Here is a 72,089-nt window from a genome sequence, read left to right as displayed (position 1 = left end):
TGCAATGTGTCAGCTAAGGGAAGAGCAGTAGCTCATATTAGTTAAGTTTTACACTAACTTTAAAATATACTTTATTACTTCCTATTTCTTTTCTTTTTCAAACTCTCGTATTCTTCAAGCCGAATTGAAGTGTTACTATCATTGTGATGATTTCTGAAGGTGATATTATTGATTGTCTTTCCCAAGGGCACGCACAATAAGCGAAATTGCCTACTTTTCTCCACACTACATTAGAGTTGTGAAAGTCAAATAGAGAAGCTGTGAATAACGATTTTTAAGTCTTTGGTATAAAACGGTTAAGGTTTATTTCAACAACCTGCTGCATTCGAGGTGAAAGATCGTTGGTCTGCAACGGGGTGCCACAAAATATTTTTCCTTCTGAGGCGTGCAGTAAGCCTGAAAGGTCGAGAACTCAAGATCATGCTGCGTTGATTTGGTTCTCTTGTGTGGGTTTGAACAAAGCATGTCAGGACTGCTTTCCATTCAGCGGCACCTACAGTGGTGGGTGGAATAATTTCCTGGCAATAACGCGGAAACTTCACTCTGTCAATCTCGATGACCGGGCTTGTGTCAGTGGTTCGAAGCCTGTACAAGTATAGGAAACTGCCAGGGTTAAGTTCTCAAAGAAGCTATACAATCTCACTTGCACTGTAACTTTCAAGCTTTTTATTTTTAATCGTCTTAACTAGCTAACGTAAAATTAAGAATGGAGAAAAAACGTAATGAGATGAAATATCACGTAATGATTGAACTTCTTTTTCTGTTGGCTTTATTCCCACTTCATGCGTGGCGTCGAAGCAGATTGCAGTCCTCCACATCACTGTCAGCAGCATCTTTCTCATTCTCTTCCACTATTTCCATATCTTTTTGTCACACAATCTCTCTATCTTTTTTTCGGTCTTTCTCGCTTTCTTTTACCAACATCCAATTGTCTTATTCTTTATCATTATCTTCGTCTTTCCTTAAGATGTGACCCAACCATTTAAGGCGTGTCTCTCTCAGATTGTCTTCCAACTTTCCGACTTGCGTTCGTTTTCTGGTGATTTCATTTCTTACTCTGTCCTGCTTTGTCAACCCTGGAGACCATCGCAACATTTTCATTTCTGCCATTTGCATATTTCTTTCGTGTGCCTTCGTCAGGGCTACCGCCTGCATCCCATGCAACATTGCTGGTCATACCAACGCTTTATAGAGTTTCCCCTTCATCTTTTCTTTCACCTTTCTGTCATACATGACTCTCCTGTTGTTTTTTTCCACGCTCCCCAATCGCCATCCTGCCTGGCATCTCTTTGTCACCTCTCTGTCGCTCGTTCCGTTCTCATGAACTGTCGCACCAAAATATTTGAATTCTGATCCTTGTTTCACCGTTTTCCCTTGCAGTTGCATATGACTGAAATAAAGCCGCATAAAGCTGCTTGCAAAAGTATTGGCAACATTACTGAGACCAAGGAAGAACAAGAAACCAACTATGAGAGAGGGTTCATGTCGCACAATCCTGGACAATACGTTAGACAGCAGAAACAAATCTAGTTATCTGTATAAACTTTTTTAGCTTGATACTATTTATATTTTTTCAGGCAGTGGAGTAGCCAAGGGGGGGGGGGGGGGCGTCACATGCGTAGCCACCCCTTTGGCACGCGTGTGACGTCACAATATTGAGAATGATGCTTTCAGTCTCTTTATGCTTGAGAATGATGCTTTCAGTCTAAAAAAAATTGCCTAATTTTAAACAAAACTGCATTAAAAGACCGAGCTTTGTCAATACCAAACATTCAAACATCTCAGCCAGGAATTAGCAACAAGAAAACATAGAGACTTAGCTTTATTTCCGAAAAATGCCGAAGAAAACATGATCTTATCCTTTTGCTATGCCACCAGACAGCACCATTTTGCAGGAATATTCATACCCACATTTTTGTTGAAAATGCTCTCAGAATGCAGCAAATTGAAGTAATTTTTCAAAATTTTCTGGGGGAGGCACCCCAGACCCCCCGCCGTTGGGTCGTCAAAACCCCCCCTTTCAAAATTCCTGGCTACACTACTGTTTTCAGGTATACCTGCATATGACTGAAACAAAGTTGCATATAGCTGCTTTAAAAAGTATTAGTCATGTATCACTGAAACAACCCGAGGAATAGGCCTAAGTATTTGTAATTCGGCTCCGTTTTGATTTGTAGTTAACCGTGGTCGCAGCGGTAAACCATAATCTCTTCGTGGGAAAATTGTAACATAAGATTCCCGGATCCGTTCGTCTGTATGTAATGACCGAAAGAAACACTCCTTTGAAACGTCTATTCAAATTTGTATTTCTGTAAAATTAGCCACCTGGCTGTCGAAAATGGAGTGCAACGCGATACACCACTAAAAACTTGTCACTACAATACAGATTACTTGGATAAAAGACGGAAATTTTATCCAGCTGGCAAGCACTAAGCAAACAGTTAAATATGCCTCCAACTTTCAAGCAACCATTTTACGAATGACTAGAATAATTTGCGATATCTCAAACTCACGTAAACAGTAACTGTGACGCAATAATGAAAGACATTGTCACGCAATTCAAACCGGTGTTCAAAGGTGGTGATGCAATGTTTCATCAGGTCTTACGAACGATGGTGCAATATTTGGACATTTTCTAGCAATTTCCATGACGTAAGATGCCAGCTAGGTTAAGTAGACCATAACGGTTTTTATATGACGTTTGATTTGGTGAAAATTGTCCGTAACAAACCGATCTTTGCAAGAAACTTGTTTGTGCTTATACTGTATTATAATATTCTTGACTCTTGTACATGGAGGGTATTAAGCGCTTGAATGAACGATGTGATGACGGTTGCTACCTACCATTGTGCCAACATTTTTGTGATTAGGTGCATATGTGACAACGTAAGTAAGTAAAAGATGCACTGGTGTATGCACTGAAAAGATGCACCGCGTGTGGAATCATCATGCAAGAGAAACCGGTAATATTGTGTAAACGTAGACAGGAATTAACGTGACTCTGTCCTCAAAAAAAAACACTGAACACACTAAAGATTTGTCACAATCGCACTCCACACAGCTCTATGTCGCCTTACTGAACCCCGACTGACTGAAGCATGGCTGTTGTGAATGCCGCAGTGCGGCGTCGATGGCGATTACGTCATGAATGAGCTTGTGCAGAACGGTCTTCGGCTAGATCAAATGTAAAGACGGGGCCGAGTCTGCACTATGTGACGTATTTGATCTCATATTTATTGCGTGGCGGCACTTACTCACCAGTTCGCAGGTGGTCGCGGTCAACCTGCAGTATTACTCGCTTTTCAGAGAGGTAAAGATGGCAGATACTTCTGCTACCACCAGGGTTGGAAGTAACGACTAGTTGTCACTATTCGATAGCGTTATTCGTTGCTTTCTGAATATCGAATGCTTATACCCATTCCTTTTAAAAATAAATATCGAATGCGCGTTATTCACTGCTTTTTTATGCAAGCAACGAAATCATTATTCGTTTTTTATTAATCGATATTTAGGAAAAGTGCTGAATCATTTTTTGTGGTTCACTTACTTTGTCGTCAAACGAATTTACGAGATTTGTTTTTCGGATTACTATCCGACCTAGTCCCCTTCCGGTTTTCGAACTTTAAAGGATTAAGGAAAATTTGTCGGCAACACAGTTCAGAAAAACCATGCTAGTGAGAGCCGTTAACAGTGTTGCAAACCTTGCGGTTTTCCCGCAAGTTTGGGATTGTTTTTTTTTTCGGGTTTTAGTACTATTTTTTGCGTTTGCGGGTTGCTTGTTTTTGGGTTTTTTTTGGCCAGTCAATTTTTAGTAATTTCTATTTGTTGCTTTTTTTAAGTATCGATAGCGGAAAGTCATTGCTTTTTTGGGCACTATCGAATAGTGAAATAGTCATTGCTTTTTGACTAACGACTTCCAACCCTGGCTACCACTATAAGGTCGAACATGGGCCACGATATGTTGAGGTCAATACCTCTGTCTTTAAGAAACTTTGCTAATAACAAAGCTTAATCCTATTTCCTGTGAGAATGCACTGAAAAGATGCACTGATGTATGCACCTAAAAGATGCACCGCAATTTGTATCTTCAGACTGGGAAAGCTTTAATGAGAGTTTAATCCTGGCAGTTTCGCATACTTGTAGAGGCTTTGGATCACTGACGCAGGCCCGGTCACCGAGATTGACAGAGTGAAGTTTCCGATTGTTGAAGTCTTGTTGTCTGTGAGTTATTCCATCCACCAGGTGCCGCATGGAGAGCTGTCCTTGAAATGCGTTGCTCGCTCCGAGAGTCGAACCAGCTGCTCCGCTTGATATGAAGTATCTTCATTCGTAGTCAGACGATTAACCACTAACCAGCTGAGGTATCGGGAGGTCAATTATTAGATAAAAGAGTTCATTTCACATCAGCAGTTTGGGATCATTTGCCAACAAAGTAGTTAGGAAGACTTGAAGACCAAGGAAACAAACATGACCGAAGTCGCATGTCGAGAAATCCTGGGCAATTTGCTATGCAGTAGAAACAAATCTAGCTATCAGTAAGCTATAAACTTTTTTTAACTTGATAAGATTTATTTTTTTCAAGGGATTGCCTACCTGCTTGGGTTGGCCCAAAATTTGATTTTTTAGAAAAATTTACGACCACCTTACTTTTTTTCCATTGTCTAAAATATATTACTGCGTAAAATTTTGCAAAGACTGAATAGTGTTTAGAGGTGCCACATAAACATTTAAGTTTTTACTTAACACTAGAACGACGGAGGTGTCGAAATAGACAAGTTATAGGCCTAACTATATTAAGCCTACTACAATTTTCGGCATCTAAATTTTGCGTTTGTTTGTTATCCTATCGTCATGAGAGTTTCAACAGCTTCTTGTATTTGCATAAGCTTAACTTTTAATATGTATTTGTTGTAAACATCGTGATAATAATAAATTATTTATCACAGGATATACCTCAAACATCGGAGCTGTCGAAGTAGACACCATCTGACTGTTGGTAACAATACTGATATTCAGATTGTGTTTTCGATGACATCACAAAAGAAAAACAACAGACGAATTGTAAATAGAACGATTTGGAGCAATTTCTTGCTGCAAGGCGTTTTACAAGCAGAAAAATTTAGAAAGACACTTTATAAAATATGTGAATTGCGAACGTTCTATTTCTTGACAAATAAGTGAACTCTTGTCAAAATAACTTGGAGATAGTTTACATCACGAAGGGGTAAACTGAAAGTGTTCCACTGTCGATGAAAGTTTTATACAAATCTCATGCTCTCGATATATTCTCATGGAAAAGCAATGTCGCAATGTCTGTGCTGCTGGACGACTCTGACAATGATTGCAGCGGGGACTTAGAGAGCGTTACGTTCTCTAGGTCCCCGGGTTGCATGAACAAAGTGATGAAGAAGAGTTATGACATCCTAATGATTCAAATAGTTCATGTGATGAAGATGTGGAAACGATTGAAGATGCAGTGAAATTTTCAATAAACGAGGAATGTTGAATCTTCTCTGTTGTCTGCCAGAACATTGTGCTCGTGCCTCGTAACACCTTAGGCCAATCTACTCTGCTCTTCAACCTAGGACTGCTAAAAGTCCTTACAAATGTCGGGAATGGTTCAATGACAATGCAATGCTAAAAAATATACAAGCAGACACTACTAGAGAAGTCAAAATAGTACGCTAGACTTTTATTATCTTTGGAAAAACTAGAAGCATTCATATCTTTGCAATGTGTTTTTGTGAAGAAGGAAATGTCAAGAGATAGTTTTGTGAAAATAAAATAAATCTCTGAAGTTTGACCACAGAGTGATGGATTGGCAACAGGGAAGTTTGTGCATATTCGCGAGACTTAACAAGTCTTTACTTCCAACATCCTCCACAACTACACACAAGGATGAAGCCTAACTATTGATGAACAGTTAGTTGTTCCCGACGAAAAACAAATGCCCATGTAATCGTTTTATGCCCAATGAGAAAGACAAAGTCAGCATGCAATTTTAGAGTTTAGCAAAAGTCAGATTCAAGCAGGCTACGTTTGCAATTGCTTGCCTTAGGCAGCAAAATTAGCCTTCTTGAGTTTATCTTGCAACTGGTTAATGAACAGAGTAGTGCCTTTGCAGACAGAATTGCATAAACTAAACATAATAAAGCAGCGGTGGAACTCCCCAGATCTTCCAGAAAGCGACGAAAATGTGCTGGGTAGCTGGAAAACAAGTTTTATTTGTTGTTTATTTTTTTGTTAATGAAGATTGAATATTGCCGTTGGTGTGGTTGGTGTATCGAGTTCGACTTTTCGAGCATTTTTGTTTTTTGTGTTTTTATTCTGCTAGTATTTTGTTTGTGTGACCAGTTGCCTGCTTTTTTATGCCACTCTAAGCTTTGAAGTTGGCTACAACGATCATGGAATGTTACGTAGTGAAAACGATTTTATACGCAAAAAATAAAAAAATCATCGCTCAAAACCAGAGCTGTGGAGTCAAAAAATATACGACTCCACAGTTTACAACTTCCCGACTCCGATTCTGGACACGCCAAAATCCCTCCGACTCCAGAGCCCTGCTTAAAACAGCTCTTTTCGCCTCCTGAGCAGTGAGCACTGAATAGGCTACTATTTTCCAAAAAGTAGTTACTTTGTCTCGTGAGCTTTTCATATTGCCAAGCACATAAAGTTTAGAGTCGACAATAAATCATTAAATTTAAAAATGCGGTTTGCATCACGGCCAATAAACGACTTGGACATATTTACTTCAAAAATGCTACAAAATATTCACTAAGATATTCGCTTCTATAGGAAATATTCACTTTAAAGGTAGAACGCGAAACTGTTCAAGCTATTTATCAAGAATGTGTGAAACAAAAATCGTCAACAATATTCAGACAAGTAACAAAACTTGTTGTTTATTTTTCTTTATTTATCTGCTTAGTGATGATATTGTTGCTTTATTCACCGACAAATTTAATCCTGAAGAAATCTATTAAATTATTGATATGTGCAACTTATTACACTCTAAAGAAAGCGTCGTGACAGCAGTTTCGCAACACATTGGTAACAGGCCCACGAATAATAAGCCGCTATACTTTGTTATCACGGTTGGTTTAGGTAAGCCCGCAAAACCTTCTAAGTATAATCAAGTTGCCCTGCAACTTCCATCACTGCAAAGCCAGCATACAATCCGTATATGGAAATCCAGCATGCTTGTAAGTCCTGCTATTCTTTTAGCTCGAGGTTATAAAAATTCATCATTCCTCACTAAACTTCTGTCACGATTTCTGTCGCGTCACAAACAAGGTTGCCAGACGCTAAAAAATTCCAGTCAAAACTGGTTTTAAACCAACCCAAAAAACAAGCTAAATTAGTTATTTGCAAGTAGCCCAATAAGCGCCAAAGCATATAGGATTTTTACACACACTTAATATGACCAAAAAAAAGGTTTCGTTCATAAATCATCACAAATTTCCAAACACCTATGTAAACTTTTCATTGAAAATTATGGTATGTGGCGAAAGTTACTTTTTATTTGATGTTTGCAGCTCGGCTTTAGAGAATCAGTGATCTAAGAGATACTGATACCTGACAGTCTAATTATCGTATACTTTATTAGTATTAACCTTCAGCACTCAACAGAAGTGTAGACTACCGATTCAGGTTTTCCGAACTCCCGCCCCATTTTGAAGTCTGTGACTCCACACTCCATTCTTATTCCAAATATGTTTGGGATATTGACTCCAAACTTCACTCCGAGCGCAAACCATCAACCACAACCCAGGTTCATGTATACTATAACTTATGCCTTCCATATCTCCGTCATGGAAAGAAAACCTAGAGAATTTTTAAATGAAAGAATTACTACTTGAAAAAAAGGATAGAAGTACACAAAAAAAACACCTCCGCCGAACCTACAGCCTTCACCGCAAAAGCATTGTTTTAAACTCAATTGAATTACCCATGGCCAACAAAGCAGAGATTTTGATAGCTTTTTCCTCTTGAAAATATCTTACAACATGAACAATAAAAACTGACACATTCAAAAGCAATCCAAAAAACGCCACCAGTCAAACCAAACATAAAACGCCAGTCAATGTCAACTGCCATTTGGCAACTCTGGTAACAAACAAGCCCACTTTTATAATTGCACGTAATCCAGATATGCCCTCTGGGTATGAACAGACTGTGGCTTATCTGTAAACACACAAACTTGACTGTGCGTTCAATACGCTCACCGTCTGCACGCAAGATTGAACAAGTTTGAGATGAGATTTAGATGCAGTCACAAAATGGACACGCCCTAAGCTAACTTTACTTTTCAAAATATGTAACGATTTGGCACCAAATAAAGCAAATTTTAATATATCTTGCTTTACCGGACGAGATGTTTAGTACATTGCGCATTTGCGCCAAAAGCGAGGTTAATTGCAAATAAAAAGTAGCCCAAATCAGTAGTGGTTTTCTAGCACTTTTTCAAGGGGGCTCTATCAACACCTAACTGTGTTGGGATAGCAAAAATACGTAAAAGTAGTCGGTGTAGGCTAGCGGATAATAATCTTACCTTTTTCAAAGCGAAACAGTGTTCATTTTAGTTTGTTTGTATTCTGTTTATTATACAGTAGAATTCGCCTATAGTGACTTCGGCTATTGTGATATTTCGTCTATACCAGGGGTTCTTAACCGGGGGTAAATTTACCCCCTGGGGGTAAATTTCACCTACCGAGGGGGTAAATTTACTGACTCATAAATTAAAGCAAACTTCATTTTTTCAGTTATTAAAATACTGGTAGTGTTGCATTCGATTTTGATTCAAATTTATGCTAAATGTAAGTTTTCGTCTTTTTCTTTTATCTCCACGCAAGTAGACTGCCAGTTTCATTTCAGCAGCGTATGTGTGTTACATTTTTGGAAAAAATGGATACTGGAAAAAATGGACAATTTCTTTCAACAAAATAATATATCCTGGAATCATGTGGATTTACTTTGCACAGAAGGTGCCCCTTCTATGCTCGGTACTAAGTCTGGCTTTACAACTCTGGTGGAAAAAACGCGCACTGAACATCATTTCTACTCACTGTGCCCTTTTTCATTGACATGCACTGACAAGTAAAACCCTTCCAGAATATTTGAAAGCAGTATTGAAGCACGTGGTTGAATGTGTGAATTTTATCAGGGCACGTGCTCTAAATCATCGTCTTTCAAAGTGGTTTGTGATCAGATGGGATCAGAACACTCTGTTCTCCTTTATCACACCGAAGTTTGGTGGCTCTCTATAGGGGTCTTGTTTTGTCTCGAGTTTTGGAATTAAATGGTGAAATCGAGATTTTTCTTCGAGAACGCAAATCCGCGTTGAGTAAGCACTTTGGCGACAACAAATTTATTGATGCATTGGCTTACTTAACGGACATTTTTTCAAGTTTGAACCAGCTCAATATGCAAATGCAAGGAAAAGTGTTACCATTAATTATAGATGTACATGATAAAATTCAGGGCTTTCAGACAAAATTAGATCTGTAGAGTAGAAGAGTTCAAAAAGGAAATTTTTAGTACTCATATTTACGCAAATTTTTCAACATTTGATGATTGGAAAGTCAGTAGAAGTCGCAACAAGATTTCTGACTTCGAAGTCGACATGCGCCAGCACCTTGCCGCCCTAAAAAAGAACTTTGAAGGTTACTTCGAAGGTGAAAGTTTTAACAGTACCGGTACTGCTCTTTGGATAACTCCTCCCTTCGAAGCCAAGTTAGAAAGTATTGCTGACGATGATCTTTGCAAAGATGAATTGATTGATCTTTAATGTTCAACAACGCTTTGTTCCAAATTCTTATCGTGCAATGGTGACTTTTCCAAGTTTGTTTGTTTGTTTATCTTTATCCTGCATTGCGAGAAAGCGGACATGAGCGCTATGCATCGGTGTACGCCTTCCGACGTACACCTGACCAACGCTGCAGCCGACGGCAATGTCTGTTTCCGGTTGTCTACTCTACTTATGACTTAAATTTGGTACTACCCATTACTCGAAATCGATCACTGGGTAGAGGCAATTATCGTAAAGTTTCTTGCCCAGAGAAACAACAGCAAGTGCGGATGGGTGGAGTCGAACATGCAGGCTTTCGACTGCGAGCCCAACGCGCTAACCACTCGGCCACTGGTGTGGATTAGTCGAAGAGTTTCCTACGCTGACTAAGCATGCATTTGAAGTTATTATACCTTTCCAACTACTTATCTGTGTGAAGCAGGGTTGTCTTCATTGTTGACTATTAAAACAAAACATCGATCTCGCTTAGTTTCCAAAGACGACATGCGAGTAGCTCTTTCAAAGACTGTTCCAAGAATCTCCAAAATTGTTCGTGGAAAGCAAGAACAAAAGTCATTTGAGTAGACATTATTTTTCACAGGACCCCGTCAAGAACAATCGTGTCTTCGGCAAATAAACAGCTTGTTTTTGATATATGCCAAGGTAAATCCAGACAAAAAAGGATGTTTTGCATTTCTTCGCATGGTTGACTGGACACGATGACATCACAAGGGGCCACCAAAACGGTGGGGGTAAATTTTACTTTTTTCATTTGGCAAGGGGTAAACGAGACAAAAAAGGTTAAGAACCCCTGGTCTATACTGACACCTGTTGCAAAGTCCCTTTTGCATAGATTGCCGTAGAGTAAAATGCGTTTATAGTGACACTTCGCTTATAGTGACACTTTTTCCGCGGTCCCTTCAGGTGTCACTATAGGCGAATTCTACTGAACCAGTTCAGTTTGTTATTAGCACCACGACAGCATTTGGTATTAACCACTAGCTGTTTCTGCACAGTACTGAGTTCATTTAATGTGGTCAACTTAGATGCTCAACCTCAGTGTTCACTGTTCAGCCGATCAATGAGTCCGCAACTATTTCTGAGTTAATGTTGTCATACGATATATAACTTATATGAATAAGTAGTCCGTTGGTGCTGTTGAACAACAAGGATCAAGCAAGTGGTATGGTCAGCAGTGTCATAGCGGTGTTAAGACCAGGTTCAATTGTGAAAAACTTTAATTTTTAATTCAAAGAATTTAAAACCTTCAATCTTTAAATTTTAATGGCCCAATTTGTTGGTAAGCGATTTCTTTAACCAACTGAAATAGAATAATGATAGTCCGTTATTTAGCCTATGGCCCAATATGGGTTGTGGCATCCTGTTTTACACTAGCACCTGCGGTTTAGTATATTTTTAGCACAGTGGTACTTAACGTTTTTTTGACACGCCTCCCTTTAACAATGAATTACCTCCCCCTCCCCTGGTTTCGAATAACTGTGATACCAAAAGTAATTTTGTTTGATCACGTTTACCTACATATTAATGAGGTACTTGAAATTGATTTTAAGCAACTAGCCTAGATTGTTAATGCAAGGTTTATCTCCAGAAATTGCACAACGTTGCTTAATAAGTCTTCAACTCTTAGCCTGTTTCTTGGTCTTGACAGCAAAAGCAGCAAAAAGAGATGCAAAGAAATGTTGATCCGAGTCAGGGATTCATACTGGAGGGATCGCCAACTCGGCTGGAAATCCGACAATCGGAGTGTAAAAGTGTTGCCAGATATTTTTTATATTTTTAGAAAAAAATGTTACTTTGGCATTTTTGAAGTAGTAGTTGCCCAAAACTTGCTCGTAAATAAATATTTTAAAACTAATCTAAAGCAATTTTATTGTTCACATATCAAACTATCATATTTTTGGCAAATTTAACCTCTCTTGTACATAAAACATATTACTTGAAAAATAATTACCGGTTTCAACACATGAAGCTCTTTCTTCCTGAGGTGTATTTTTAAGTTTCTCAATTTTTTTTGTTCTTAACTGGTTAGTATAGTTTTTTTTAAACCTGCAAGTTTTATTTAAGTTTTGCACATAAATTCAGCACATTCTTATTGCAAAGTAACACCACTACAAACTACTTTAACTCAATCTTGTGCAACTTTAAACTTCAGGTTAGTTTTAAACGGACAAGCTTTGGACGACCACTACTCTTTAAAAATGCCAAAATAACATTTTTTCTAAAAATATAAAAAATATCTGGCAACACTTTTACACTCCGATTGTCGGATTTCCAGCCGAGTTGGCGATCCCTATACTATGAATCCCTGATCTGAGTAGGGGAAGGGAAGGTAATTTGATACATTTTTAACATATTTGCTTGTTAACTGAAAATTACATGACACAAGCTGAACTGGAAATCTGATCCGTTACACACTTTTCTAAAATATTTTCATTTTTCTATTTTTGTTACTTGTTTTTAATTGAAATTTTAAAAACGTCACTCAAATACAAAGATGGTGCAAAGGTGCAAAGATGACTGTTGAGGCCCATGTGTGCGAAACTAAGTCAATGTACAAAAAGTCATTTTTGTAAGCATTATTTTCACAGATCTTTCACTTGATGAGAATAAGTTCGACAAATATTTTTTGTACGTTTCTGTAAGGCTTCCTTTATGGAAGGGTGTATCAAATTTCCTTCCGTAACTAATTACCAGCCCTTTCCCTACTGTTAGTCTTTGAATATCTTAAAGTACTCGAAAAAAAATTTTTTAAACATAAAACATATGTTGACTGAACTAAACTGTTTTCAAAAATTATAAAAAAAAAAGTTTCCAATTAAACGAAAAATTTGTCCATAAGGGTTAAGTTCAGACATAAGGGTAAATAGGAAGATAAACTCAAGTTCCAGTTCTTCAAAGTCTAACTTGGCTGTGAGGTTAAACTTTCATGCAGAAAAATTTTCTTGTGCGTCTTCAAAATATTTTTTGATTGGTTTCCACGTTTCCTCTGCAACTGAAAATTATTTTATGCTGTTTGCTTTCAAGGCATTTAGATGAGCTGTTGCTTGAATAGTCCAATCAAACTTAAAATTACCATGTAGGAGTGCAACGTTGAACTCAAGCAACTGAAGCTCACTGAATTTTCTTGTTACCTCGACTTTTCCAAATGTTTAGTTTGGATATGAAACTTCTAATTAGCATGTACTTTTTGGCCAACCATCACTTATAATTGTGTGAAAAATACGCCATATTATACATTGTTTAAAACCAGGCTGTGTCTTTTTACACAGGTTGAAATAAGAGCTGAAGCATTTTATAAAGCACTCTGCTTTTGTAAAGTTAACTACCTTGATAATTAAGTTCAATTGTTCAGAACACTATATAGCGCACCCTTTATTGCTTCACTGGAGGCTAAATTTTGGCTGCGAAGGCCTTTTGATTAATAACGCAACAAGTGTTAACCCTTTGCTTTTCAACGTTTTTTTGGAAGTTAACTGCTCAAGGGGGGGCCATTTTTGGATCAAATTCAATCAGCTGTTACGAGTTATCCGCTGATGCTATTTCAACAGAAGTTGCACTGGTGTGAAAGCAAATCATTTGTCCATAAGTTTGAAAACTCATTATTTTAAAATTTTATATGTTAAACTTGATATTTCAATTTTTGCAAAGGTACCTAAAAACGACAATTTTGATTTAACTTGCCGCCTTTAATTAACCGTGCTAATCCGATTTCATGCAAACTTCTAAATAACAAAGAGCTCGATCGAACGCACGAAGTGTGTGTGCGGTGTGCCGAATCATTGCATTGATTAGAATTTACGACTTGCGAGCAAATCTTATTGTAAGCTACTCAGTACTCACTGATTCTAAAATAGATACAATCAGAGTAATATTGTTACACGAATTTGAAAAAAACAAAACTGCGTTTGTTGTCTTACATTTTTGTCCTAAACTAATGCATTCCGAAACTCATGGCTAGCTTCTAGTTTTATGGAACCAAATTTCTCATAAGTAACACCTTAGCCTGCTTGAATAGCTGTTTACATCTTCGTTTGTGTATTTTAGGTCTACAATTGAGTTTGTAGTATGAATATTTTTAGTAGAGAGAAGACAATTGAACAAGTTGTTGAAATAATCTGAAATTTCTAAGTTCAAATTAGGTGCTTTTGAAATTGTGGATTTGTGTCAAGTCGCATCACAAATATCATGCAGGCCACATCATAAGTCATTTCGCTTACGAGTGTTTATAAACATGACTCATAAATTACATCCACAAAAAATACAGCATTTACATCAACAAAGCTAAGTTCGAAGCTCACTTTTTATTGAAGATTGTGTCAATCAATTTGAAAATACATTTTTAGTCCGCCAGCGTCGAAATAATGCAACAGCGAATTGAGGAACATGCGTAAACAAAGGAAATGTGAAATAACCCACAGTCAGCAAATCTACATAAATTTAACGTTTACAAATGTTGAATCAATGTAAAAGGACTGGATTGCTGACTGGGTCCTTATTGTTTGAAGCACTAAAAATACGCGTAAAAGCGACAACGTCAGCAAGGCAGTGATTATGTTTCTGGCCAAAAAAAAAATAACGTTTGACTTCAAAGATAAAAATGATTATAACGAAGCTTCAAAGTTTGTCGTAAAACATTTTACTGAGATACAATAAACATAATCATTTTGTGCCAGATTGTGAGAAGACTTCCTAGATTCTTTCCAACCATTTGCATGATTGCAAATTATTTTCTATAACTTTACATTGCTAAAAAATGGCTTCTTTGTTGAAACAACGTGGCTACAATTCTATAAAAAATTCTTAGGCCTACTACATTGAAGTAATGAAATTTTTTTTGTGATTTTGCTGATGACGTTTTACAATATCCGAGAAGTAAAAAATAATAATGATGAATTATTTTACAAAACCGTGGTTTGCAAGTGCTTCACAAAAAATTGTTGGGGGAAAATTTACTATTAGACGTAAAACGTTTGTAAAAGAAATTTGTCGGTTTACGTATTTATAATGTTTATTGCGCTGTTATCGAATTATAAACTGCCTGTAGGCTATTGTCTACCTTTGTGGTTGCCGGCCAGCTTAGAGCAGCATGCAAACTAAGCGTTTATGGTATTTGCATCGTGTTATGATTCTCGAAAATTTCCCACAAGGTCTTTATTTTTATCGTGATATTTTGTGCCTCTTCTGTCCTAAACTTGAAGTTATTGTGCAGCACTATCCACATCGGTTTTTAGACTCAGTCTTCATTGAAAATCTTTTGTGTGGTGCATCATTTCAAATAGTGTCTTTCCCTAAACTGTTACACAAATCGCCCAGAACCAGGTTGATTATTATGTATCTTACAGCAGTTGAGAGCCCGTTATTGTATGTGTGGAATTATTAGATGTCTGACTAAATTCATGCCAAAGTCGAGCAAATTCTGCTTTCGGGATCCTTGCCGTTATTTACTGTATTTTTTGTTGATAAGTTTAGGCAGCATTTTTCCAAGATAAATGAAGACATCGGTATTGTTCGTCACTTAGATTTAGTTTTCTCAGCATTATTTATTCATTCTTTGATCCACTAGTTTGTCCCACTTTTGGTATAATCGGATCGTTTATAAATGGCGGGTCTTCACAATAGCCGGCCTCTTATACATTGGCGCAACGTATTCAGATGTTGAATCAATGATGAAGAAAGCTGATTTGTTGTTTGTCTTATGTGACGCCTAAATTTATGCCTCGTCTACAGTACAAAATATTTTGTAATGTACATTGTGTACATTGTACATTTTGTTTGTAGGCCTACATTACAAAATATTTTGTAATGTAGATGAGGCATTATCATCTTTATTTTGCGCTTTTTGGAACAAAACACAGTGCACTGTGAAACAAAAATACAGGACATAACAACAAGTAGGCGACATAAAGCAGTGAAGGGACGCCATCGAGTTAGCTGCTACGTGCAAATGGAGCCTATCTCATAATTTTGAGTGTATCTCACAATTACTGTTTGCAAAAACGCTATTTCTCCGGCTTCTCCCAAAAGCATTTGCAGTGATACATTTCCTCAATTGCAAGTTTTGTCAATGAGAGCATTTCCATAGAACGTTTATTTCGAAACCAGGTTTTCGTGTCTTTATCCAAGAAAAGATTTCTTATTGTAACGTTTTTTATTCGTCAATGAATATTATCTGCTTGAAACAACTGTTTTGAATAGTTTGTGGCCTCCATAGCCTACTATTTTGATCGTGGATTGCTATTCTTCTTTGTAGAGCTGATAACGCAAAAAAGCTTGCTATTATTGTTTCTAATTAACAGCTTTGCGATCACTGGCTTTTCTTTGTAGCATAAGAAATAACGCGCTTTGTATTATTGAGGTCAAACCAAACAAAAGAAAGCAAGAGGATGCTTCTCTCTGCTCGCGCATATCGATGCACGAAGCAATTATGAGCTTATGGCTTGTCATCGCAATGTAATCCATTTCACGCTTTGCTGGAAGTTAGCTAGAAATAGCAAAAATTCACCAAAATCTTGAATTTACAAGAAAACTACACAACTTTTAGCATCAAATTTAATATCATCAGATCCGCCTGGCAATTTTAGGAAAAGTCAAGAAAAACCAAGTGCATGGCGTTACTGTGCTTCAAATAATTAAAGGAAATATGAGGGGGGGGCCAAATCTGGCCTCCCTTTGAGGAGCAAAGTGTTAAAAGATATTTTCAAACACTTAAAAGATTTAATCTCATCGTTTTCACGTGGGTGTGCAGAAATAAAGAATTTTTACCAGATTGCAGAAAAAAGGGCAACAAAAGCTCCATCTGCATGAAGCGATTCCTGTGACTTCCAGTTATTAAACACGTTAATAGCAAAGTGTAGTTCAGGACTTCGAAATTACTGAAAAAGATTAAATATCATAGGAAAGCTCGCACTCCCCCTACGAAAAGTGGTTGACACCCCCCAAGATTGGTGTGCCCTCTCTTTCCCTGGTTAAAAATCACTACTTTGTCTAACAATCAAGTTGTAGCCCAATAAGCAAAATGCAGTGTTAAGTTCCAGTAAAAATGCGTAAATCTAAATTATCAAGACAAGACTTGCTTCCTGAAAAGTTGTAGGTTGCATTAATGAACGAGAGCACCTACATGGAGTGAGATAAATTATTGTTAGTTTAGAATAGCACACGGCATACGTAAATATAACTCGTTTAAACATAACAATGTATTTTAGTTATAATATTTTGTACTTTAGTTCCAATAGAATTTTATCCCGTCATGCTTGAACTGCTCCCACTCTTCATCATTTGAGGCATTACTTGAGTTTGATAATAAGTTTTTCGGTTTTGTGTTCCAAGAATTCACAAGTTGTCTATTATTTTTATTGAAGCATATTTGCAATATCGTGTCAATACATGAACTTCAATTTCATAAAAAAGATACCATTCACCTAGTGTTTGGAATTGAATTGAGGATGTCCCTAACCTATACTATAATAATGCGTTTTTGTATGGTGCTGTATTTATTACAGATATGCGCAACTTTCACCTCTTTGCAAGACAGACAGTTTCAGCGTATGCATGGACAAGCGCAACTTACATTCAAATAAGTAAAATTGCACCAACATCGATGATGTCAGTAACAGTAAAGGGTTTATGAGATCACAAATGACTGTTACCTCACAAACTCACCCAAAACCAATCGTAACACCAGAGTCACATTAGTTGGATTTGAAGAGAGGGGAGTCTTTGGCATATTTTTGGCTTGATGGAACTTTTGAACTTCACCAAAAGTACATTGCTTGGATTTCGAAAAATCAATCTCCAGTGAAATATTGTTCACCGCGGTGGGATGGCGCAGCGGGTGAGGCGCTCGTTTTCCAATCATGCAATCCTGGTTCGACTCCCGGCTTATGCTGGTTGTTGACAAAACACCGCTCACCTCTACCCAAGGTGTAATAAATTGGGTGGGCGTAGTTGCTGAAGTAAAGGCGGCCGAGAGAAAGGAACTGGCCACCCTACTCTCGTTAGTGCCGAAGGCTTAGTATAATGAGAACCTTATCTTCTCATCCCCCGATGCTTGGATTCAAGTATAGGACTCACCTTTACCTATCAATACAAATGAATATATTTTCACCAGAGTCAGTGTAATCTTTACAACTAAACAAGCGATTTCTATCTTGTTAGATCAATTCTCTTCAACCTTTTTCTTTCTCATGCTCCCTTTCGAACAGATGCTGCTATTCCATAAACCTTTGTGGTTGACGTAATAATCAACCGGCTTTTTAGGAAGACTTACAAGCGTGAAATATGAAAACGTCAATCAAATCAGAAAACTCAAATGTTAAGCGACAGTTTTTACAACAAACATACAATAAACTTGTGCTACATATCTAACCATACCCATTACCCACCTTGCGATTCTTTACTTGGAGATATAGCCACCAAGTTAACCTATAGACTTAAGAACCAACTTTATGTTACCGATACATCAACGGTTTGGGTGCAACTCGATGAGTTTCTTCTGTTTTAAACTTTTGACCAGTAAATAATACCAAGGAAAGATTTTACAAAATCAAAGACAGAGCTTCCGTTGAATCTTTGGTAAATATAAAAGTTTTTATCGTAAGGAATGCAAAAAGGTAAAATTACGAGTAAATATATGATCGTATTGTCACCTATTCCATGCCAATCAGCTAACCTACTTTTTGTTGCTGTCTCTAAAAACATAGAAATACAATAAATATATAAATTGTAAGCTAATCCGTTCCAGATTCATTGAAATAATAGTTTTTATTGATAAAATAATATAATATTGATACCATCAAGTATCATCATTTATCATGTATTTTCATTTACCATCATTTATCAACAAATACAATATACAAGCGCACACACACTGATTGGCATCACAGTTGCCAATTTCAAGATTTCTCCGCAAAATTGTGATAATCTTATTTTGCATATTATTGCACATTACTGCATATTAGTTCAGTTCATTTGTTTTTATTTCTGACCATTACAGTAAAAACAATACACGTCAACATAGCAAAGGTCGGGAAAAAGGTAGAAGCGACAAAACGCGAACGTTAAAACGTGGTTGTGACCGAAGTAAGTTATTTATTATAATTTTTAATTTATTATACTTTTTGGAATTCGTGCAATCAGAGGGGGCAATTGGCAATCGGATGTTGCAATCGATGACATCAAGCTTCTTCCATATCCCTGCGTGATTGATGATTATGATTACAGCCAAAATAATTACTCGGAATATGATAAAACCACCGGTACATCCTATAGTGATTGAAAGCTGCGCTGCAAGTAAAACAGTGTTTTAAACAGTGTAAATAGTGCACGCTATGATAATAAGACTTCTAACTGATATATTCTACCCAGAAGATATATTTGTTTGCAAAGGAGCTGTTCTCAAAAATTATTTTTTGTTTTTCCATGAAAAATAACCTATTACTGTTAACTGACTTTTCTTGATATTTTTAGCCACTATTTGTCCGGCACAATTGTATTTGGTATTATAATTTGACAGTTTTAAATTGCTTACCTGATGCCGGATGTATTTGTTAATTTGATAAAATAATATTGATACCATGAAAATAATACCGGAAGGAAGCCATTTCAGAAAAAAACCCATTTAGGATGAAATCTTTTTATTCTTGCACATGTGGTTATTTTGTAGATAAGTGTCGAAGCTACCTAATATTGTGGCTGAACAAATGTTTCATACTGGTCACCATATGGTCGTTGTATGACGTAGACGGGCCCACAGGCTTGTCCGGTCACTCATATTTGGCCCCGAAGTAAGACTGCAAGCTCTAACTAATTATTATTTAAGTTATTATTAATGACGTCATGTGGTTATTTGTAATTCAATGGCAATTTTTCAAATCTGAATTGTGTCATTAAAATTGTAGTTTGCAATAAATTCTATAAAAAGCTTGGAAAAGGTATCAAGTGATTTGCATCATTTCAACGCACATGAAGACATCTTCTTTAATCAAAATAAGATTATCACAATTTTGCGTAGAATATATGTATACTATATCTTTAAAAAGAATATATTATGCATATTAGATCATTGAAATGATTTTTTACATTAGTTTATGTTTATTTCATAAGGTATTATTTTCAGTTTTATTATTATTTAAACAATGATGGTGTTCAGAATTTTTGTGCATTGTTTACATTTTAATAATAAATTGTAAGCTAGATTTATGCTAATTAAATTATAACATTACGTTTACTAACGTAAAGGTTGCATTAAACCAAATTTAAACTTTTCATTTCTGCAAATTTGGTTTATTAGATTGTAAAATAAAACAATCACCTTTTTTCTATCATTTATCGTCTGGGTAGAAAATAAATTGCAAATAAATTTCTGAAACTTTTCAAACTCAAAACTGGATCTACAAAAGTTTGTCTTATAAAAAGGCGCCGGAATTCACTTTTCTTTCACAAACGATGCTATGTTAAATAAAAAAAAAAAATCTTAATAAACGCGTTGAGACTTAAGTTAATTGGCATAGCACAGATTGATGTTGATTCAATGTTTAAAATTTAAACATTGAAAATTTAAAATTTATTTATTGAATGTTTAAAATTTAAACATTGAATCAACATCAATCTGTGCTATGCCAATTAACTTAAGTCTCAAACTTTTTGAGACACGCCTCCCTTTTACAATTCTAACAAAATTCGCGCCCCACCTTGTTTCAAAATCAAAAAAAATAAGCACAACAGCAATTCGCTTCCAGGTCAGTTGCATTAATGCGAAAGATGTAACTGTTTTTTGGATACTAAATGTTTAATTCGAGGATTAGTAGCAGAAAATGCACATCTCAGATCGGCTTCACAGTCAAGTTTGTGTCTAAATTTTGTCTTTATGTTCATGAGAGTAGAAAAAACATTTCCGCACAAGTAGGCCTAAGTGGATGAAAATGGAAGAAGTGTGCGTATTGCCACAGCTCCCACACTCTTGTAAATGTTTGTAGGCTGCATGTTTCAACCAGAACTCAGTTAGTGGCATTGCTTCAAAGTCGTCCGTTTCAGTGGAATTTCCTGTTAGCTCCTAGAATTCCTCTTGTAAATTGTCTGTGGGGTTTCTTCTCCCGAGCTATCATGTGAGCAATTCCGAAAGACGCTTCTACTTCCGCCGACGACGATTGGCGAAAGCACGCTACTTGCAATCTTCATTTTATTAAAAGAGTCTTTCTTGTATTGGAAAGAAGCTAAAGGTTTACTTTGGTGGTCAAGGTGTTTTTTTTTTTCAAGATGACGCTGCAAACAATTTGGTCTGAAAGCGTCGTTGCTCAGATTTTGAAAATATATGACGCATTGTGGTACAACTTGGTCATTTTATTTACTAAGGCATCTATAAAGTCAAAATTTAGATAATCTTCGTTATACTTTCTCTTTTTTCCACTCATTTTATGTCAACAGAATTGATTAATTAAAAATTAACCTAATTAAATCAATGTTAAAAAAAAGTTTACGCATGGTACTGTTGTAGAGTTCGGGATACTGCTGCACTTCTAGCCGCTGTCACTTATCAGTCGTTGCCATTGTTATTACAATTAGAGCTCGAGGCTGCTGTGCCAGAAAGCCGTTGTGTTACGAGAGGGTGTCGCAGAAACATTTAGCAACGTCTAAAACATCACAAAGAATGCGAGATGTGACAAGAACACGCTCTACAAACACTGGTACTGTTGTAACACAAAGTTTCATCTTCAACAATCGACTGTCCAGCGTAGTTGTGAAGACATGTTTAGTTATAATTCATGCAGAATTTTTCAATTTCTTGCGCCCCCCTTACTAGCCTCACACGCCCCCCAGTTTAAGAACCACTGGTTTAAATGCTTGTCATTTTTATTTGTTTGTCAGTGTTTGTAGATGAAAGTACCAGTGCATACGACAAATCTGTCAAAGCTTTGCTGCATTTTAAAAAAGTTGACTTGAACGGAAGTGAAATTTTAAAGCAAAAAGCTGAAATACTGTAAAAGTTTATGTTGAATGATTAACCATAGAAGGACCAAGTTGATCAAATATTGAATGATGGTCAATTGACCTGAGGAGCAGTAATCATAATAGCTGAATAAAATCAGTAATTACAAGATTTCTATTTTGAAAATGTATTAGATAATCTGCTGTGTGGAGTAACAGATCCAAGAGGGCACTTGGTCACCTGTCACGCCCAAAACGAAAAACACTTTCGATTGGATAAATTAGAAGTTTTTTTTAAAGCTTTTTGTTTTAAACTTAGAAATTGAATTGCTCGGTCAGATAGTGTCACAATAAAATCTAAATAGCCATCATTTCGACACAATAGAATAATTAACCGATTTTATTTGTGAATCGGCGAATCTAAGGATGGAACGTGGTCACAACCACTTGCAATGGCAGTTTGAAAAAGACTTTGCGTCCACAGAAAAACAAAATGAAATGTTTTGCATAGTTTGCAATGGAACATCTATAGATAAATCTGCTTCAAAACATAATGAGGCAGAAGCAAGGAAGCGTCAGAAAAGATTTGTTGTCAACCAGAGTCGTTTCCAGATTCACTTTTATGACAAGTGATGAACAAATCAATTAAAACCTGGTAGCCTCTGGATCACTTTATTGCAGTGTTTCCCAACCTGGAGGTAAATTACCCCCGGGGGGTAATTTGCCTGTTTTCGGCGGGTAACGAGACCGGAGGTTGTAAACTTTATAAAAGCGAAGGAATGGAACAGTCGTCTTTACAAGGAACTGTGCAAGAAGATGGGAGAAATATACGAAGTATTACTGTACCACACAGAAGTACGATGGCTGTCTCATGGCAAAGGATAACCCGCCTGGTAGAACTTCGTGAGGCTGTCCATGTTTTTCTGATAGAAAAGAAGTCTGACTTGACTGAATACTTCTCTAACCAACAGTGGATTTCCCAGCTGTGCTACCTGGCTGATATCTTTGGTGAATCGAACAAAGGCAATCTTTTAATTCAAGGCAAGAATGTAACTGTGATCGACACCAAAGTAGCCGGAGCAGCATTTATCGCAAAGGTTAAATTGTGGAACAAGCGAGTTGGAAGAAGCACAGTTTTAGACGTTTGACATGTATCTCGGAGGCAATGGACTTGAGTTGACAGCGGGGTTGAAGAAGGACATAGCTGACCACTTAGGCCAGCTAGCCAAGAAGATGGACAACTTCTTTCTGAATTTGAACACGGCTAGTTTTCAACGGTGCACTGAGCCCTACACATGTGATGACAGCCAGGTGGATGATGACGACTTTTCGGCCAAAGAAGAATTTATCACTCTCCGAATGAACAAAGCGTTGAAACTTGATTTCAATGGGAAAGGCTTAGAAACCTTCTGGTTTAGCAGACTCCAGGACGCACCAACATTAGCGACACGGGCATTAAATATCCTGACATCTTTTTCAACAACGTATCGCTGTGAACAAGGATTTTTAACTGTCTTGGGAAGAAAGACAAAGAAGCGCAATCGCCAGGATGTCGAAAGCGACACAAGAATTGTCCTCAGTAACCTACCACAAAGCCCAGGATCACAAAGCTGGCGCCTGAAGTCCAGGCCTGACCTTCGCATTGAATGTTTACCACGCATTGTTATCTTGTATTCAGTATTGTATTGCATTTTGATTGTCATAGTTAGCCCTTTGAAATACATAGCAATAAACATTGTTGTTTTTGAAAATTGATCGTGGGGGTAATTGGCTCACTTCAGGGTGGAGATTAGGGTAACAGCCAAAAAAAGATTGGGAACCACTGCTTTGTTGGAAGCTCAACTGAATTATTGTTTCAATAATCTCAATTATGACGAAACAACTTACAGCTTTTATCAAGCTCCAGGAAGCCAGGAGTTTGAGATTTCTTCTTCTTTGACTTATTACGACCATTCCGTCCATGAGAAGAATCTGCAGGGAACAAATTAAGCTTGAAACTACAAACGTCTCTACAACGTTATTTTGATGATAATTTAACATTAAACCATTCAACACGCAAATTGTCCTCTCTAGCTTCCCAGCTGATGCTAGAATTGCACAAAGGAAGCAGAAAGTTTAATGGGGGCCTAAAATGTCAAATTTAATTGTTTTAATGGTTATTTAGTATTAAAGTTATGGGCATTAATTACACAGGAGAAGGGGGCTGAGCCCCCTCGGGTCTACGACAAAGGGGCGAGATATGCTTGGCTTTCTCGTTTTTGTTATTAGTTAAAAAAGAATTAACAATTTGTCAGAAAACTGCCGATTTTGCGCTGTTTACGCAAATACACAAGCTACGTCTGTTCAAGTTCCAATAAGTTGCTTTCGCCAGGTGTCTTGTGGAAAACTTGGCGAGTCGGATCGTGCTTTGCAATTTTAGCTGGTTTGTTTAACGTTGAAGCACGAGCTTGTATGGAATGTCTGTTACGACTTTTGGCGATGTGTGGTCTAACAGTCTGTAACGAACTTGAGTTGCGATTGTGGCCACATACGTTTTCATGCTTCACAATAACACACAGTTTTTATTTTTAACAAATTCCATTTATTTCTTAGCACAACTCTTCTCAAAAAAATCACACTTTCTAATTGGCAACAAAATTACGTTTCGCTGGAGTCCGAAATTAAAAATTAAATCAACTCTTATTGGCTTATTAAAATCACTCTTAGGAACCAACAACTCAACACTTCAAGACAACTTTCCACTTTCACTTTACTACGCTGAAGAGATCGGAAGATCGAAACACTGGCCACTGTCCGTAGTTACATTTAATAATGTCTATTTGGACATTATTTTGGAGCAAATAAAAATAGAGTTAAAAGTCATGTAAATTTCACTTTGTGTGGAGCTGCATGTACTTGAGAGGTTAACTGTTATTTTTTTTATTCACTTGTTGATTTATTCATATCAGTTTGTATCCTCTGTGGATCCTTATCTTGTATCATAGGCCATTCTTATAGATGTTTGCTGATACACCCCTTCATTTTCTTTGAATTTTAACTTTATATTATTTAATACATCTTTATGTCAACTATTTTCTACTCTCCTTCGCAATGAAAGTGCAGATGGCAAGCAAAGGGAAAATGCAGTTGACTCTTTATCAAGCTAAAGCAAAACCTTGATATTTTTATTTGCGTTAATTCAACATGTGCCAACGATGTAACGCAATAAACTAAATCGCATGTTGCTGGAGGTTTGCTTGTTTCTCACAAAGAAATTTTCATTTTTTCTGTTTACGATTCGCTCACGTGACCATTTCGCTGTAAAACCCGAGTTGCTGAGCTGAGCACTGTTCTCAGCACAATCGACCAGCTTGAGGTCTGGGTTGTATTCTAATGAAAGTCGAAACAAAATAACCGAATTAAACTGTGTTGTTTGTAGTCTTGATGGTGAAAATAAATTTGAGTTAAGAACAATAACTTAGGAATCGCGCGTGGAAGAGTTTGTATCATTTGTTGTTAAACAAGCTGGTTTTTCGCCAAAAAATCATGAATATTAAGGGCAACACTACAAGGCGGAAATGCGGAAGCGCGGAAATAACTTTAGAATTAAAACAGTCATAGTATTTAATGATCTCACAATTGCTTCTAAATAATATCTTTCAATGATATTTCAACATAAGAAAATGTTCGGTATTGAGTTGTGGCTAAAAATCGCATTTCCGCTTTTTCCTAGTTCAATAAAATCCATTAAATTTCGAAATTTACTCCAATAACTGTAGAATTAAATCCGTCAAAGTACTTAATGACCTCACAATTGCTACTAAACAATATCTTTTAATGATATTTCAACATAAAAGTAGCTTCGGTGGTGAGTTGTTGTTAAAAATCGCATTTCCGCCTTTTCCTGTTCAAATAAATTCCTTTCAATTTTCGAAATTTACTCCAATAACTGTGGAATTAAAACAGTCAAAGTATTTAATGACCTCACAATTGCTTCTAAACAATATCTTTCAATGACATTTCAACATAAAAGTAGGTTCGGTGGTGAGTTGTTGTTATAAATCGCATTTCCGCCTTTTTCCATGATGCAACATTTCATTCTTTCATGATGAAGTTATCGCTATGTTAAACAATATGGACGCCAACATCGTATTTCCGCGTTTTCTACATCGGCGTTAAATCGCTACTTCTGCGGACAATACGCCATTTCACTCCCAGCTTATTTCCGCGTTCTGCATTTCCGCCTTTTAGTGTTGCCCGAAGATTAACAAGCATCAGTGGAAACTATTATATTGAAGATAAAGGTTTATGTTCGCTTGCTCAATCAAATTTCATCATTGCTTGATTCGCCATGTTTTTCTTGAGGAAAGCATCATTAAAATCAATCATATTTGCGTTTTGCAGCATCAACTACAGATTCTTAGTTTTATACCTGTTTCTTTTTCAATATCCTTAAACTAAATACAAAATGGCTCACAAACAACCCAGAACAGTTGTTCCAAATAAGGAAGTGGTGGGCGAAGGTGACTTGTCAACAAATACTGGTAAGTTTGCTTGGAGGGTTTCTATGATATGTAGATTAGCCTACTTTGATATTCATGATTTTTTTGATCTTTTACACATAAATATCACATTTTGAAATGTGTTGTTACATTTTACTGCAAGAGAACGAAAATTTGTAAAAGCACTATGATTGTAGCATCAATTTGTATACGTCAAATTTAACTCTATAATTACCAGGATTTTTTTCTACCTAAAATTACCACAATCTTCTATAGGACACCGTTGGTGACACCGTTTGGTAATTTTTGAGCTGTTCTAAAAAAAAACAGTTGCGTAATGAACTTCTTTGAGTGCAGTTTTGCATTGTAATTAAAGCATTTAAAAAATAAAAAAACTTATAACAAGGATTTAACAATATTTTGTGGCATCTGAATATCAGATGCTAAAATTAAAATTGAAAAATTGTTGCGAAATAAGGAATTTCTCCTTATTGCAACCACCCTTAGTTGCTTTTGTTGTTGGTTGGAATCTATATCCTCGGATTGACAAGCCTTGATTATTCCTGGCAGTTTCACATACTTACAGAGGTATTGAACCATTGAGGCAAGCCTGATTACCGAGATTGGCAGAATGAATTTACCAATTGTTGTTGTCTGTGAATTATTCCATTTACTTAGTGCCACTGAATGAGAGCAGTCGTTAAGTTTGATGCTCAAGCGCACACCCCAAGAATCGAACCGGCGCAGCTTGATCTTGCATTTTTCGTCACAACGATGGGCACTGAATAAACTGAGCTAATGGTGCGGACAACCCTTGAAATTGTCTACATTGTTTGCTGTCCTTTCACAAGGTTGCTTGTCCTTTATGCTGACTCATCGCTGTTGTGACAACACAAACTGTGCTGCCCCACATTGCCGTGGCTACAGCGGTTGATTGTTTCTCTATTGTAAGCATCTTGTTGCAAAATGGAGAAAAGGCAATCATGACACTGGATGACGTCGACAAACAACGTGATCAGAGTGAACCCAGTAATGATGAAGCCCAAAAGTCAAACACAGCGCTGTCGATTAGGGTGGATCGTTTTTCAACTTTTTTTCTTAATCACTTATTAATAGTGCGGAAAAGTTGTGCACTGACATTGTAAGCACAACACAAAAAAAAATTTTCAAAAATTTTAATATCTTGGGTTGCCCCAAAGAAGTTGAAATATTGGAAAAAGTGGAAAATTTCCAAAAATTTTATTTTTTGTTTTAGTTTTTAATCGCTTATTAAGAACGCGGAAAAGTTGTGCACTGACTTTGTAAGCACAACGCAAAAATAAATTTCCAAAAAAAATAATATCTTGGGGTGCCCCAACAAAGTTTAAAATTCAAAAGAAATTGCAAATGTGTACAAATTTCATTTTTACACATTTGCAACTGCACTACCTCCCGCGAATCATTGTATTTACGCAGCAAGTCAATATTTACAAGTAGAATTACAAGTACATATAAGATACGCAAACCTTTTAAGAACATAATCTAAAATCTTGTTTTGTATTGAGACGCGGCATGTCTTTCCTGGATTGTAGCCGACTTCTGATGAATCCATCGTGCTGGTTAGCGGCACCACATACTGCAACAGAGGCCTCCGGGACAACCTTGACACCTCGCTCCACTGCTTGCGTGTGGCAGAGGAAATTAAGAAAATGTTGTCTTGTGTTAATGTTTTTGACCGACCGAAGTTCTCTGTTGTCATGTTTTTGTCTTTATCGGTTTGCCAGCATATCATTATCAACATAACTGACAGCAGTAAAATTGAATTTTGGCAGTTTGAAGCGCCCGATTTCAGTGCAAATGGGAATTTCTCGTGCAAAAAGTATATGGCGTATTCCCAGCTCACGCCCCTGTGATTCTTTGTCCAACAGCATTGATAAAAGTATGTTTTCGCTGTGGCCAAAAATCCATTTCTTGGAATGACAGGATCGACAATGGCCTTTAGTTTATCCGACAGGTAGTGAGATTTGCTGATGGTTTGCCATAGATGAACAGCACCGCTGATGCAGAGTGAATTGCACTTTGTTTCGAACCAAATAGGAGCATATACCTTCATGACAAAGGTAGCCAACGTTTTTCAATTATAGAGGGTTTTCTTCCATTAGGAATCGTCAGCATAACTGAGTCGAAATAAAAATTAGCCTACATCAATAGATGTCAGCACAACTGAGTCGAAATAAGAAATTAGCCTACAATATCAATAGATGTCAGTACAACTGGACCAAAAACAAACGAAAAATTACAAATTAATTAAATAAATAAAAATGTTCATGACCTCCAATCCTTCATATTCATTTCTTTATTTCTGCCTTTTCTTCTCTTCATAGTTTTAGCAAAACGCAACTTTCGAATATTATAATTTCAATTTGATCTAGCTTGAGCAAGTATAATGGCAAACACTTGAAAATTCAAATAAATTTTACTAAGCAGAGGATTATAGAAATACTACGTCGGTGAAATCTAGAATAAACGCTTCTATTACATCATCATGCTAAACTAGCAATTTGAATTTGTTTTTTAATTTAGTCTGCGATTGGAGATAAAAACTTACAATTTAAGGACTTCGCATACACTTATAGATCAAACTAATATCACAAACCTCTAGGAAGGCATCCTGTCATTCTCTTGCCTGCTAACGAATATTACAGATCTTCCAACACAAAAAATATAATCGTTTTGTCACCTATCTAATGCCGACCAGCTAACCTAGGGTTTCCCAAACTTTTTTGGGCCATGGACCACTATTTGTAATCTGTTTATTCGCGGACCCCCAATACAATTAAGTAAAAATGAATAAAACCGAATTTTGTTTATTTAAAAAACTGACAACATCAATGGAACGGATGGGATTGCTTCTTATTGCATAAGTCATCAATTCTCGGAGTTATTTGTGAAGGGCAAACTCGTAAGTCAGGGTCCCACGCAAAGTCTGGACCTGTATTTTGTCTTCATGTTGGTAAGAGCTGAAAATGTTGTCTCACACATGTCGGTCGTGGCAAAAGGCAATAAAATTTTAGTTGCCTTTTGCGATAGCAATGGGTACTCCTCCACAACACTCAACCAGAAAGATGCAATAGCTGTTTGATTGAAACTAAGCATTAAAGTTCGATCATATGATAATTCGGCTAATTCTTCTTCTTCGCGTCCTGACTGATCAGTCTTTGTTGCAACAAAAGGGTTTAAAATCCAGTCAAAATTCTCATAATTCTCATATGTCTCTTTTAAAAAGTACTTCTTGAAATGTGCAGAAAGCAATTCCAAATGTTGTGTAACGTCAGAGAAAATCAACTCTGTATTAATTAAGGGTTTGTTGGTAATGTAGTCACACAGAACAGGAAACATATCCACAAAATTATCATTTATCCATGTTTTCCATATGTTCAGTTTCTTTATGAATGCTGTTATTTTGTTTTGAGTAAGTAAGATGTTCGACAATTTTTCGTAAACAACTTTTTAACTGCAACGAAGGTGCAACAAATAAGATTTACGATACTGGACAGCAGAAGCTTTCGAAATCATTTTAGTTGTAAAGAACTGCCCCAATTATCTTTGACAGGGTGCGTACTGTACACCGTATATGTGTGACTTTTTAATTTCTTGTCATATCTCCACGGACTACCTGTGCAGTCGTCGCGGACCACCAGTATTCCGCGGACCACAGTTTGGGAAATCCTGAGGCCTGAGCTAACCCACCTCTTGCTGCTGTCTCTAAAAAACATAGAAATACAATGAATATATAAATTATAAGCTAGATTTGTGCTAATTAAATTATTACATTACGTTTACTAACATAAAGGTTGCAATAAACCAAATTTAAACTTTTCATTTCTGCACACTTAGTTTCTTAGATTGTAAAGTAAAACAATTTTTCTATCATTTACTTTCTGGGTAGAAAATAAATTAAAAATGAATTTCTGAAACTTTTCAAACTCAAAACTAGATCTACAAAGGTTTGACTCTTGATAAGGCGCTGGAATTCACTCTTTCACAAACGACACTATGTTAAATTAAAATAAAAAGAAATGATAAAAATAATTAATTTGCGTTATCAAACGCGTTGAGACTTAATTGGTGTAGCTCGGTTTGATGTTGATTCAATGTTCAAATGTGATGTGTTTGTCAGTGATTGTACAATGTAAGTACCTGTGACAAACAAAACAAATTAACCATAGCGGGTTTAACATACAGTAATGCATTACACACAAAAAAATCTATAGGCTATATGAGGTGGAAACTATAGGCATATGACAAACAATTAGAACACACACAAAAGGAACGATAAGCCACAGGCGAATAACTGCTGGTACCTGTGTAGACTACAAATCTGTCAAAGCTTTGCTGCATTTTAAAGGAGTTGACTTGAACGAAAGTGAAATTTTAAAGGAAGAAAGCTTAAATACTGTAAACGTTTATGTTGGATGATTTACCATAAAAGGACCAAGTTGGTCAAATGTTGAATTGTGGTCAATAGACCTGAGGAGCATAAATCATATTAATTGAATAAAATCAGTAATTACAAGATTTCTATTTTGAAAGTGTATTCGATAATCTGCTGTGTGCAATAGCCGATCCAAGAGGGCACTTGGTCACGTGCCACCCCTCGAAAACAAAAAAAGCTAAAACACTTTCGATTGGGTAATCTATGAGTTTTTTTTTAACTTTTGTTTCAAATTTAGAAATTGAATTGTTAGGTCAGATAGCGTCACAATAAAATCTAGATAGCCGTCATTTTGACACAATAGAATGATTAACCGGTTTTGTTTGTGAATCAGCGAATCTAAGGATGGAACGTGCATTGTTCATTTTCTCTTACAATTTTTACTCCCTTGAAACTACAAATGAATTTGTTTCTAGCTCCGCTTCTGCCTCTGAATAATCAGTGGCAACTGCTGAGCCACTGTTAATATGATATGTGTCTGATAAAAGTTGATTTCAAGTCTCAATCAAGTTTTATCAGTCTTGTCAATTTTCAAGTAGAAAAGTTGCCAATTTTAAAGTAGCTCCGCTACTGCGTCTGAATATAGAAATGACATTGTTTTACGCCTTCATTTTATACCAAACGTCTTTGATATCTGGATTGGGTATAAAATAATTGTCACTTCAGTACTCAACATAAGAACCTGATGTTAAATCCATGTAAAAGTAACAATTGTGCTGATTAGAATTTTACATTGATTCAGCATCTACAGACGTCGAATCAATGTAAACGTAGTGGATTCCGCTGGTTATAAAGAAGCATAATGTTATTCAACCGTCGCAGATAATATAATTGCAGTTTCATTAACTAACTTTGATCACATGTTAATAAAGGTACATTGGAAGCAACTTCTCACAATGAGCATTGGCAAACAACGCTGAGATCAACTTCTGCATCTTCTCACCCCTTGCATCCACAAAGTAAGTTTAAACGAATCTTAATTTAAACTTCACCATTCGGGGCTGTCTATAAAAGACGTTCGCAGTCGAGGGGAGGGGAGGGGTTTGCAAATTGCAAACTTTTGTGAACAAGAGAGAAGAGAGAGGATTGCAAACGAATGCGGACAAAAATATACGATCCCTACTCCTCGATTTAAAACTGGCCCACGCCAGATCAGAAATAGTTGACTATAAAAGGTTTCTAAACCACCACTTCAGTAGAAGTATACAGTCTCAAGCAAGCAATACAAGTGTATAAAACTGCCATAGCCACTTACACTTTGGAGATATCGGTCATGTATTCCGTACGGACAAGGAGGAAGAGGGGTTGACCTAGTGCGGAAATGGAAGAGAGGGGGAATGTTTTGCAATTTTATGAGGACGTGTTTTATGTACAGTCCCTTGTGTCAAAACCTTTCCTACATTTGCGGCACGCACTTCATTTGTAGGCATTGTGGACCAGATGAAGTGGCTGTCTTGGTAGAAAGCGTTGCATGCTGTGTAGTGTGAGCGCATCTTTTTGTTGTTTTATGTTCCATAAAAATAAGTTTACTAATAGCCTAATTAGCTTAAGTGAATACTAATAGATGTGTTTTTTTACATTACATTTTCAGTTAAACCTTTTTTTGATTTTGAATATTATTTCCCCAGTTGTTACATCTGTAAGGATATGCGGGAAAAACTGTAAGAAACAATTGAAAAACGTCAGTATCCACATTTGCTACTTTTTAATGCAAAAATATAATAAATGTAATTTTGTTTTTTAGGCTCAAACATCGAAATAGAAAAGCTAAAAGAAACGACCCTCAAGCTGTATGACCCTGAACATGATGACGACCTGTGCCATTTTAACATCTCTTCAGATGGTTTGCCAGACGTGTGTGCTGAACTTTTTTTGGTTAAATTTTACGAAGGAAATCTTGTTCCCGATGACAACAAATATGATCCCGAAACCCATGAATTTAAACTAACAAAATCTGACGAAAAAGTTGACTTTGATAAATTAGCTTCGGATGCTCAAAATAACGATTTTGTTTCAATAATTGGATATCCTGGAGCAGGGAAAACGACCTTGTCCAAGCGCCTGGCTAGGCATCTTTGTCAGTGTGGTGATCTTGTTGTTTTAAGGAAGGTTTTCATGGACATGAGCGACAGTAATGAAGACACATATGCTTTGAAAGAATTTTTATTGGGAGATAGCAACTATAACTTAAACGAGAACGAAGCCACTTCTGCTTTTGAATGGATCAAAAACAATCCAAAAAAAGTTTGTATCATTCTTGACGGATTTGATCAAGTGGAATGGAATATAATAAAACCTGTAAAGAAATGCAACTACAACAGCTCTCTTACTTCTCAGGAACTAGTTTCAAGCCTTTGCCAAGGACAATTTCTACGTCACTGCCACCTCATCTTCACTTCTCGTCCACACGCTATGCTGTCCATTCCTAAAAACTGCAGACCAAGTCTTATTTTCTTTCTTCGTGATTTAACCTCTTCAGATATGAGAAAATTGTTTGATGCTTTATTGAATAACCAGAGTAAAGTCGACAAACTCTGGGAATCATTAACCAGTAAAGCACCCCAGCTAGAATCATTATGCCACAACCCACTTATGTTACAACTTTATGTCAGAGCTTCATTGGGTTCATCTGGACAAGTGAAGTGCATTTCCACAATGACCAATGTGTTTCATTCTGTGCTTAAAAATCTTAAAGCGTCTGACAATACAGGTTCTTTGTCGGATGAAACTGTTATGAAATTGGCAGAAATCGCCTATGACGCGACAAAAGAGGGTACAGTACTTATTAATGCTACAACTCTTACACAAAAAAATCTGACCATCAGCGAAGTTCAGGATTTTGTGGTACCTTTATTAGGATCCAACCAAATATGTCCGCTACTGGAAGGTAACCAACAATTGTATTTCACACATCAAACCTTCCAGGAGTACTTTTCAGCTTTGTATCTTTGTCATCAAATGTCATTAAAGGAGTTCGCTTCCTTCGTCAAAAACAATCTGCTCAATGATCATTGGTCCATTGTTGTACAATTTCTATGCGGTCTTTTGCTGGATCCAAGCACAGGAAATGGTAACTTTACGATTGATAAAAAACCATTGTTGCAAAGAGCTCACTGTTTATCATTTTCCATTTTTATCCTTGATTTGCATTTCTATAGTTACAATGCTGAAAAAAGTTGAAGATTTTGACGCTTAAAATTTGTTTAGTTTTTTGTGTTTCTTATGTGTACCTATTTACTTTTTCATGCTGTTCAAAAATAAATTTAATGGCAGCGTCAACAAATATTTAGCAATCAATAGCTTGCTATTAAAATTTAAATGAGACTGATGTTGGTTCATTTTATTCAGCATCATGATACGCTCTTCTGGTGTGAAATCAGCTAAATTTTCACAAAAGATGTAAGTTATTTTTAAATCAATCATAAACAAACGCAACCTAACAACAACACAGCATACAGCATGACACTAAATAAAATTTGCAAACACTTTCGGCTATAGGCTACATCTAGCACTTGATAAACCCTTTAAAAAATAATAGGCTATGCATTGCTCAAGTAAAAAAGGTTAAAAATATACAGTCTTCTGCAGAAAAAGAAACGGTATAAAATTTGAGAAAACTGCGAAATCGTAAAAACAATTAATTTTTTTTTTAAACAATTTTATTTTAAAGTAATTCAATAATAATTTTTTATTATTCATTCAATAATAATTTTAAAAATAATTCAATAATAAGTAAGTATTTATAATTTTTTTACACGTTATCTCGCAAACATTTTGGTACAACCCAGACCTGTAGCCTACCGCTTGTTAAAAGTTTACAACAAATTACAAACTAAAAATTTCAGTAAAGAAATTAGTTTCAGAGCTTAGAGCGAGTTGCTGTACTTCTGCAAAAGTAATGATGGCAAGCCGTAATTTCTACGACAATGTGATTTTTTTTCAGGTGAAGATTTGCAAAAGCAGAAAGTATTTATTTCAGAGCTGTACAAGAAAACTCGGGAAGCTGCTGCAAGTAAGTAAATATTTTTACCTGTTCAACACAGTTTTCTATGCTAAAAATGTTTCACCAGTTAATGATTACACATACAGTAACTGTCACTGCTTGCTTGTGTCATAAATTGACAAGATATCAGAAAAATGCATGGAATACTTTCTGTGTAATAACTGTAACCTAACCCGATCAATCAATTGCTTATTAATATTAAAACATACACACTCAAATATTCACATTATTTAAAGCACCCAGACTAACATTGAAATAAACTGAAATATTCACTCACACTGCAATATTTGAGTTAAACATAAACATTAAAATATTCACAATAAAACACACATACAGCCCTCCAATTCCTTAGCAGACATTTCCGCCGCATTCAGCTGAGCAGCCCTTGCCGGTGTACATGTTCGCTAGTCTCTGTCATGATTACTTTTAGACTTCCAACAGGATTACAAAACGGTGACTGCACATCTAACTACTGTTAATTGTACTGTAAGAATATACAGTTACAGTTACACATTTTTGAAGTTGTCTTGGGGGATCTCTCTGGCAGATGGTGCTGACCTGCTCATTAGCACTGCTACCGGTAGTAGCCCTGAAGTGTTTACAATAGACAATGAAAATTTGCAAATGATTTAATTTGACTAGGTGTTGCATTTTTAACAAGCCGAAGGAGGCAGTTCAGTTGGACACGTTCGACCACCATAAAAGCTGCAAATTCAAGACATGAACACACTGAAATATCACATAAAATCTACACTCTGAAACAGGCCTATTCGCATAAAGCCTATACACATTTTAGAGAAGCTTTCCTGGCCTTTCTACCAGCAAAAATTCTGATGACTGTCAAAATCAATTGTTATGGCTAATTTTGATTCGATGCTTATTGTTTAGCCTGGCCAAATCAACAAGATGTTCTTGAGACATAGTAAATCTTAAATAGTTCTTAATCAGTTTCAGTTTGCTGAATGCCCTTTCTGCTAAGGCTACTGTTGCTGGAATAGTTAAGAATATACGCAAGCTGACACACACATTCAGAAACAGTTCACTTATGTTTGAATTCAGCAATTTTATTTAAAAAATCCAATGGTGGCAACTGTGAATTTCCAAAATTTTCCTCATGTATGACAGATAATTCTTGAATTTCTGTTACAAAATCTGTTACTCTTGTGGCTATATTTACACTGTGTAGTGTAATAAATAATAGTCTCAATAATGTTGCCAGATAAGGAACTTTTTTTTTGGGGAAAAATAGCCACTTCTAATCTTCACCACTAACATAAAAAACAATATTTTATACAAAAATCGACCTTAGCACGCAAATTTAAACAATTTGTCGGGCTCCCTGAACTCAAAAAATTAAAAATTCTGTAATTTAAAAAAGGGCATCCCCAATCCAAGTACAGAACTACATGTAACATGAAAAACAATTTTTTATAAAAAATCGACCTTAGCACGCAAATTTAAATATTTTGTCGGGCCCCCTGAACTAAAAAAATCGAAAATTCTGTACTTTTAACCCATTAGTGCCCGCGCGTCCCTACAAGGACGTGAAAAGTGGGTATTTTAGATTTCGAATTGCTTTCTTCAGATTGCTGATAATAACGTTTTTTTTTCTGCTGAGGTTAGAATAACATTATAGCTATTGAAGCAGCGCAAGAGTATTTTCTTAAACAAATTTTACTGTTCACTCTACAACGTTCAAGGTAGACCTTTTGTGAGATATGGAGCAAGCACATGGTACACAAACTGTGACCTACAAATCGAGGTATGTAACATTGTGTTTTTATCAACTTTGTGTTTTGATAAATCTATAAATATGTTTAGCTACGTGCCCAAAGCGAAATATTTTATTTTTCTCTTATACTTTTTTCTGAATATAAGTTAGAAGTTAGGTGAGTCCTTGTAGGGACGCTTGGGCACTCGCCCGGACGCGAGATGTTTTTTCTCACAAACTTTTTGTTACTTCGCATAGAGTTTATGGTTATAGCGTGTGAATGCAAACGTTTTTTTCGTTGGCGTGTTTGGCTCAGTGGTTTTGTTTTTGCCATATATTCGTGAGGACACCGGTTCGACGCCCATCGAAGTCAATTTTTTTTTACATTATTTTTTTGCGGTGCACAAAAGCTTTTCAAAAATGTAGGGTTAGGGTTAATTCTTAATCAATTCGTAAAAACTTACATTTAGACTAGTGACCACAATCAATTTCTTTTCTCAACTTTTTTAAACTAACTTAGGTGTGTCTCCAGGCTACGTTTTTTTCAAGTTCAATGTTTAGATTTGGACCTTGAGGGCGAAAATCGGTAAAAACAGTTACGCGCGCCGCGCGGTAACCAGTGATGGCTACACTTACAGAAATATGCAAATGAGACAAAAAGTTCGTCGAAAAAATTAATGCTGTAGGAATTCGTACGTTTTCATGTTTGGTGCAAAAACGAACGTTATTTGTAACCCGCTGATATTTAATTTTCAAAACCATGCCTTTTAGTTGGGGTAGGCCTAGTAGGTTAGGTCATCATTTTCGTGTGCAGACGGTGGTGCTTCAGAATCTATTCTGGGCGCTTTTACTATTATTGCACTGTAAATTGAGGTCTTGCTGTAAATGTTCATGTATCTTTAATTTATTTTTTGTACTCTTTATAGGAAAATTCATTTCACTGTTCAAGAAATTTTGGGAATTTTAGAAGAGGATCCACCCAAGGAGCCCACAGACATTGTAATTTTTCCTCCTGATGAATCCGGCAACGTGAGCGATGAGGACAGTGCAAATGAAGATGAGGGTGTTAAAAACGTTAACAATGTCGGAAAAGGAATCCTGAACCAGAAAGGCGAATTAGTGATTCATCACAATGAAGACACTCAGGACATGGATCTTGTTGAAGATAAGGAGAGGCCTACATTTGATAACGATGAGACAGAGTCGCTACCGGGACCATCTAAAGTCAACCCACTGCGTTGGAACCCAAGAAGAAATGTAAAGAAAGTAGGCCTACTGGCAGCACAAGAAATTGGGTCAACGCCCGTTGCGTTAAATGACCTGGAAGAAGAACTACCGTACAACAAACCTGCTAAGAGAAAGTTTGCAGAATCACCCAAATTAACTGGAAAAGTAACACTTGTAACTAAAAAAAGAAAAGGCCGTCCACGAAAAATTGTGTTTCCTGGCTCATCATCAAGTGAAGAAGAGTTAACAGAAGAAAAGATACCACTTGTACGCGTTAGAAACAAAGATAGGATCCAGTCTACCGCCCAAAATCAACTAGGGAAAAACATTCCTCCTTTTCCTGAAGCTGAGAAATTCAGCCATGATAATTTACCCATTGATCCTGATAATGTGAAAACGCCGTATGATGTTATGAAACTCTTCATCTCTGATGATTTTGTGAACAAAGTAGTGAAAGAGACCAAGAGGTATGCAGCGCAACAAAACAAATTGGCCTTCCAGTCAAAGGTGGATAATTCTTTAATAAGAGCAAGTCATGCAATAATGTTTATGACAGGATACATCACCCCTTCCACACGCAGGATGTATTGGGAGAGGAGAGATGATACAAACAATGTGATGGCAAGAAGAGCCATGTCAAGGAATCTGTTTGATGAGGTAATGCGCTATACCCATTTCGCCAACTCAAACCACCCGAAAGACGACCCATTTTGGAAAGTTGCCCTTCTTTTTGAGACTTTGAATGAGACAGCAGCCAAATTTGTTGAAAAAACTGAGTATGTAGCTGTAGACGAATCAATGATCCGTTATTTTGGCCCCCACCCTCTGAAGCAATTTATAAAGGGCAAGCCAACAAGATTCGGGTTTAAAATTTGGTCTATGTGCACCCCCTCTGGAGAGCTAATCCACTGTGTCCCCTACGCTGGAGCAAAAACAAACATCTTCAAGTATGGATTGAGTCAGGGGCCTGACGTTGTTTATGGCCTTGTGGAAAGTGCTCGACTGATTCCTGGATCGAAGGTTGTGTGCGACAATCTTTTCACGAGCCTGGATTTGATAGATCATTTGTCTAAGAAAGGGATAGGTGTTTTGGGGACAATGAGGCAAAATCGAATGAACAATCTATCTTTACCATCAAAAAAAGAGACCAATAATATGAAGAGGGGAGATATGAAGCAACTGTACCTTGGAGATGATCAAACCATTGTTGTGTGGAAAGATTCTGGACCAGTATACGTTGCATCTAACTTTGTGGACAAGGAACCTTTGGGAAAATGTGTTAGGTGAGTAAAAAACATCTAACAAAGGCGGTGGAGTTATTTCGTTGTAATATAGCACAGTGGGATTGCAGGCTGGTAGAATATATGACACATGTTATTATTCAGCAGTGGCGCGTTTACTTAACTTGAAGCTGACTCAAACTGCTGGTTTGTGCGACCGCAAGGCAACACACCAGTAAGAACCTTATGGTAGTATGCATATTTCTTTATCGTATGGCCCCTTGGCCTGATGGGTTTCCTTAGATCGTGGGTATGGAGCCCCAAAACGGTACTGTCTTTCAGTTATAGTCGGTAATCATTTTACCAAATTTTAGATACTCTCGTGATGCAAAAAAGAAACTGGACGTGGATCAGCCTTACTTGCTCAAAGTCTACAATAACAACATGGGAGGTGTGGACCTGTTGGACAATCTCAGTTCCTGTTATTCCATCCGCTCAAGAAACCGCAAATGGTACTGGGGTGTGTACAATTGGTTTCTAAATGTCAGTATGGTGCAAGCTTGGAGGTTTTATAGAAAAATTGGAGCAATCACAGAAGAGAGAGATATGGAAAAGATTAGCCTCCTTGACTTTATCCGATCATGTGCAGAAATGACAATTATGATCCATGGGAACAATACATTTTCTCTCTTATCATCGACACATGCCCTTGCCAACGGCGAAGAGATCAGAAGGGATCAGGGCAATCACCTGATCATCAAGACGGACAAAAAAGGTGTCTGCAAACACTGTCACAAACGTACGTCATACAGATGCCGTCGGTGTGATGTTGGACTGCACCCAGATTGCTTCGAAATGTATCATGAGTGAAAGAAATTTGTAATATTATCTGTTTAGATCCAGTTTCGTTTGTTCGTTTCTTAATAAATCTAATGGAAAAGCGATGTATTTTTATTAGAACTTAGTTTTTAACGCATCTTAGAGCAGTACTGTTGCTTTTTACGACTTCCAAAATATCCATTACCGGAAAATGCTAATTTCTTTTATTTTACATCAAGCCTTCGTACGAGTGCCCAAGCGTCCATACAGGGACGTACCATTTTCTGCATTCCTGGTACAGATATCAGATTTTTTTTTTTTGAATATTCATATTCAACCTATAAGGACCTTACAAAAAAAAATTTGTAAAAATATTCCGACTAGAACGATGACCGGGCACTAATGGGTTAAAAATGGCATAGGCCTACCCATGAGAGGGCCCTATTGAAGTACGGAACTAATATAAAAAACAATTTTTCATACAAAACCGACATTAGCACGCAAATTTAAACATTTTGTAGGGCCCCCCTGAACTCAAAGTTGAAAATTCTGTAGCCTACTTTTAATAAGGGCATACCCATGAGGGGCCCAATCGAAGTACGAAACTAATATGAAAAACAATATTTTATGCAAAATCGACCTTATAGCACTCAAATTTCAACATTTTGTCGGGCCGCCCTGAACTAGAAAATTGAACATTCTGTAGTTTTGAAAAAGGGTATAGTCCTACTCATGAGGGGGTGCAACTTCAATCGAGATACGGAACTAATATAAAAACACTATTTTGTGAAAAATTGTTGAAATTAACCGGTTTATCGCGTGAATTTAGACATTTTGTCGGGCCCCCTGAACTCACCAGGTCCCGGTGCAATGCACCGGTTGTCCCCCCCTTTTGTGGGCCCTGGACATACCGATGTATGTCAAGCTTGCATCACGCAAACAACTAAATTTATACACAACATTGGAACATAGAGCAAAGGGCGTAGGTGACTTTAGCTTGAAATATCTGCCTACTTTGAACGTTCTATTATACAGGGTAAATGTCACAATCGAATTTCTTTTTAACATATTTTATCCTAATTTGATAAAACTTCGAAGCCGTTGAAGACAAAACTTGTGATTTTGTGACTAGCTAACAAAAGTCTACTCAGATTATTTTCAAATTAGAACTTTGACTCAAACCTGAAAGTTTTGTTTAAAATAATTTGTTTATATTTTTGTTTGCGATATAAATGAATTAATGTTTTGTTCTTTAGTAAACAACTTGTGTTCAATGTTTGATTATTTTATGGTTAGAACCAAACTGTAGTTTTAGATGACAACCGGTTAGACGAGTTAACATTAATTGATATTATTCCTGCATTGTTAGATGACAAACATGGTCGCTCCATCTTCGCCTTCTCAAAAATCTTGCGGGAAGCCAACGACTTGGAAGTGACAGTCACAGCAGGACGTCATTTTGATGAAGGTGAGATATTGATGTATCGCTCCGACACTCAGAATGACATCCATGCTGTGACGTCATTCATCAAATCGATGCCGACGCGGATTGGATTCCTTTCTCTGTCCGGATGCCTCATGAATTCCAATCACTTCCGTCCATGGAAGGAGGCGATCAAATCGATGCCTGGATCCGTGAGTCATGTTTAACTTTTATAACCAACACATTGATTCATGGGCAGTTGTCAGAGGTGGGCAGTAGCAGGGGCGCCGGAACGATTTTTGAGTGGGGGGGGCAAGATTACGAAAAAAGGGCACTTTTGTTTACTAAAAGGCCAATTTTTTTTCAAGTTTTAAGATAAGATATAGCGATAATGCTAATTTATCAGCTCACTATGTATTGAGTAATGATAGCCTACAAGTGTCCGGTATACAAAGAAGGGCATCATGCTATATTATAATGATGTAACCTACTGTCAAGCCTTAAAGCAGCCTGCGGCCATGGCCGCTAAGTAGTGCTTGAATGACTACCGGTGCTACCTCCTCAATCGGCCAAGTTTGGCCGCCGGTCTCTTCTAGCCAATTATTTAATTTCGCAATAGAATGATCGTGGATTGACTGACGAAAATATGTAGTATCAAAGAGTGACGCAAAATTAGGTCAGCGTGTCATAATCGCCACTGTTGCATTTGGCGGGAATATTTGTTATTGATGGAATATATCCATCTGCGATCCCCAGCGCTGTAAGTCTTGTTTGTAATTCCTGACGTTTATTTTCACAAAGTCTTAATCCGAAGTGCTAATTTATGTCGACTGGCAATATTGTCGTTTTTATGTCGATTCGATGTTGTCGGACATTGAATCGTTGTTAAAAAGGAGAACTAGGTTAGTTGACGTCCGAGGGGAAAACATTTTTTGATCATATTTTGCAAAAATTATACTTCTTTTAGTAATGTTCTTCACATCATTGAAATGCTTATTTTATTACCTTGCCGTCATCGTCGTTGTTTATCGTTGCTAAAAAGAATTCTAGGGAAGTGGCGAATTTTTTTAAAATCAGCCACATTGGAGACACTCGTGCGAGTGTCGTTAGAGTTAGATGGTCCCGCATCAGTACTGGATTACTATCCCGATAAAGCAGTTATTGCGTGGTGCAACGAATCTATTGTAGGACGTCGCCCAGGCCCAGATTTCAACAACGCTAAGTGATCATTTTAGCATTGTTGCAAGTTTAATTCTATTTACTTGTGCTATCGTTATTTTTATTTTGTATTTTGGCCTCCAAGCACCTAGATTTGGCCGCCGAGAAGGAGCTCCCGGTAGGCTACGATGGCTGCCGAAAAAAAAACGAGTTTTAAGGCCTGTAGGCTACTGTGTTGCAAAATTTTGGGCCATAAATATTATTTTGAGGCAAAAATGAAAGATTATATTCAGGCTAAAAGCGAATAGCAGAAATTGTTATATTGCAAAATGTGCAGTAGCTTACATGACTTTAAAAGGGCACCATTGCCCCCCTGCCCCTCCATCTGCAGAAAAATTGAGGGCAGGGGGACATCCGCCCCCCCTGCCCCCCCGCTTCCGGCGCCCCTGGGCAGTAGCACGCTACTTTTGTAGCAGCGCTACTTTTTAGTTGCAGTAGCGGCGCTATTTTTTTCCCAAAGTAGCGGGAGAGACGCTACTTTTTTCAGTCGCACTCCCACTACCCGTTACTTTTTAATTTAAAGTGAAAAAAATACTCGTTTTTTCGCAACACTGACGTGGTCAAGCAGCTATATTATATAGTCTGTAGCAGTGGTTTCCAACCTTTTTGTTGTCACGGACTCCTTTAGACAAATTATTAATTCTGCGGACCCCTACCTAAATTCTGCCTGAAACTCAATTAACATACAGTAGGCTACTATTGACTATTGTAATAATTATGCTGCTCAACTACTCTACTGTGTCATATTGCATTGCATACTCCTGCGGCAAATATCAGGTTAAACAGTTGCTCAAATAAGAAAATGAATGATTTGTTCAAAAAATGTCAGCAATATTTAAATATATGTATTAAGATGACTCAAAGCGCCATGCCGACACTTTTTCAACGTGAGCAGATTTAATGCGAGGGCTGTTGTTGCCTTTCCTGAACTAAACGACTGAACTGTGGTTGAGTTTTTGACAATGCTACACGCATGTCATCTTCAACGTCCAGGCGATTTCGATGTTTAGTTTTTATTGTAACAAGAGCTGAGAATCCTGCCTCGCAAAGATAAATGGTTATGAATGGTAACAAAACAATAATCGCTTGCTTTGCCAAGAATGGGTAGGTTTGCAGTTGTGAGCACCGAAATTCTTCCACAGTTTTTGAATGAAATTCAATGCGTAATAACTCTTTTGATCTCAGATGAATTAGGTCATCTTTACTGAGATCGTCATCGCCAATGTTGTTCAAGTCAAAAAGAAAGAGATTTCAAATCCATGTTTCAACTTCGTTCGGCAGGTGTTCTAAATTAAAATAACGCTGAAATGAGATTTGCAGGGTTTCCAAGTGTGGGCAAAATTTTTCTCTCATAGAGATCAAAAGAGTACATTCTCTTTGAGTTTCATCTATCAAGATAAGATCTTCTAAGATTGGAAAGTTAGCCTAATTACCTGCTTCCAATCTGCGTTTCCAAACCGGCAACTTGGCTAAAAACGCTTTCAGTTTTTCAGCTGCATCAATTATGGTCACACCTGGTCCTTGAATGCCACGATTAACATTGTTAATATGACCGAAAATATCGGCTAAGTAAGGTAAGGTGAGTCCCACACTTGATCCAAGCATCGGGGAACGAGAAGATAAGGTTCTCATTAGACTAAGCCTTCGGCACTAACGAGAGTAGGGTGGCCAGTTCCTTTCTCTCGGCCGCCTTTCCTTCAGCAACTACGCCCACCCAATTTGTTGCACCCTGGGTAGATGTGAGCGGTGTTTTTCAACAACCAGCTTAAGCCGGGAGTCGAACCAGGATTGCATGACTGGAAAGCGAGCGCCTTATCCGCTACGCCATCCCACCACCACCTTTTTACGTCTAAGTAGGCCATGCCGAATAGAAACTTTTACTCTCAAACAATTTTGAGAGGAGACTTCCTTTTGCTTTCAAAAGAGTTGATACCTCATTTTTTTAGCTGCTGCAGTCGTTTTAAAACTTTTCCTCTAGATAAACAACGTACCTCAGAATGACACAAAAGTAGCCTACTTCAAAGTCTGACCCTACTTCTTGACAGAGCGCTTTAAAAGTACGGTGGTTTAAAGCTCTGCTTTTGATAAAATTAACGACTTTCACGCAACTCGTCAGACTTTCTTTGAGACTTGCTGGTAAAGTTTTTGCTGCTAAGGCGTAGCCTACCTGTGTAAGAAGCAATGAGTAGGCCTAACAACCACGCGAGGAGCTTCGTTTTTTACTAAACCTTGACAAATTTGCATTTAAACAGAGAAATGAAAGTAAAAAGATCGCTTTTCTTTTTTTTTCCCAAAATTCATCAAGGTAATCACGGACCCCCAAGGGGTCCGCGAACCCCATGTTGGGAACCATTGGTCTATACTAGCCTATATATAATCGGTTTGGTTGTAAAGTTTCGGTCTTTTGGGAATCTCGTTTTCTGGTGTGGACCTGCGATCAAGGTATGAAATCGATAATTATGTTCATTTTAATACTAGCCGAAGTAACGTTGTATATCGTTTATATAGACTACTTGCAGTGAGCATTGCATCAACAGTCATCACCTATGCTAAAGATGTCCAAAAATAAAGTTTTATCGTATTGGTTAAAGTAAAACTTTTGACTAATGGATAACTAAGATATTTGTTGCTGATAAAATTTTCTTACACCATGGTTTTTGTTAAAAGAAATCATTGGGCCTACAGGGCAATTTTGTGTGATTTGTTTTGCTTACAACTTTACTTACAACCAAACTTATAAATGTATTTCTAAACAGCTTATTTATTTCTAGCTGACGTCAACTCCTTCATCGAATATCTTCGTGTGATAAAGCCTATCTGCCAGGCTTTATTAGACATTCTCCAGGGCGTGTCCAAGGCGTATTACGGAGTCTTGCTTCCAACCATTACAATTTGTGCGAAGAAGTTGACTGGGATTAGTGATCTTGTGACCTGTCAGGAGTTGAGAGTGAAAGTCCTTGAAGGGGTGAAGAAACGATTCAATGACATGAGATGCATTATGGCATCATGTCTTCATCCCTCCTTCAAGACGTCGTGGCTACAATTTCTGCACTACGTTTCCACGGATGATGCTGACGCACTGCGAGAAAAAGTCAAGACAGATGTAATTCGGCTGTTGCGGGAGACATCAAGCCAGGTTGATACCGAGAAGAGTGACACCAACACCAGTCACGACTCCGAGGATGAATTTTTTGGTGTGTTGGCGCCATCCTGTGAAATGTCGGTGCAGAAGAAAGCAACAATTGTGGATGCCTTTTTTTTTCAGACAGGAGCAAGTCCTTGAGCTTTTCCAATACCGAGTTAAAACATCTGTTCATTAAATACAACACAACCATTCCTTCCAGTGCTGCGGTGGAGATACTTCTCTGTTGGAAAAGATGTGCTTAAGCCAAAGCGGGCAGGACTTAGTGACTCTCATTTTAAAATGCTCGTGTTTTTGAAAGATGCGTCACAATAAATTTCCCTAATAATGTGTTTTCTATAATAGCGTTAAAATGACAGTGTAAACGAATGATAACATTCGTTTTCAAGGTCATTTTTGCGTCACTAGGGGCTTAAAGAGTGTTTCCTAGTGTCATTTTAGACAAAAGTAGCGGAAGAAGTAGCGCGCGCTACTTTGGTCCGAGTAGCGGGTAGTACGCTAATTTTGTAAATTGGTAGCGGTAGCGCGTACTATTTTGGTCCAAGTAGCGGTAGCGGGTAGCGCGCTACTTTAAAAGTAGCGGGTGACCACCTCTGGCAGTTGTTACATTGACTCAACGTTGCATTACGTTGTTTTAACGTCTGAGTTTTACAAAGTAAGTTCCAGTTTCCAATTTTAATCATTTTCTAACAATACTTGTAAACATAAAATAAATAAACTAAAAGTCACAACATCAATAAATTGTTTATGTTTAATTGTTGAATCATAAATAATTTGTATTTAGATTGTTCGGATGCATCTCCTTGGCAACTTTCTATCTGTGGATGACGTCATCGCGGTGTTGCACAATGTTGAGAAGGAAGTTATGTTGTGGCAATCCCTCGATGATGGAAATGGAAGGAGAAGAGATCCGAACATGCAGGAAAGATCCAAGCTACAAGAAGCATTGGATCGGTCGGACAATAAAGTGAGAGTTGTTTACGTTGTATCAACGTTATAACAATTAATTGTGTCAACATTAAATCAACGTCAATTATTTAATTTGTCCTTTACAGAAGTTGATGATCGCGGTTGGCGGCCTCGATTACCTCAAGCACAAGGATCGTTGATGTTTTTACTTATTTGTTGATGTTTATAAAAAAATTATGTTATCCAGTGATTTTGTTTGGTTGAGTTAAAAATACAACAACAAACTGCTTGTTTACATCAGGTAACGTAATATCCAGGGGGTCTAGTTTGTACTTTTGGACCCGGGTCCGGAATATTTAAGGGGCCCGGATTTAAAAGATCTGCCGCGACTTCAAACATTATCAAGATCTTAATATAATCCGATCAAAAGGAATTGCCATAAGAGGTTAAAACAGCCCCTTAAGCCGTCAGATGGTAAAGTACCGGGTCCCCTTCTGGGTACCGGGCCCACTTCAGATCTGAAGTGCTAAAATAGCCAGTTTAGCCACCAAACAGTAAAATAAGAATTTAGTTTAGTCTAGTAGGCTACTGTATAGTGATTTCCCTAACCAGGAATAATATTAACACGAATTTCAAAATATACAAGTTAATGTTTGTTTAAACTCAAAAACTGAAATGGCACAGGTTGCTATCCCTATTTCTGGACTAGAAATTAAACCAAAATCGCTTTTCAGATTGCAGCAATCATCGAATGTTTGAGTTAGGCCCAACCTTTCCCAAATCAAATTGAAAACTTTCTGACTGTCTGCACTAAAACTTTCCTGTAAATTGTGTTCTGGTGAGCCTAGAATGACCAGTGAAACATCAATGGAATTGGGAAGTAATAATCTAGTGCCATGTGACAAATAAAAGTTCAAAAAAACAATCGCTAAATAGAGATAGGCCTAGTAAGTTTCGCGGTTCGGGAAATTTTAAGATTGCGCAAGATCTGTTAAACAACCATGCTATTGGCATATCGGGTTTGATCTATTCCTCTTAATTTTCTACTTTGCACGGCATGTGTCATCCCCATTTTAAGAGCAACCTTTATATTCATACATGATTCATAACATTGTCGATGAAAGGGGCCCGAAAATAAATTGGTACCGGGCCCGAGAAATCATGTCAACGGCCCTGGTAACATCAGCAAAAATGTTTATAATATTATCAAACTAAGGTTTGTTTATGTTCTTCAACTTGAGGTTGACAAACATCAACAAAAGTAAGTTTGTTTTTTAAACTTGTTTATTTTTATGAAGTAATTTCAATGAAGAATTCAAATTAACCTTTAAGCACCAATTACGGGCCTGGGAGGCCTGGTGAGAGAGAAAATTCTTTTATTTTTTTATTTTTTGGTTTTTAGAGCTGTTGCTTCAGAAATGCCTAAAATAGTGTCGTTTGCAAAACTTAAAACCGCATTGTAAGGATTATTAAGTCCAAAACAATGTTTGTTGGCTAAAAACAAAAGTAGGCTACACCTCAAATTACAATTTAGGGCCTCGGAGGCCCGATCGTAGTGTAAAGTAAACTTTAGAATTATAATCAATGTAAGTTGCATTGCACTTGTGCAGTGGATCTTAATAAGATGAATTCTTTTTTAGGTGCTATTTGTTAAATTTTTTCAAACTTAGAAGTTTAAAAATGGCCGATGGAAATGTGTTTCTAATACTTCAAGCTGAGCTAAATCAACAAAATACCAGTGATACTGACAACAGTGACAGCGAAAAATCATCAGGGGATGAATATGTGCCCCCTGATACTTCTGATTCGGAATAAGATATAACTTATTATGATTCGCACAGCATCCTAAAGAACCCTATAGTTTCTGTGGTGTTTCAAGCATAATACAGTGTAGTCTAGCCCAAGGGTTGGCAACCCTTTTCGCACTGCGGACCAGTTTACGGCAGGCATTAATTTGCTGACCGGTCTTCAATAAAACGCAAATGTTTGATCCATAAAAATATATTACAATTCATTTAATCATTGTAACATTCTTACGAACATCGGTCTTGCGTAGCGTGAAGTGTCGACCTAAGATTGGTGACCTCGCCATCTCTGAGCTGTGTCGTTCTGTGTTCTGCAGCGGCTGTTTGGAGAGTTTCACTCTCCCAACCTGAGTATAGCTCCAATTGGGGTTTCAGGGTGGGATTGCGGAATGATTTAGATGTCGGGGGGGGGGGACTTTCTTAAGTGTGGAGCTCATTTATCTTGGGTTAGGTTTGTGTTTGTCCATCATTTACTTTTTTTTTTCCGTATTTTACATAGGCCCAGATAGTAGGCTAGTAGACAAAAAGTTAAATTTCAGTAACATATAGGGGAGACTGGGGTTAGTTGGCAAGTTTTTTTTTAAGTGGAATTTAAAACAATTGGTGCATAACCTGACAACTTGAAGTGACTTGAAATTGAACTTGACTTGAAATTGAAGTGACTTGAAATTATCACCTATGTTGTCCCCTATCATACAACTAAAAATAAGTATTCAGTCAATTCAACTTTTAATGCAAATTTAAAATAAACAAACATACAATTGGTTTTCCAACTAACCCCATGCCCGGGGTTGGTTGAAAAACGTCAGTTTATTGCACGCTAATGAACTGGATACTCTTTTTTCAACCAACAAACATTTATATGGGGTTGTAAGCAAATATGTTTACTTGCTTTGAAATCAAAATGCAATAAATTCTACACCTAATCACCGTAAAAACGTTTTTTTTTTATGAACTCATTCTTAAAAATTGTGATACCGTATATATTGCAACTTACAAGCTATTCAAATTTTAAATTTTACCAGTATATCTGCTTAAAACAAGTACATTGGAGCTTAGGTTATACTTCGTACTATCATACCACAACGATATACTCGCATCATATTACATCGTCATACTGGTTTCAAAACATTTTCCAACTAACCCCACCCACTATTTTCCAACTAGCCCCATTAGCATATGACAAACTATTTTCCTAAAATATTCAAGCATGGTGCATTGGACTAAAATTTGTTTACTTCTTAGTGTTGTAGAACACCTACAGCTGACACACAACAAAAAACTTCTGCCTATCTTTAACGACATCGACGCAAAAGATGTTTCTTAAAACGCCAAAAATTTTACTTCGAAAGTAAGAAAATACAAAATTGTCTGCCAAACAGACATACCTTGACTCAACAAATCGAAACTAACATGGATTATGTGTTTTTAAAAACTACATCACACGGTGGCAGTAAATATTTAAAAAATTCATCGAGATTTAAAAAAATGATAATTTTTCAACTACCCCGCCTTCCAACTAACCCCACTCTCCCCTATTGGGCTGCAGATTCCTTGCTATATATCCAATGCGAAATACATTTACTGTTTAGTATTACCATGGCCACCTAAAGATACGGCCTGATTCGTCACATTTTGCAGAAATTTCCAGGTTTTGCTAACTTTGGGCGAATGTTTAAATAATTTTTTCTTAAAATTATATTTTTACGCTTTCATTACTGCTTTCCCCAGATGACACAATAGGTTTTAACATCCTCACATGTTGAAAAACAAAGAAAATATGATTTCGAAGATTTTAGTCAGACTGTTAATTTTAAATAACAGTGTGATTTAGCGTTTTTCAACTTACTTTTTCTCATTTGCTATTGCTTCCCCAAGGCAACAAAAAGCTTTTATATTATAAGGAGACAGCAAAAAATAATAAAACCTCAGAAAAAGTTAGTCAAACACTAGCAGTAGCTGTAATCAAAATCTGTCAAATGTGACAAATCAGGCCGCATCTCCAGGTGGCCATGGTATTACAAAGATTTAAAACGTGTCAACATTGAAGGATTTGAACATCAATAATTTTCGGAGGGCAAAATAAAAATTTTCGGGGGGCAGTTCCTCCCCTGGCCAACCCGGTTGCTACATCCGTGCATTATATGCAACTTTGGCCTAAAATCATTTTCTGAAAACGAATACAGCCGAAGTAATGAATAAGAATTGAGATGCGATTGACTTAATTTATTATGTTTGAAAAGGAGCGATCTTCCTGGCGTCAGCACTACCTGACTACTCACTATAGAACAGCGAGCATTGTGTTTCGCTAACCATACCGGTGTAGCCTCCACACTAGCCTTCAAGACATTTCCAAAAACATGTGTTTCTCGGCAGTCGAGTGTAGCAGGAACTCAGCGATAGACACGTGTTTCGCCCATGAGGCTGGGCTCATCAGTATCGCACCACTAGTTTGTTAGTATTGGGCATGAGAGGCCCGTAATCGCTGTTTGTGTTACTTACAGCAAGGGTCCGCAAATAGTGGGTCACTCAAGCGGCTTGAGTAGCGCAGCGCCGGATAGTCAGTTTCTTGCGCAGCACAGCGCCTTGCAGGCTCCAGCTGACACTTTTCGTATAGCAGCCTTAGCCCTTGTCTACTCTTCAGCAGAGCACTGTGCACCTGTTTGGTGCTGCAGTGCTCACTGCCACAACATCGACACTGCCATTAAAAACAACGCCCTGCGCACAGTGACCGGATGCCTGCGTCTCACACCATTGGACAATCTCCCCATTTTCGCTGGCATCCAACCTGCTGAGCTTCATTGCAAAGAAGCCACTCTGTCTCTCGGCCGACAGGCACTGGAGCCTAACATCTTCTCCACCACAACCACAAGATCTCTGCTCTCCCAAACGAGCACCCTTGTGGAATGAAATCAAGACACCCATTCGTGCCAGCCGCTCAACTTATGATCAACGAAGCTGATGAACAAGACATCTCTGCGTCTACTTGGGCAATGGGCAGACCATGAATGGAAATCAAGTAGCTACCACCAGACTTCATTCGTTCATCTCCGACGCCGAGACATGCCCCATGGGCCTGACACTACAAAGACAGACATGGGTGCGCCTCAACCGTCATCGTACGGGCGTCGGGATTTTCCGCTCAACCATGCACCAATGAGGAATGGCCTATTCCTCCTCCTGTGAATGTGGTGCCTAGGAACAGATCGCAGACCACATCATCGATGACAGTACCATCTTCAAGCCACCTAACGGAGTGTAAGGTCTGCGTGTCATGGATGATGAAACCAAAAACTGGCTGCTCTCTAGTAGCCTTCTAGTGTAGTCCGGGAACAACGTGAATCTGGGGTGGTAAAAGGATGGACCCTCGGCCCGGCTCACACGACGACGACCAAGCCCACGGTTAATAGGTCCACCGGCTTATAAAGCCCAATTTGGTCCATTCCGGAATTACTGAAGGTATAGGAGTGGTAGAAAATTGTCTCCCGCTTAATAAGCCCGAAATCGTCCAGCCCAGATGTGGGCTTAATAAGCGGGGACGACCGTATTGAAATTGATTGCAAAATTGCAAAATATTTTGCTCAAAATTATATGCTTCTGAAACGTTTGAGCCGCGAAGATTTCGAACGATTGTTTTTTGGGTCGCACCAAAAAGTATTTGCGGACCCTGACTTGCAGAACAGTAGGCTAATTAGTGATTAAGGGTTAAGCTGTTTGTTTACAGTGTTGCCATATTAGATAATTATTTTTTAAATTTTGATCATTCGTATCTAAAAGTAGCCATCGAGATGAGCCTCATTGTAGGTGACCTAGAATCAATTTATTTGTGTACAGTGTTGCCAGATTAAATTACTTTTTTAAATCGGAGACTTGCAAGCGTCACCTCTAAATAACCATTGTCAGAGTTGCCAATTCCGTTCGGACAAGTTTTGCCGATTAAAGTTAGGGTAGCATTATGATCCGACAACGAAAGTAGCGCGTTACTGCCTACCTCTTCCGAGAGGTACACCTAAATACTTGTTGTCAGGGATGCCAGTTTCATTCGGACTAGTTTTGCCGATTCAGGTGAGGGTAAACATGATGCAATAACGATTTAAAATGTTTGCCAATCCCTAAAAGTACCGACATTGCCTGACAAGTTGTAAGAGTTGCCAGTTCTGCGATTTTTGCATCAAAGTTGGACTAGCCTACTTTTGCTTCGTAGTCGCAAGAAAATTTTCACTAGGGGTACGAAGAGTCATTCCTGGCCCCCCTCTCATTCCGGGCCCCCTTTGTCTTTGGCAAAATGCCTGATATTTACTTAGGCATGTTGCACACTATACAACATTTTACTGCAGAATTGGACATCTGTACGTAATAATAGCATTAGGCTGCAATAAACTATTATTTAGTGTTTTGTGTTGTGCATATCATGGGACCTGTCCCTCGCCAATTTGTGTAAGCTATCCTGCATTGAATTCGTGTGTCAGTTGTTTATGGTGCTGTTGAGACGTGTCGCTTGTACAGCTTTAATGTAAAATTTCCAATTTCATTTTATTTATTTTTTTTAGATGTAGCCCATAATTATTCTTAATGAGGACACTATGTGGTGTCGAAAACGTTGGATTTAGTAGTTTTTTCTTGTTTTGTTGTGTGTGGCAATAAAAAATATTAAATCCGCTAACGTTACTGAGTGGTAGCCTATAGCCTATGTATCTGGTACAACAAGTCAAGCTCTCTATACCAAGGCTCAAACATAACATCTTGTTAAAACATAACCAAATTAATCATCTGACCAATAACCTTTCTTCATTAACTTTTAAATTCACCACATGCCTAGCAGAGGTGAACGAAGTCACTTTTTTTACTCCGGCTCCGCTCTTGCTCCGAAAGTAGCCTATTTACTCTGCTCCAACTCCGAAATTCATTTTGAAGTGAAATAAGCGTGAAACTACTTTTTCAAATAATTTTTAAAAAACACAAAAAAGCCCAAAAACATCCGGGCTTTTTCAAAAAAAGCCCGGGTTTTTCTGAACCCTGCTTTTACTACCCTATGCCCCCCCCCCTCCCCGAACAGGAGAATAATCAACTTTTAGGCTATCGTTTAATTTAATTTAGGGTGTTTTCAACAGAACATTTTTGCACGTAAAGCTTTGGATAACCACTTTGGGCCCCCTAATTTGCGCGCAATGCACTCAATTATTTTTCCGGGCCCTTTTGCTACATTACGGACCCCCCAGGACTAAAGAATAACAACATTTATGCTTGAATTTACTCGTTTAGGATGGTTTTATACCAACATTTTTGCGCGTAAAGTATAAAATCATAATTTCGGCCCCCAACAATCACAGGCCTGGGCCCTCAAGGGTACGCCGTACCCTCCGTACCCCCCTCTCGTAGGCCCTGGTTAAAGATGGATACGATCTGGGTTGACTTTGATGATGCTCGCATTGATCTCAACCAAGATCCACGTTTGAAAGATGTTATTGGTTTGGTTTTGAATCTTTTTTCCTTTGAATTGTTTATTACATGGTTGACTTGTTTGACGACGACAAAGTATCAACGATAGACGACGTTGTATCAACCTAAACTTCAATGCTGCCGATAATGAAGTTTCAATGTGTTGTTAGCAAAGGATTGTGACGACCAGCTTAGAGGCCAAGTGGTTATCACCTTTGGCTCTAATGCTGGTGGACCTGAGATCGATTCCAGGTCGGGTCAAACCGAAGACTTTAAAAAGCGGTAGCCTACCAATTGTGTTCTTGCATAACGTAGTGAGAGTAAATAGCCTAATAATGTGGTGACATTGTAAACCTGATATAAAATTAAAAATGTGCTCGGTCGTTAAAATACCTTAGCTGCTGTAGAGTGACAATAGCCTAAAGTTTAGTCCCTAAACAAAACCACAACATTATTGTTATTAAGGATTGAGGGTGACCTCTACTTGAAGGACTCTTCTACGTCTCTTCAACGATATCTAGTGTTGTGAATCAACATCCCTTCTTTATGTTCGTCAGTTTGGGGGCCTAGAAATATCAATTAATGTAAAGTTTGTGTTGCAGTTTACATTACTTTACGTTAATTAGCAAGTAAAAGATTGTTCGAAGCTGAATGCTGTGCATGGAAAGGTTTATGCGCAATGTGTCAGCTAAGGGAAGAGCAGTAACTTACATTAGTTAAGTTTTACACTAACTTTGAAATAAACTTTATTACTTCCTCTTTCTTTTTTTCTCAAACTCCCAGAATCTCCAAGCCGAATTTAAGTGTTACTATTATTGTGTTGATTTGTGAAGGTAATATTATTGATTGTCTTTCCCAAGGGCACGCTCAATAAGCGAAATTGCCTACTTTTCTCCACACTGCATTAGAGCTGAAAGTCAAGTAGAGAAGCTGTGAATAACAGCTTTTAAGTCTTTGGTATAAAACGTTTAAGGTTTATTCCAACAACCTGCTGCATTCGACGTGAAAGATCATTGGTTTACGAGGAGGTGCCACAAAACATTTCTCCTTCTGAAGGGTGCAGTAAGCCTAAAAGGTCGAGAACTCAAGGTCATGCTTTGTTGGTTCGGTTCTCTGGGTGTGCGCTTGAACAAAGCATGTCAGGACTGCTTTCCATTCAGCGGCACCTACTGTGGTGGGTGGAATAATTCCCTGGCAACAACGCGGTAACTTCACTCTGTCAATCTCGGTGACCGGGCTTGCGTCAGTGGTTCGAAGCCTGTAGAAGTATACGAAACTGCCAGGATTAAGTTCTCAAAGAAGTTATACAATCTCACTTGCACTGTAACTTTCAAGCTTTTTATTTTTAATCGTCTTTAACTAACGTAAAATTAAGAATGGAGAAAAAACTTTTATGCCTACACACGACATGTGAGGGCGAACGGGTCGAAAGTTAGAAAAGCAAATGACGTTGATATTTATGAACCAAAAGAAAGTGGAAAACTGTTGGTTGCTGTTATTGAAAAGGCCATGTAATCTTTCTGTAAATGCAGAGGCCTTAAGTAACGAAAATTGGCAGTGTACTATCTTTAAACGTTTCGCTGGCACAAGCAAACATTTATTATGTTTTGGCCCGGTTTTGGCATGCATCTTTGCTGCTATCAGTTATCTTGCTTTATGCTTCTCAACAACAGACACAAGTTTACGAAGAAAATCAGGTAGGCAATGGCCGAGTGATACTATTGACAAAATCAGTCCAAAATACAATTAAGAATTCGGAAATAGTTTCAAACCTGATTTCCTATAAATGCTGCAAATAATAGCTAAAACAGGGTTTTTAAACTTCAATTTGAAATGCCAAAAAAGCACTTTAAAAAAACGCCAAGAAATGCCAACATGCAAAACTGAAATTAGCCAAACCATGGCCACCTGGAGATGCGGCCTGATTTGTCACATTTTGCAGATTTTGATAACAGCTACTGCTAGTGTTTGACTGACATTTTTTGAGATGTTTTTACTTTTTGCGGTTTCCTAATGACATAAAACTTTTTTGTTGCCTTGGGGAAGCAGTAGCAAATGAGAAAAAGTAAGTTGAAAAACGCAAAATCAGACTGTTATTGAAAATTAACAGTCTGACTAAAATCTTTGAAATCAAATTTTCTTTGTTTTTCAACATGTGAGGATGTTAAAACCTATTGTGTCATCTGGGGAAAAGAATAAAGAAAGCGTAAAAATCTAATTTTTAGAAAAATTTATTTAAACGTTCGTTCAAAGTTAGAAAAACCTGGAAATTTCTGCAAAATGTAACAAATCAGGCCGTATCTTTAGGTGGCCATGGCCAAACGCATAAAATGAACGCTGAATTTCTCAATTTGGCATTATAAACGCGAATATGGCAGCCCCGACAAAGGACGCAAGTAAAATAAAGCACAGTTTTCCTCGCTATGTACACGTAAAGAAAAGAGCAACTAGTAATTAAAAGGAGGCATAATAGCTGGAGGCATTTCTGCATCACCAGTTTGTAAAGCAAAACTAACTTACACTTACGAGAGGTCGAATATTACACCAGATGAAAGATTTTGTGGGTGAGCCACTGGTTAAAGATGGATACGATCTGGGTTGACTTTGATGATGATCGCAATTGCATTTACCTCAAGAACAAGGATCGATGTTTAAAAGATGTTATTTATTTATTTGATGTCATTTTATAATAAATTGATGTTATCCGTTGATTGTTAATGACATGGATTGCTTGTGTGACGACGTTGCATCAACGTAACACTCAATGCTCTCATAATGAATTTTTAATGTGATGTTACCATTGAGTGGCGATTTTATTAGTTAATCGACGCCTTTTCATGTTCTTCAGTTTGAAGGCCTAGAAACATTATTAAAAGTAAAGTTTGTGTTGTAGTTGCATTACTTTACGTTAATTAGCAAACAGAAGGTTGATCAAAGCTGTAGTTTATATGGATTTTAAATCTTCTTTCCTTTTACTATAAATACTGCACCACATTTAGGTTTATTTTATTCTGACGACAGATCCTAAAAAGAGTCAGACGAAAAACTTCACCTTCGAGCTATGAGCAAACTTCTACTCGCTATTGTCAAGTTCTGTACCACCAATCAACTCTTTACGTTGATTGCACGTTTGTATTACATAACTAACGTCGCTGCAACAAGACCACTTGTGTTTTCTGGTAGAGACAGTGGATTATTAGAAGTTCCATCCATCACGTGATTGAAACCATTAACAGAACAAGCCAGAACACCGAAATAATGTAGCAAGGTTATAAAGTGCTGGGTAGCCTACAGAAGTAAAAACTTAACAAAAAAATTAGACGAGATAATAAAGTGAGGAATAAGTTAAAAAAAAACTCTCAGCATCTCCATCAGGACCTGTGGCATTATCCAGTTTAATCAGAAACAAAGCGCTGTCCGCATGTGATGACGCTACAATGGCAGCGATATTTTCCTCTTGATTGATGACAATTAATCCAGACACAATCGAATCCACCACCAACCTCTGCTGTGGCTACCCTGGATTCAAGTAAAGGATTTTGTTTTACTTATGTGATAAGTAAAGATGAAAAAAAATACTTGAGTTACTTAAGTAATTCAAGTAATATAAAATCTGCAATTTTCTCGACCATAAACAGTGTAGGCCAGTGGTTTTCAACCAGAGTTCCGCCAGTAAGTTTAGGGGTTCTGCAAGTTTACATTCAAATCCGAGAGTCTATTTTATTATTATATGCATATTGTTTAAATATAATCAAATATTGATTAGGTTTGCCACTATTAATAAATTTGTGTAATAAACTTGTGCAAGAAACACCAGGCTTAAGTTTCTCATTGCATTTTTTATGAGAATAAATGTAATATTTACAGTTTGTATTTTTATTGCAAATAAATAAATCTGAACATGAGTATTTTAATTTAATTTTATTAATCAAATGATGTTTTTTGCATAAGGCAATTAAATTATTCAACAGTGGTTCCTCGACCTTTTGGAATATTTCATTGGGTTCCGTTCCACCAAATAGGTTGAAAACCACTGGTGTAGACTAACTGCATGTAGGCTATCCTATACCGTAGAAGAAGTAGGGGTATCCGTGTACGCACATCTGTAATGTTCACATCATGATGCTTTTTTGGCGATATGGGATTGGCAAGATGGGCAGTTGCAATATCACATAAACTTGGTAACAATGAAGTCTTAACAAAATCAATCAGTCAAACGAGTCACACTGTAATAAATGATAATGTATAGGGTCTTAGTCAATACAGTCACCCATAGTTGAAATAGTTGTACTTCTTTCATTGGCTCTGGAAATGACTTCTCAGAATGCACAAGGAATCAACCATACTATCACTAAGAGAAGACCTGAGTTTAGAGGCAGATATTTTAGCTTCACTGAAGCATCGCTCAGTCTACACTGGAAATCGTGAAATAGGCAAAGCAAGATTTTGGACTTTCAGGGGCTTTGGGACATACGTCGGGGCTTCGTAAAAGCTCCTTTTTTATGTGAGCCAAGAGGTTTTCGCAAACTGGATGCAAAGGGAATTTGTAGCCTACAGACACAACTTCGTAACCACCAGACAAAAATTCAAATTTATCTGAAAAATTGTTTTGATTGATTATATGGGAATCTTTGTGCTCTTTGCTGGAAAAGCTTCTTGCAGAGCTTACTCCAGGCAGTTTTTCATATTTGTGGAGACTTTAAACTTCTAACGCAGGCCCGGTCACCGAGATTAAGAAAGTAAAGTCTTTGCTTTGTCTCTGATTTATTCCATCAACTACATGTAGATGCCGCTGCATGGAGAGCTGTTCTTGAAATAGGTCACTCAAGTGCACACTCCGAGAAACGAACCAGCTCCCCTTAGTCTTGTCGCTTCTTCGTAAAATCGGTCGCTTAACCAGCTGAGCTATCGGGCGGGCTAGTACTTTAGCTTTAAAAGGTGTTGCTCAATCGCCTTTCTCGAGAGTTGAGCCACTGTCGTTGAGCGCTTGATGAAAGAAGGATTTATTTTGTAGAACTAAAACTAAAAACTATTCATACGTCAAAACTTACTTCCAATCGAAGACGTAGCCACGGGGGAGGCTTGGTGAAGCTATCGCCTACCACAGAATTTATTTTTGGTCACTCAAAAAAGAAGTTTTTAATGCTATTACAACGTTTTAATGACATTGTATTACACGTTGAATGACGTTTCATAAATGTTTGGCTGCATTTAGTAGCTATATTTTTAAGCAAACTCTTTATTTCAAATATCAAAATGTTTGCCCCTCAACAACCGAATACCTGAAAATGAGAATGGCCCAAGTCCAAGTGATACTATTTCGAGAAAATCAAAAATAACTTCACAATTTTTTTTTGTTAAAGATGTCAAAGCCTGGTTAATGTGAGTAGTTACTCATGGGAAAAGACAACAAAAAAGCTGTATTGTGTGTTGCTGTGCGTTATAGTTTATGCGGTGCGGATCGTCAAACTCACTGGATTTGGACCCTTCTTATATTCAGTACCTCACAAATTTGTAATGCACTGCGCTTTGCTTGGATATATTGATAGATAGCACCTTGCCCACTAGCGTAGGAACCCCCTGCAATACCTGCAGTCGCAGGGGGGCCCGCACCTAAAGAGCCTCACGTTTAAGGGCCCTCTCTCGAGGTTGATGACCTTTTTTGTTTTGAAAAACAACTTTTTTGGGACAAAAAACGGAACATTTCTTAGCTGAAGATGCAGTGACAAAAGCCACGCAGGGGGGAAGGCGCTCTCGCTAGGTACACCACTGACCTTGCCCCATTGTCATATCAAAATACATTCATCATGAAAGAAATCTGAGACTTTTGTTATGTACAGTAAAAGCAGTTTTTCAGTTCATTGCGTAAGATAAAAGCAGTTTGTGTAAAAAGTAACTCTTTAGTTTTCATAGCCTGAGTTTTGTGCATCAACGAATGCATCTTCCGTTGTAACGAGTTGGTCTATCATGTCTCTTGTTTCTTGGCGCAAGTATTTTTTCAGTTTGATAACATCTTGCTTCTTCGCAGCCTTAATCGGTACTTGGCTAGTATAGCACTGACTAGCTTCTAAGGTAGGAAGAGCGTTAGGCTTAAGGATCCGAAATTTAGTTCGAACGAGTCCCATCATATTCTTTGAAACGTCAATTTCAAACGAATGCTCCTTCCTGAAACGGAAGCTTTCATATTCTGACACGAGATACTTCTCAGTTCCCCGTTTCGTCGCTTTTTTGAAATATTGAGCCAAGTGTCCACGATAGTCTTTTATCAAGTCTTGGGTAACTCGAACCACTTCAAACTGTTCTTCAACCATGTTGATCCATCCATCATACCATTCCATCTTTTCTCTCCACCGCTTCATTTTCTCAATCGTAGCAAAATGCCGGTCACATGGCAGAAAACTGTGACCCCTTATTGGCAGATTATGATCAATAGCATCAAAATCTCCCCTTTTTACCAGTGTATGAAAAAAATGCACTGCAGTGTGGTTATGGTTTTGGCCCCTGCAACCGTCAGAATAAACGTTTACTACTACGGTAAAAGTAGTAGTAAAACTACGGTTAAGATGGGGTAGACTAAACTTTTAGTTAACAAAAAAGTTACTACACAGTACTCAGTACATACTCAGTCTCACAGTACATATGCTAGAAACACAGCCTAAACTGTATTTTTTTTTAGCAGAAGCGCGTTTTAGCAATGTGCGGAAGAATATCTAATATGTATGAAAGAATGGCCGAAGTCCTGGACTTGGGCCATTCTTCTAATCATACAAATTTATTTGCCTTCGATAACACGTTTCAAAACGTAGATATGGACCTTTCTTTTGCTCATGAGGTAGCGCTAGGCGTTAGTATTACGATGGTGGGTACATGGCCAGCTAAAGATACGGCCTGATTTGTCACATTTTGCAGAAATTTCCAGGTTTTTCTAACTTTGGGCAAACGTTTAAATAATTTTTTTTAAAATTAGATTTTTACGCTTTCTTTACTCTTTTCCCCAGATGACACAATAGGTTTTAACATCCTCACATGTTGAAAAACAAAGAGAATTTGATTTCGAAGATTTTAGTCAGATTGTTAATTTTTCAATAACAGTCTGATTTAGCGTTTTTCAACTTACTTTTTCTCATTTGCTACTGCTTCCCCAAGGCAACAAAAAAGTTTTATGTCATTAGGAGACAGTAGAAAGTAAATTAACCTCAGAAAAAGTCAGTCAAACACTAGCAGTAGCTGTAATCAAAATCTGCAAAATGTGACAAATCAGGCCGCATCTACAGGTGGCCATGGTGGGTATAACTCATTTTGCCAAAAATGTGGACTTGGGCCCTTCTCATTTTCAGGTAGCCTATTCACTGCTCTTGCTCCCCTTAAAATTCTTTCTGCCTACGTCAAAACTTCCAATTGAGACACGACTAAATTTGCTTTTGAAAACGACATATAATTTTAGATCAGCTAAAGTTAAATTGATTTCAAAACAATCAGTAGGGGAGATGTGGGACAAATGAACACCCATTTTTCTGATCCTTGTTAAACACTGAAAAAAGGCCAAGAACACTTTGCTTATTTCACAAACGGAGCGTTATTTGATGAATTTATTTTTAATCAAGAAAGAAATTGGTATTTTCCATTTTTTAGTCCTTAAAATATAATATAATATAATTTTAGATTTGCTAAAATTAAATTGATTTCAAAACTATCCTACTGTTTGTTTCTATGTTGAGGTGACAATAGTTTATGCTGATCTTGGTGAATCGGACTCGTTACAATGAAGTAACCTATTGATTGTGAATTGAAGCCTGTCTGAAGAATTAATTGCAGAGTAACTACAACAACATGGTAATTATCAAAATTAATGTAGAGCACGAATTGTTTGATTCTGTTTGATAAGATAAACCATTGTTGGAAATGTTTTTAACACCAAAACTAATCAATAGGCTACCACACGAATTATATTTGTAAAATTTATAAATGGTATTCGGCTGATGTTATCATTATTGACATATAAATATCATTTGAATAAAACAAAAAAAAAGCAAAAGTTGTTTTTTTCTTTTGCCAACTTTCTGTATATAAAGCTGACGACCATTCTTCGGAATCATTCAAAGCAATCGAAGCAGTGAGAAAACATATCACAAGAACAAACATTGAAACTTTGATACATTGAAAATATGAATTTCCAAACGAAGATGATCAACTTGCTCCTTGTACTTTTCCTTGGAAGCTTGGCATCGGGTAGAGAATATACGCCATCTTGTAGTGGTAAGTGAGATTACAATAAATTCAAATGTTTGAAAACGAAATGGTTTTGGTTTTGGTTTTTTAATCTTCATCCTCGGACTGACAAAGCCTTGATAGGTTATTCCTAGTAGTTTCGCATACTTGTAGAGTGTAGACAGTGGCGTACGCAGGATTTTCTCAAGGGGGGGGGGCCATTGAGAGTAGCGCAACCAGGAATTTTGAAAGGGGGGGTTTTGAAGACCGGCGGGCGAAGCCCATCGGCGTTTTCACTTAAGAGGTCACTCGGCGGCGGGGGGTCTGGGGGGCCTCCCCCAGAAAAATTTGAAAAATTACTTTGAATTTGGTGCATTCTGAGAGCATTTTCAACAAAAATGTGGGTATGAATATTCCTGTAAAATGGTGCTGTCAGGTGACATAGCAAAAGGATAAGATCATGTTTTCTTCAGCATTTTTCGGAAATAAAGCTAAGACTCTACGTTTTCTTGTTGTTAATACCTGGCTGAGATGTTTGAATGTTCGGTATTGGCAAAAATCGCTCTTTTAATGCAGTTTTGTTTAAAATTAGGCAAGTTTTTTTAGACTGAAAGCATCATTCCCAAGCATAAAGAGACTGAAAGCATCATTCTCAATATCGTGACGTCACACGCGTGCCAAAGTTAGATTGTAACCCCCCCCCCCCCCCCCCCCCCTTGGCTACGTCACTGGCCATTGATATCCGAGACGTCTTCATAATATCCCAGTATGGTTTTAGTTTAGACTTTATCCATTTCTCTCTCCCTAATCACTATAATAGGCTTACAGAACACTATGCTACATTGGCATACCTGGGGTGATTGGGCCATGTATTTCGTATTGGCTTAGTCTATAAAACAACATTGTTACAGTGATTGCTTTGACAGAGCAATGCAAAACATATTAAATGCCTTAATCTACGTCGTTAACTAATAAACCATTTTGAAGGGGGGGGGCCATGGCCCAATGGCCCCCCCTGCGTACGCCACTGCTTGTAGAGGCTCTTGACGCAGGGCCGGTTACTGAAGATTGACAGAGTGAAGTTTCCGATGGTTGAAGTGTTGTTGCCAGGGAATCATTTCATTTACTAGGTGCCGCTGAATGGAGAGCAGTCCTGAAATGCGTTGCTCAAGCGCACACCCCGAGAGCCGAACCAGCGCCGCGTGATCTTGAGCCAGGCGCGTAACCACTGAGCTAACGGGGCGGACGAAATGAAGGAATGTGTGGTTGAAGTCTCCCAACATTGGGACTGGTGAACCATGATTCAATACGAGGACGATTTATGTCGTTATGTGACATTATGGCAACACAATGTCATCGATGGATCCTAACAATGCAAATGTAATGGTAGAGTGTTGTTGAAAGACTTTGACCCTTCCTAGCGACAAAGCAAATAAACAATTAGCCTACATCAGTTTTCTTTCTTCCAGATTGTAAGGACAGCAGCGATTTCTGCCATCATGATTCTGTGAACTCGCTTTGCAATGACACGTCATTTCAAGGAAGGTTCATCAAAGAGAAATGCGCTTTGACATGTGGAGATTGTAAATCCTGCCCTGATACATTGGCACCGAGACTCTGTGGTTCAGGTGACGATGAGTTTGTTAGAAATCTTAATTTGTTGTTTTTACGAGGTATTTGTTTAGAGCGGTATGAGCAGCTGAGATAAAGGTACCGGTATACGATTAGTTTTATTGAAATAAATAAGAAAATTCTTTTCAAGTGGTAGCTTATACCTAATTGCTCTACCTAGAAAGGTTTATTGTTGAAGCAAAATTAATGCAATTTGTTGGGATATTTACCAGCGATGACTTGACATGTTGTTAAATCTTTTTCAGAAAAGCTTTTGGTGTTTTTTGTTATTGTTTTTATCTAAACTAATTTATTCAAAGTTACCTCATGCTACAAAACTGATGTGTACCACGACATCACTTCCATAAGTTAAATCAAATCTATGATTGTTCATTATATTTCTCATTGATGCAGAACCATGTGAGGACAACAACAAACGATGCAGAATCTCCTCCATCTTTGGATTCTGCAAGAGAGGACCTTGGGCTCTTCTGGTGCAGAAGAAATGCAAGAAATCCTGCGGAGTTTGCAAACCAAGCAACTGCGAACTTCCATTCCCTCCGTCGTTTCTATTTTAAAAAAGAAAATACCTAAAGGACGCAAAAACCACAGAGTAGCAGAGTTTTGTACGAGAACGTATACACTACAGATACCTTTAGTTTTTTTGTACTAATTTCATTTATGTTAGTTTGGTTTTTAAATGAATGAACATATTTTTCTTAAAAACATTTTTTCAGTAGGGATAATTTTGCATGTGTCGAATTGTGTATTACGGAGGAATGGTGTATTTTAACATGCTAGTGTAATTTATTGCTTTGTTATAGTTTGCAAATACAACATGTGGACATTTCAACTTTGTGGTGACCGTGATGCTGTTTCCACCTGTAGGGTCAAATGGCTCTTGCGACTACAGTGCCTGCCATAAGTTTAACATACGTTAATCTGCAAAAGCAACCTTTATGCGCAACTTCATGGAAACTGTTTTCAACCCTTTCCCCTCATTCCCAACGAAACTTTTCTGCGTTGGCCACTGATTCAAATCACGTCTTAAAACCAGTCCGGTTTTGCCACCTTTTCCTTTTGTTGGTTTAGTTGCTGTATGTTATTTCCACAATATCGCTGGTCTTGCATTCCCACAAAGAAAAATAACTTGAATTTTCATAAACCATCTCGCATTTGGTAACCGCATTCTTGTCACCATTTTTAGGGAATGGAATTTGAAAATAAAATGACAAAGCGACAATGCGATTTATTGCATCAACAACACTAGCCGTAAGAGCTGGTTGAATGTAATAGGCTACTAGAGAGCAACTAACCACATTTGCAAAATAATTAATCAGTGAAATCCGCTGAATAATTAGCAATATTGGTACGAAGAGAACGAGGAGAATAAAGCGTAGTGTTTCTTTTGTTACTTCATTGCAAAATGAAAAATTTATAACCTTTGATAAACGTTAATCTACAAAACAGCAATAACATGAAAAACTTTCAAGCGATCAGTCAAAGCCACCGCGATTGAAACATATTTAGAAACTTCCGGAACGTGTCACTATGACACAGTAACACTAATCCTCAACTGTGACCGAGTTACAACTTTAATTGATTTTTAACTCTTTTTCAATTTATTGAGTTTAGTAATGTTGAACCATAGAAGTCTGCTCTGTCGTGGTAATATTGCCCTAGTGCATGGTTCAACTTCCCCTGCGGAGCGAGGAATTGTGATCTTGTTTCGTGGTTGAGCTAAACCTAACTCATCAATAGCTGTGTCCCCCACGTTGACCATCAACGCCCTTGATAACGCAGTGCGACCAACCACCATAGTAATTGTCTATCAAGTTCTATTTTTTAGTTTGTTATTTTGTGTGGGCTTATCTTTTTTTCTTTATAACTCCAATTGTTTTTTTGTTTTTTTTTCTTTTTCACATTTTAAATATCTCAAAGTGTTGCGACCTTGCCAAATACCAAATTTTGTATTTAGTAAATTATTTTTCTCTCGTGCACGCCTTAAGGTCCACGTTTTGTCGCTTCTATCTTTTCTTAGACCCCTGGTATGTGATGACAAGTAACATTGTTTTTTTGATTTGGTGGTCAGAAATAAAACATGAAACAGAAAAAAGTTCAAGTTCAAACAGTTTCGTGTTTGAAAAACTGCGGACACGTGGCTTCTTAGCGGCAACAAAAAGTGTAATTCTGTAATAGAAAGATTCCAATCAGTCTGTCTCACTGCTCTTTTATGAACACGTAATTGTGCCTCTTTTGATTTCTTTTTCACCAAGTGGTCTCACGACAACTGATTTCAGCATTTACGAAAGTGTTAATATAATGAGAAGTTCAACAGGACTTGCCACAGACCCAGTTAAAGATGGAAGCGATGTTGCTGGTACGTCGTCGTACAACAAGATAATAGACAAATAAAACCTAACAACCACATAGCATTTAACATAATAACATGAAAATAAACTAAAAATTACAAACGTTTTCGGCCATACCCTTGTTCAGGGCCTCTGAGAGAAATTTTCATTAGAGGTACGAAGAGTCATTCCGGGCCCCCCTCTCACTCCGGGCCCCTTTTGTCTTGGGCAAAAAGTGTGATGTTTGCTTAGGCGTATTGCACACCACACAACATTTTACTGCAGAATTGGACATCTGTGCGCAATAATAGTATCAGGCTGCAATAAAACTATTATTTAGTGTTTTGTGCATATCATGTGATCTGTCCCTCACCTATTTGTGTATCCTGCATTGAATTCGTGTGTCAGTTGTTGATGGTGCTGTTGAGAGGTGTCGCTTGTACATCTTTAATCTAAAATTTTTCAATGCATTTTTTTATTTCTCTTAGATGTAGCTTATAATTATTTCTAAAGAGGACATTATGTGGTGTCGAAAACGTTGGATTTAGTATTTTTTTCATGCCTTTTTTGTTTTAACACTGCTAGGTTATTACAATCCTGGAAACAATATGCAAGCAGTTTGCAAAGTTTTATTGATGCGAAATTATGAACAAACATTTTGAACTGAAACGGATTAAAGTCCTGGATTACCTGGAAGAAAATTACACTTAGCAGAGTTGTATTAATTTTTGCGCTTGGTTGTATCAAGCTAATATGTTGCTACTGAAATGTTGATCTGAATGATTTGTAATTGTTTAATTAATTCATTAATATGGCAACAATCATCGTCATCCATTTTGCTTCACAAAAGCCTGGTCTTCATTCCGAAACATCAGGGTCGACCCAGTAGTCTGCAGCAACTCGTCCATCTTTCTCTATTGTTGGCATCTTCAATTATCAGGTTTCTTTTTGTGAAGTCTTTTTCTTAAACAACAATAAAGTCTTTAAATTTATATCAAATGATAGAGCTTCGGTAGAGAGTTTGTCTTGTTGGACCATAGGCATACGAAGCCGAGTAACGTGATCAAGTTTAACATCTTCAAGTTTATTACATTTATAGAAACACAAAACTACGCAACAAATTAAGTATCGAACGTTTTCGACATCACAAGATGTTCTCTTCAGGAATAATATACATACAACTTAACTACATCTGAATAAAATTCAATGGTTATAAAACAGGAAAAGACAAAAAACTGCACAGTACTTCTGACTAGCTCAAACTCAACGATAAGCTCCACGAGAATCAAAAGTAACTGCATCAAAAGGTGTTAAACAGAGCACATGATATGGTAGAAAGGCAAGGTGCGATAAAACTAATTTTAAAATACAGAGAGCAAGAAAGACGAACCGCAAGCAAACAATTGTCTGTTCAAAAGTGGATTGTGACGTTTTATGTACAAGGCTTCCAAGATCTTAGTTTGATACTCATTATATCAAATGATTCGAAGCAAACTACATCATGATTTTAATGTTGGCCACAGGTAGACGTTTAATAAAATCAGACATAAAAAAAGCAATCCGGCAACTTGATGATTTACAAGTCATGAAGTGAAGCTATCAAAGGTCATGGGTTTGTTGCCGGCATCCATTTAATGAAACTCTGGCACAAAGTGAAAACATTTCGCCTTTCATGATTTGCAAGTTATGTTTGTGGGTTTTATGTAGCGGCATTGTTGTTTGCTGAGCAGCTACTGCTGAGTTTGGTGATAAATTGTTCGGTTGTAATGTGATTCGTTCGAACAATAAAAAAAGGAAGTTTATCCGAAATGATCCTATTACTTTGGACAAACTTATAGTTCACGATTTGCACGGTTGCAATAATGACAACCGTTCTAACAATAAACAAAAAAGTTACTGGAACTGAGTGCAGTGACATTTATTGGTAAATCCATTGCTTTGAACAATGAAGGATTTTTTTTTGGAAGCTTTTTATGATTTATGACTTGAAGTTTTACGATGAAGCATTTGAAAAAGTTTGGACATAAATTCTTCTTCTTTCGTTTGAGACTAGATCAAATCAAATTTCAGGGCAGGTGATGGAGAGCCAGGTGAGTGTAGCTTCGTCCAGCGTTGCTATACCATGCGTTCCATTTGGTGCCTTATAGATCGGACATTCGAGAACGACATGGTCAGCAGTTTGTTCCTCCGCGCCGCATTCGCAGGCCGGTGAGGGAGCCAAACCCCACTTGTGCATATTGGAATGGAAGTGACGGACTCCGGTTCGGATTCTGTTGAGCTTGACTCAAGTCGGCCGAGGCAGGTCCATACCAGGGAGGCGCGCCACCGGGTGGGGTATAAAACGATGTAGTTTCGTGTCGGTGGCACACCACGCTGCATTCCAATTGTCTTCCATGAAGTGTGCTGTGCTGATGGCATGATCGCTGAATGGATGTAGTAATTCAACAGCAGCTGGCACAAAGGGGTGTCTTGACTTTAATTGCCGGGGAGATTCCTGAAGTGGGATGTTGAGTTTTGCATGAAGCAAGTGGTTAGGATCCCCCTCCCGGCGAGCCAGGTGTATAAGGGCTCCCTTTCGGCGAAGCTCAGCAGGTTGGATGCCTGCGAGGATTGGTAAATACTCTGTTGGAGTTGGGCGCAGGCATCCAGTTACAGTTCGCAATGCGTCGTTGATTGGGCTGTCGATGAGACGGGTGTGGGCACTGCGGCACCAGGCAGGGGTGCAGTATTCAGCAGTAGAGTGGACCAACGCCAGGGTTGCAGTGCGCAATTTGTCAGCACCTGCATCCCAAGTTGTGCCTGCCAAACGTCTCAGCAGGGCGACGCGAGATGTCAGCTTTTTGTAAATGGTGACTGTAAATGGTGACGGTTTGTGAGTGACCTGTCAAGTGTAACCCCAAGGTATGTAGGTTCTGGACAGGGCGGCAAAATTTTGCCGTTAACGGTCACTTTCAGGTCACGTTTTGCCTCCCTGTTGTTGAGATGGAAGGCTGCCGTCACAGTTTTACTTTCGCTGAGCTTCAGTTCCCATTGGTGAAGGTATCCAGATATGGTCGTCATGTCTTGGCTCAACGTCATTTCTAATGATTGCCAGTCTTTCGCAGAATGTAAGATGGCCAAGTCATCAGCATATGCATATTTGTCAGATGTTGTTGATGGTAGGTCATGCATATAGACATTGAAAAGGAGGGGAGCCAAGACTGATCCCTGTGGGACACCGTTTTTGAGTCGCCGCAGTCTACTTGGTTTTCCTCTTCCAGTGGTAAGGGTAAAACTCCTGTTGTGGATGAGTTCCATGATCATTTTGACCATGTGCCTGTCAGGGAGTAGGCGGAGTAGTTTTTAGACTAGGCCACGGTGCCAAACAGTGTCATAGGCTGCTGTTAGGTCGATAAAAACAGCCCCCGCTTTTTTTTTTGCCGAGAAACTCTCCTCAATATCCTGAGTTAGTAGTGTGACTTGGTCTACAGTTGACCTCCCGTGTCAGAATCCAGCTTGTTCTTTGGGAAGCAGTGGGTCAATTATTGGTTCGACACGAGCGTAGATCAGTCTCTCAAGGAACTTGAAAGGGATGCAGAGCAAGGCGATGGGGCGATAGCTCTTTGCATCGTCTAGTGGTTTGTTTGGCTTAGGGATCGCGACGACCAGAGATCTTCTCCATACTTTAGGAATCTTGAGGCGGCGCAGGCAGGACGACAGGAAATCGCATAACCAGGACTTTAGAACATAACCAGCGTGCATAATAAGCTCTGGACATATCCTATCTGGACCAGGGGCCTTACCAGGTTTTAGGTGCTTGAGGGCAGCATTAAATTCGCTCCGTGAGAAGGAGCTAGAAATGCTCTCCTGGTCGGGTGTGTTGATCTTCCATAGCTTTTTCACTTCTTTGGTAACAAACCGATCGGAGGTACGATCACACGGCTTATATATCCCGTTTTTTATTACCTGCGATGCGATCTTATTAGCAGGAATGGAACATTGTCGGGGTGATTGTCTTGATCGTCCCGTAAGGTTATTGAGTGTGCTCCACGCTGTACGGCTTGAGTGCGAGAGATCGATAGATTGGATAGTCTCTGTCCAGCGTTCTTTCCTTTTTGCATCGAGTCTTTCCAGAAGAGCCTTGGCGGCTGAGGGTGTTGTTTGACCATCTGAAGAGCTAACAAAAGATTTGTAGAGGCGCTCGCACTCTGCATCCCAGCATGGAGTGTAGTTACTTCTACGACCTCGAGGGATGGCTTGTTTGGCACATGTTAAGATGGTGTTGCAAAAGTCCTGGTAGGCCTCGTCCACATTGTGACAGTTAGGTGGAGGTAACTCATTTGTGAACTTGTTGGTAAGGAGGCTAAAGCGATTCCAGTCGGCTTTACGGAAGTTCCACCGCTTGACTGGTTCACTCGGAATTGGTGTCTTGAGCGGTATTGCGGTAATGAGAGAAGGTCGGTGTTGGGACCGAGGGAACTTCTGTAGCACACGTCTGTCCGGAAGCCTGATTGTCGTTGCCAGTGCTAGCAAAGGCCATGTCTGGGTTTGTTCCAGTGCCCCATCGCCCGGATGTAAAGCTGGCTTCGTCTTTGGGGTTGTACAGTGGGGCATAGTTGTTATTTGATGCCCAGTTAGCCAGACATGCACCAGAAGGGCTGGTGATGCGGTATCCCCAGTCGACGTGCTGGCAATTAAAATCGCCAGCATAGAGGCAGGGGTGGTGGTACACTGGGATGGCCGTCGGAGTGAATGGCGAGGGAGGTGGCTTGTAGATGTTTACGATTTTGTAGCCGTTGACGTCCACACATAGCCATTCAATCTCTGAGTCTGAAGGGGATTGTTCAACCAGTCTCCAGTTCAGCTTCTCGTGGACAAATGTGGCTAAGCCGTGTGTCCTGCTTAGGATTGACCCAGCTAGTGAGTAATTGGGGATCACTAGCCTATCTGCGCTGTGGCAGTGGGTCTCCTGGAGGATGATGATAAGGGCCTTTTGTCGTTGAGCTATTCTTTGTACGACGTCGATTTTAGCAGTCGTAAGGCCTTCAACGTTAAGCTGTAAGATGTTGGGACTTCTGGCTTCTTTTCTCGAACTCTGGGGCCGAGGGTTTATCCTTTTACCACCCCAGAGACGCCCTGATGTGTCTCTGTTTGTTGTCATTAGCTTGTTTTGTGCAGTTACCGGGACTCACCACGAGGAGGTTGACAACATGAGTCCCATAAATTGTTCGGTATCAATGAAATTCGTTCCAACAATGAGCAAGCTATTTATTGCAAGTCATTGTAATAAACTTTTAATCAAGGATTTTTTGATTTTGCATTGCTTACGACTTGAAGGTCGTGTGATGTGGATCACACATGCTCACCAATGCACAGTGACATCAGACCATTCGCACAGTGTGATTTGATTTCTGCGCATCGCAACACTTCAAATTTAAACCACAGCTTTTAAATTTAACCTCTACAGAACGTATCTGTGATCTATTTTCTATTATTTATTTGATTTTTATTGTTCAATTTTTCATGTGTTGTTTAAGCCGTTTCATACTTATCAAATTTTAAACAGACGCTGACATGGGCTATGTTATTGAATGGGAGAGTACATAAATGCAGCCTATACAATGTCCGTTATACTACAGATTTTTCAAAACCACCACTCACTCCTACCTAAGGTGAAATTAATTACGTGAGTGTAATTTATAATCAATTAAATGCTGAAGGGAGTTTGACTAAGAAAGAAAGGAACCGGCAACTTTGCTCACTTTAGTGCCGTAGACCTCGTGTAATTTTAATATCTTTTCATCCCTGATGCCAAGGAATCTTGTATGAAACCATCTCTATTTTGTCCACAACACTACAGTTACTAACAGGATGATTAGAAAATATTTTCTTTTTGAAAAAGAAAAAGGAAACAACAGTTTGAAAAAACTTCAACCTCCAAAGTAACTAATGTATGCACTTCCACGTCGCTAGTGCCGTATTACTTCTTTGGGCCTGGAGGCTAAGTTACTTTATGAGCCCTCATGGCGGAGCATAGGTGTATGATAATGCAGCCTGTGTTTGTATTGAATGTTTGGATCTGCTTCAAACACACACACTCCACACAAACCTGCATAACCCATGCAGCCTCAAGAGTCTTCTCTGCAACTAAAGTCCAACTAATGTTATATTGGTTATATATATGATGGTGAAATCTCTCACTATGTTTCTCGCTAAAGTTCCTAAAAAATTTAAAAAAAAAAAAATTATTTTGAAAGAACAGAAAATCTGTTTTAGTCATGCGACATTCTATCTTCTGGTAACTTGTGATCAGGGTTTTCACTATCTCTTTGTAATTTA

At 38.0% G+C, this 72,089-nt stretch overlaps 1 protein-coding gene across 1 annotated transcript; it reads left to right on the top strand.

The window, feature by feature from the left end:
* Nucleotides 1-26,177: 26,177 nt before the first annotated feature.
* LOC145776824 (protein NLRC5-like) lies at nt 26,178-46,607 on the top strand. The gene is made up of 6 exons (XM_082588046.1): nt 26,178-26,253; nt 32,430-33,755; nt 34,629-34,697; nt 41,035-41,300; nt 46,233-46,415; nt 46,504-46,607. Exons 1-6 carry the CDS (start codon nt 26,178-26,180, stop codon nt 46,555-46,557), a joined length of 1,974 nt encoding a protein of 657 aa, XP_082444172.1. The 3' UTR covers nt 46,558-46,607.
* Nucleotides 46,608-72,089: the final 25,482 nt, after the last annotated feature.

The sequence above is a fragment of the Aplidium turbinatum genome, chromosome 9 (assembly GCF_918807975.1).
Source record: "Aplidium turbinatum chromosome 9, kaAplTurb1.1, whole genome shotgun sequence".
Taxonomy (NCBI): Eukaryota; Metazoa; Chordata; class Ascidiacea; order Aplousobranchia; family Polyclinidae; genus Aplidium; species Aplidium turbinatum.
The sequence above is the reverse complement of the archived record's forward strand: the minus strand, read 5'-3'. Positions and strand labels throughout refer to the sequence as shown.

Coding starts and splice junctions, on each gene's coding strand:
- LOC145776824 (XM_082588046.1), top strand. CDS start 26,178: ATGGCTCACAAACAACCCAGAACAGTTGTTCCAAATAAGGAAGTGGTG. Junction 41,301..46,232: donor TCAAATCGATGCCTGGATCC/GTGAGTCATGTT, acceptor ATTTGTATTTAG/ATTGTTCGGATGCATCTCCT. Junction 46,416..46,503: donor TGGATCGGTCGGACAATAAA/GTGAGAGTTGTT, acceptor TGTCCTTTACAG/AAGTTGATGATCGCGGTTGG.